This window comes from Nicotiana tomentosiformis, chromosome 5, assembly GCF_000390325.3.
Source record: "Nicotiana tomentosiformis chromosome 5, ASM39032v3, whole genome shotgun sequence".
Classification (NCBI taxonomy): domain Eukaryota; kingdom Viridiplantae; phylum Streptophyta; class Magnoliopsida; order Solanales; family Solanaceae; genus Nicotiana; species Nicotiana tomentosiformis.
In genome coordinates this window covers 24,481,415-24,553,503 of record NC_090816.1, presented here as the reverse complement: position 1 = coordinate 24,553,503, position 72,089 = coordinate 24,481,415, and the positions used below count along the sequence as shown (strand labels likewise).

The window sequence follows — 72,089 nt, the reverse complement described above, 5'->3', positions numbered from 1 at the left end:
TAAATTGGTGTAATTAGGAAAAAATAATTATCTTGAATTAACTAAAAAAGATATAATTAATTTATAATTGTAGAATAAATTAATTTGTTCTTGTGAATCGAACTTTTAGGGTATGGGTTGAATTTCTTTAGTTTAGTTAGTTTATGTTTAAACTCGTAGGATATGAATTGAAATTTTAGTTTTTAGGATTTGTTCTTGTGAATTGAACTTTTAGGATATGATTTGAACTTTTAAGATATGAATTGGACCTTTTGGATATGAATTGAACTTTTAGGATATAAATTGGTGTAATTAGGAAAAAATAATTATCTTGAATTAACTAAAAAAGATATAATTAATTTATAATTGTAGAATAAATTAATTTGTTCTTGTGAATCGAACTTTTAGGGTATGGGTTGAATTTCTTTAGTTTAGTTAGTTTATGTTTAAACTCGTAAGATATGAATTGAAATTTTAGTTTTTAGGATTTGTTCTTGTGAATTGAACTTTTAGGATATGAATTGAACTTTTAAGATATGAATTGGACCTTTTGGATATGAATTGAACTTTTAGGATATAAATTGGTGTAATTAGGAAAAAATAATTATCTTGAATTAACTAAAAAAGATATAATTAATTTATAATTGTAGAATAAATTAATTTATTCTTGTTTTATTTGTATAGATGGAACATCGTACTTGGATGTACAATAGAAATTATCCTAATCGGCGGGGATTGCGGGAGGATTTTGTAGAAGGGGTTGATGACTTTATTAGACATGCAATGTCACTTCCACCATACCAAAGTGAAGGAGTAATTAGGTGCCCTTGTGTCAGGTGCGATTGTATGAAGTTTAAAAAATCGGAGGAAGTTAAGCTTCATCTTTATAGGAAGGGGTTTATAGAGAATTACTTTGTGTGGACTAATCATGGAGAGATCGATGGTAGCCGTGGGATATTTCATAACATGGTTGTTGGTGAAAGTAGTAGGTCGGTGGAGAATACAAATCTTGATTCTAGAATTCAGGATATGGTTGCGGATGCTTTTGGGGGTGAGCCCAATGAAAATGTTGAACAAACTCCTAATGATGACGCAAAACGTTTTTATGAACAGTTAGAGGAAGCTAGTCGTCCACTACGTGAAGGAAGTCCGCACTCTGAGCTGTCTGTTGCAGTTAGATTACTAAGTATCAAATCTAATTGGAATATTTCTCAAGCAGCCATGGACTGTTTCATTGACCTTATGAGTGAACTAGTTGACCCTAATATCAACTTACCTGGTGATTTCTATAAGGCGAAGAGATTGGTTTCTAAGTTAGGACTTTCGTCAATGAGAATTGATTGTTGTGAAGATGGTTGCATGTTATATTATAAAGATGATGCAACTTTAGACAGTTGTAAATTTTGCGAAAAGCCTCGTTTCAAGAGGCTTTCCAGCGGGAATATAGTCGCTTTTTGTTCTTATTATTTTGAGAGTAACATGCCATGTTCTAGGAATAGGCCCAATAGGCACACGGTCGAATGTGTGAATGATCCATTATATCCACCAATGTCCATATTCAATCAACCAGGCCGATGTTCTAAGGATGTTAGAAAGAGAAGTTTGAGTGATATGGAGTACAAGTCAGCTACACTTCATGTGTTGCTAAATTGTCCCGAAGTTGTACCATTTCTCAAGTAAGTATTGATTTATTAGTTATCAAAATGTAAAATTTACTGTGACTATATATTGATGCAACTACTAAAAATATTTGATATGTCACAGTCACTTCGTGGGTCAATTTGGCTATGATGCTGTATATACGAGATTTGATACGTGGTTCAAACAGTTTGTAAGTGTGTATATATATATATATACATATACACATACATATGTAGTGAATGTATAAAAATTAATTCATAAGTTGTGCTAACTTATGACTTTTTTTTAACTCTATGTAGGTAAATAATCCAAATAATGGTGTAAATTAATTTTTGAAAGATATATCTTCATACATATGTAGTAAATGTATAAAAATTGATTCATAAGTTGTGCTAACTTATGACTTTTTTTAACTCTATGTAGGTAAATAATCCAAATAATGGTGTAAATCAATTTTTGAAAGATATATCTTGGGGACCTGGGCTTCAGGTCACAACAATGTCTAAGTACGTAGTGAATGGTTATAAGTTTCATACAGAGGATTGCTCTAAAAATAAAAATAGCAACAACAGCGGGGTGTGGGTTCAAGGTGGTGATGGCAACCAAGTTGGAGATATTGATTATTATGGTGTGGTCAAAGAAATATTACAACTAGAATATACAGGTTGGCCATATAAGAAATTGATACTCTTTAGATGCAAGTGGTTTGACCCAAATCCAACAAGAGGTACAAGAGTACACAACCAATACAACATAATTGAGGTTAATCATACGAGGGAGTATGATCGCTATGATCCTTTCATAATTGCACATAACGTTAGGCAAGTGTATTATGCTCCTTATCCATTGCGGCGGAATAAGTTCGATTGGTGGGTTGTAATAAAAACTAAGCCTGTAGGTAGGGTGGAAGTCGAGAATGTGTTAGATGTTGCATATCAAAACGATATCTCCAATATTCACCAAATAGTGGACGATCAGTTAGAAAATGATTTGGAACATCCTGAACGCATATTGGAAGAAGTTGATATAAATGAAGTAACAATTATAGAAAATGAGGACGAGGAATCAACTGATGAAGCTCAAACAAGTGAGGACGAAGAATTCTCGGACGAGGAACAATACGTCGATGAGGATTAAAAAGTTGGTTTTTTAAAGCACTCTCATTTTATAGCTAGTTTCTTATATGTTTCAATCTAAATGTGTATTATATTATGCAGATGGCAGGCAAGGGTCAAGGTAACAATGACCCTACTAGTTCTCGGGGTCGAGAAAAGGGTAGGAAGGGAAAGAGGAGGGTAGAAAATAATACTCCCTCTTGTCCACCCTTTTCAGAGATGCCTATGTCTTATCCTCCACCACACGGCTATACTGAGCTGCCACAGCATCACGAGCCGTACACCTTCATTCAGACACCCAGTCTTCCATCACAGGGCCACAGGACTATACGTCCGACATACAGTCCAGCTGCCTCACAACCATCTGCATCACATCCACATGGATCACATCCCTACATATCACAGCCACATGGATCGCATCCACCCATGTCACAGCCACTCGGGTCACAGCCACTCGGGTCACAGCCATCGGTATCACATCCACTTGGGTCGCATCCAGCTATGTCGCAGTCACAGGGATCGCAACCATCTTCATCATCGACTCCATCTATTGCAGGCCTTCGCCTGGGAGGCATTAGCTCTGACCCGCCTACACCGTCTTCACATGCCTCTGATACACATGCTTCGGATGGTGATGACGAGGTAGTGCATTATGATCGATATGGCAGGATCATCATAGTCCCTGAGGGTGATGGGTAAGTGTTATTCATTATTTTTGCGTCTATTGATTTGTAATATTTTTACTAAGATATTAATGTATTTTTATTGTTAAATTACAGGTTCAGTCCGGGTAATAAGACTACGAGGATAATCACCAATGCCATCAGAAAGCTTTATGATGGCCCTTATGCGACTTGGACTGATTGCCCATTCTCACTGAAGGAGCAAATTTTCAATCAATTTAAGGTATAAATGTTCTTTTAAACAGTTTAATAATTTATATTTATGATGTTTCCATCTAATATTTAACTTTTGAAATACAGAGCAAGTGTGTATGGGAAGACCGCTATAGCGCGGAAGTGGCTACAAATTTTCATCATAAAGCTCGCAAGAGATTGGCGGATGCTTTCTCGGATGCTAGAAAGAAGAACAAGAGGCCTGGCTGGTTACTTGAGAATTTGTGGAATGATTTGCAAAGGCAATGGCTTACCGCAGAGTTCTTAGAGAGGAGCGAAAAAGGAAAGAAAGCTCGCGCATCCGAGAAGGGAGGCTCCTTGCACACTGGAGGTGCGATCAGCCTAGGGACAATAAAAAGAAGATTGGTACGTAATTGCTTAAATTATTTTACTTTTCTAAGTATATCTATTCTGTTTATTAACTAAATTAATTTATTTTCAGGAAAAGAAGTATGGGCGTCCAATGAGTCATGATGAGCTATTCAAGGAGACACATATTGTGAAGAAGAAGAAAGAGGGGGATCAAGATAGGTGGGTCGAGGACCGGGCCTCGACTGCATATGTAAGCTTTCAATTTTATTTAAGTATTATAATTTACTTTTATAAACAACTTGAAATACTGATTTAATTTAAAATAATATAGGGTCGCTACCAAAGTAACGTGGAGGAATTCATCCGTAGTCATCCAGCTGGTGAATCGGGTGAGCCAACCCAACCTTCGGACGAGGATGCTGAAAGAATATGGTTGGAGTCTGTTGGCGGTCCAAAATGGGGGAAGGTATACGGGCTTCCTACTAAAAACTTCCATCGCTATAAGTGTGGAATGCGAGGAATAGGGACTTCCTCGCAAGGCGAGCAACTTAATAGGGAGAGCCTCTCCGCTATGCGGGAGATAGTGACAAAGCTCACATCAGAGCTAGAAGCGGCCAAGGAAAGAGAAAGGCTTAGAGATGCTCAATTCCTTGGCATGCAAGCTCAGATCAGAACTCTCCTATCTAGTGGAGCTTTTCCGTTGCCCCGATCTCGTGAGTCATCTCCAGAGGGTCGACCTCCACGTGATCGTTCCTCCCGCCCTGCTCGTGATCGTTCCTCCCGTCCTCCCCGTGATCGTGCTTCCCGTCCTCCACAAGACCGTTCTCTATATCGTCTTGTAGATGAAAGTTCATCAGACGGTGATGATGATGTTGTACAAAACACCCCTTGACTTTTATATACTTTGAACTAGACAAATAGAACCAGTTTTGAACTAGTTGTAATTAGTTTTAACTTGGTTTTGGATTTTTATGTTCAATTGAACTTTAATTTGTTAGTTTTAAAGTATTTATTGAATGTTTTGGTCGTTGTTGTTGTGTTGTTGTTGTTGTTGTTGTTGTTGTGTTGTTGTTGTTGTGTTGTTGTTGTTGTTGTTGTTGTGTTGTTATTGTTGTTGTGTTGTTGTATTGGTATGCTGACAGGTGGTTTAGCTGCCAAAACAGGCATTTTATGCCAAAATTAATCCAGAAAAACCAACCAACGTTGGTCGGTTTTTAATTAAAAAAAATAAATTATTCTAAAATACCGACCAAAGTTGGTCGGTTAATGAACATTGAATTCCCAGAATTCAACACTACCGTCCAACTTTGGTCGGTATTTTGCTTGCATTGTTGAGATTACCGACCATAGTTGGTCGGTAATATTTAATTTTAATTATTTTTAAAAAATATATATTTTCAATTACCGACCAAAGTTGGTCGGTTTTTTTTAATTTTAATAATTAATAAAAAAATATAATTTAGTTAAACCGACCAACTTTGGTCGGTAAAATTAAATTAATAAAATATGTTTCCGACCAAAGTTGGTCGGTAAGTAATTAAACTTGTCAGATAGTTGTTTTAATATACCGACCAAAGTTGGTCGGTAATTTCCGACCAACTTTGGTCGGTAAGCCATTCCGACCATCAAAACACCGTCCACACCGTAATGGCCGCGTTTTGGTTGGTAATTTGCCATAACCGACCAACGTTGGTCGGTATTTTTGGTCGATTTTTAGCGAATTTCTAGTAGTGGAATGCGGTCGATAAATTTAGTCTATAATATATGTCGGTTTCTATTATCTCTCACAACACTGTTTTTATTTGTAATGATCCGCACATCGCTTACGTACGTATACTAATTGTATTAAAAAGACTATATAATATTAGAGAATCAAGAAAATCTTCCATTGTCAAAGTGTCAACAACATTAGGTAAACGATCATTATAAAAAAAAAACATATTTTAAAAAGTTTTTTTCTATAAAAGAATATCGCAATAAAACTTGCACCTTTTACATTGTATAGAAAACAACTTAACGGCAAAGTGGCTTGATTAAAAAAAGGTGGAGGTTGATGCCAAACAGTCCGCCACCACAAGACTGTTTAATTTACAAAAAAATAAAAATTAACAACTCCTTAGAAATGTTTATCGCTTTTGCAGAAAGTCAAACATTGGAAGGAAAAACAAATAAGATGCTTTAATAATTTCTTTTAAAAGCTCAAAGTAATAGAACATAGCTATCATTAATAATAAAATGAAGAAAAAATCATAATCAAAATTTAGAAAAGTGAACAATTCGTATTTTATTTTATTTTCTTGATTTTAAAGTAGCTACAAGTTTAATTAAGTGACATAACTGGTGACGAGCACAATTATGTTTTTAATGGACTTTCTTTTCCCATATAATATAATAGAAATGTAATGTCAGAAAGGAACACTATATTTATTAGTCCTCTTATTAAATTAACTGCATAATATTGGATCCCATTTTCTTTAATAACTATCTATTGTATTCAACACTCAAGATCCACCTGATTTGAGACAACCACCATTTATATTTCATAGGAAACAATTGTGAAAAATGGTAAATTGCATATTATGGCTAATATTATATCTTAAACGCGAGAGTACACATGCTTTAAAAAAATAAAACTGGAATTACCAATAACCTTTTCTCAGCCTTTGCTTATATTTTAAAAAGCCCGATGAGCAAAATATCTAGAGAAAATAAAAATTATAAGGTGTCATATTTGTCAATTCGGACAAATTTGCTGAAGCATGATGCAATGATGCCCATTTGTCCACTTTTTGAACCTTCAAAATATCTACTGAATTGTATCGTACTATCCAGATTTGGTATATTCAAACTTCCAGGATCAGGAGAACTAAAAAAAAATTGGTTTCGTTCGTGTTAACTGTTAGGTGTATGATAATAAAGGACAGACAGAAAGTGACATATATATTGGAGCAAAAACAGGAGAAAAGGGGTCAATATATCCTAGTTTTAATTTACGTGAACCTATTTGATTTGGTCACGGAATTTAAGAAAAGAGAGAAGATTTTTAAACTCGTAATGTAAAATGTAGCACATATATTTTGTGTGGCTATAAATCATTGCATGAAGGTAAATTATTTCCAAATAAGAAAAAGAGTCATTCTTTTTGGCACATACTAAAAAGAAAATATATTCACATAAATTAAAACGGAGGAGTGCAGTATGACCAGGGGCGGATGCACATGTATCGAAGCGGTGTCACGTGACACCGCTTCGTCGAATTTTTTTACTAAATATATGTGTTAATAGTGAAGAAGTAGATAAGTAGAAAAAATAACACTACTTGACATATATTATCTTTTGGTGCATTGATTATGTGCTTCATTTTGCTCTAAGATCATGTCAAAGGTTCGAATCTCAACCAACACATCTTTTTTGCAAATATTTGAGAGAATCTACGCGGTTAAAATTTGTGATGAAGTAAAATTTAATTTAGAACTTTTTCTACCTTAAGACTCAACAAAACTAATAGATTAAAGCTAATTTTTGTCTAGAAGTATGATAATTAAAGTTAAAATTCCCGTTTTTCTATAAATTTTGATACCGCTTACAAAAATTCATGTGTACGCCCTTGAATATGACAATGATTAAAGAGTAGAAGTATCGAGGTCTAGCCAATTTCCAACAAAAAAAAGTAAAACCCAATTTACCCCCCTTAACCTTTATAGGTTGAGAAAGGATATTCTCTCGCCCTTTGAATAAGACAGGGACCTCCTCATGCAATTATTTGGGGGCTTTTGCATCTATACTCGATTTTGAGGTCACAATCGACGCTATACCATTTTACAAAAATATTTGCAAGTCTACTTACTTTACGATCAACTTCAGACTTATCAGTTCTGAAGTTAAAAAAAACTAGTCTGAATTGCAATGTACTTAAGGCTAATTAAGACTAAAGTGTAAAAATTATACTTAAGATGCACTTAAGGCCAAATAGGTCGGAAGTGCAATAAATATTTTCATGCACTTAAGGTCAAAGAGGTTTGAAGTGAAAAATTGCACTTCGGATGTATTTAAGACCAAATAGGTCTGAAGTGCAACCGATGATTTCATGCACTTAAGGCCAAAAAGTCTAAAGTGAAAAAAATACACTTCAGATGCACTTAAAGCCAAATAGGTCTGAAGTGCAACCAACCAATGGTTTCATGCACTGAAGGCCAAAAAGTCTGTAATAAAAAAATTGCACTTCAGATGCACTTAAGGCCAAATAGCTCTGAAGTGCAACCAATGGTTTCATGCACTTAAGGCCAATAAGTCTGTAGTGAAAAAATTGCACTTCAGATGTACTTAAGGCCAAATATGTTTGAAGTGCAACCAATGGTTTCATGTACTTAAGGCCACATAAGCCTGAAGTGCAAATTGCCGAGAAACGAAAATTTGTTCTTCAAATTTTAACAATCCAATATACGATTTAACACCTAAATTTACTCAAAATGAGCTCATATTTGAAACATAACCTCCAAATATCATTAAGAACAAACTGCAATCATCAATTTGTCAAAACAACAATAAATCTAACAAACCCATTTTGCAATTAAGAAAAAAAAGAAGAAAAAATCGTAACCAATAGTAAAAAATAAAGCGCTACAGCAGCTCACCACTGTAAAACATCATAAACGACCTTAAAATATATTCACAAACACCATATAAAATCATTGTCACCGGAAGAAGAAGAAGATCGGAAGTTGTTTAAACTTTGGGTACTAGTTAAAAAAAATTAAAAAGTCTAAACATGTTAAATAGAGCAACAAAATAGGACGCCCCGTCCAATTTTTATTTTTTCTCCCACTAGGCTTTCTTTAATCTTCTTCTTCTTGTTCTTCGTTTTGGATTAAAAAAAACTGATATCTATAAAAATAAAAAGTCAAAACAATCTTTTTTTGGAGGGAATATATTTGGCTCTAAGAAATATTTTTGGCGCTATATTTTGGTAAAATAACAAATTATACTGTAGTAATTTATGTTTAAGTGAAATCTTGGATTAGTGGCTTTGAAACCTGGGAAAAACCTAAACTCATCTCAATACCAGACAAACTTTTCAGTGTGAGTTACTTTCTTTACTATTGAAGTAACACCCTATGTTAGTGATTTTTTGCTTGTGTACGAATTCAATGTTTACGTATATATATTTATATAAATATATTTTTATTAAAACATTATTTGCGAGATTTCATGTTTCAAAAGGACAAAGTACAAATACTAAAATACAAGGGGTATCCTTTCCCAACCTATAAAGGTTAAAGGAGGTAAACTGAGTTTTACTCGGAAAAAAATTTAGTCCACTTTTGGTGATCCGTCATTTTATCTTGATGCATTGCCAATCCAATCATGGGTTCAAGAATTATCAAATATTTCGAAATCAAACTCCCTCTCTCTATATATATATATATATATGGGTGTCGCGCACACACAAAAAAATGGTATAATAAAGTTAGATATACGTTTTGAAACTCACACTCTCTATTTACCATGATAGCGGCTAAATTCTGGATTATATATTTCATTATTTGGCCATGCATTGCGTAGGTAAAGAGTGTTATCAAATCCTCCCCCAACCCCTAAATACAGAAGTAAATTCAGGATTTAAACTCTATCAGTTCAACTTTAATGTTTTTATCTTTGAACCTATTATATTTCTAAAATTATGGGTTCATATCTATTATTTGGTAGAACTTTAATAAACTTTTACACATAAATTCATGTTCCGCGTTGAAAGTTATAGATTCAGTTGAAATCGATGTGAGAAGACTAGATCCGCCTCTGATCAAGTACAGCCTCGTAGGTGTAACCGGCCTTCAAAGGCAGAGTAAAATCCCTTGTCTTTATCAAAATCAAAGTGCTCATGAGATGTTCAAGATCAACTCGAAGTGCGGCCGGACACTTATTGACAATCAAATATTTCAATTTGATCCTCGAATGAAGAAACAAGAATGGTCAAGAGAAATTATTTCTCGTGATCTATCCAAAGAGAATCATTCTATGTTTGAGAAATATATTGTTCCAATCCTTGAATTCGAAGAAAAAATTAAAGAAACAAATAAAATTGTACTCACATTTAATTTAATAAAATTACTTTGCTTGTAAAAGAAAAAAGGAATATGCTTACTAACTTTATGTGGTGTCCTTTGTCGAAGAAAGGACCTGATAGGCTCGTAATCCAACTTTTCAGCAAATTAGTGGAGAAGACTAATCTTGGTACTCTTCAGTCTTTAAAAAGATTAGTTAATAAAAAAAGATTAACTATAATAAATTAGCATAAATACTTCTTTTTTTTTATAGTTAATGCATGTCAATGATGGTGCTCTAATTGGATAATGGGCCCTCCCACTAATCATGCTGCAATATATTAATTGTTCAATTAGACGTGGCATATTTCTTTTTAGAAGGTCAATGTCACATCTCTTTACTCTTACTTATTAAATAGGATAGGATAGGACAACTTCTAGGCACAAAATAAAGGGAAGCATAGAAAGTTTGTTAAATCATTACTAACATAAACCCAGTATAATCTCACTAGTGGGATCTAGAGAGGATAATGTGTACACAGACCTTACCCCTACCTGGGGTAGAAAGGTTGTTTCCAATAAACCCTCGGCTCCCCCCTCCAAGAACTTCCACGTTATTCTTGGGGTGACTCGAACTCACAATCTTTTGGTTGTAAGTGGAGGGTGCTCACTACTAGAGCAGCCCACACTTGTCAAAGTTCGTTAAAGCATTAGTTTTCCTATTTTTAACTTGTCTTTAAGTGCTGATCTTTATCATTTTCTTAAAACTAGTTTTTTTTCGGTATAATAGAATTTACTTGTCTGATCATAGGCAAACCATTTGAGTACAGATCTGAATTTGGTTGTGCACTTACAAGCATTATTTACACCAGGTGGTCAGTTTTGTGGGCCTTGTATTTAAAAGTTGGTCATTTTCTTCAAAATAAAACTGAATTTTAGTTTTGAATTTTATAATTTTAACGAAGTGGCCGCTTTCGAACTTCAGAGCCTTTGTCTAATTTTGAAAGAGTGGCAAACCTAATTAGGAATCTTTAAATAAATAGCCGGCTAGATTCGTTGTTTATTTATTCTAGTCGATATATAAAGATCATACAATGATTATACACGGTTATACACATGTTATATATATACTACATGTGTTTTATACATACTCCTGATATTTTGAGCTTAAAAGGTTGGGTGGACGATTATTTAGGTTAATACTTCTAAAATTATTAGGCCACAAAAGTGATTATTTGTGAAAATCAGCCCATTCACAAAGGGTTCTTTTTATCAGCCCATTTACCAAAAGGGTTCTTCTTGTTGGGCCTCAGCATAAAGGTAGTCAGCAAATTTTTCTACTTTTCTGGATGAATTCACACAACTTATATAGAAGCCATAGTTCTAGCTGTGTGCTTAAGATGATTAAGGGTAATAGGACTTTCACTGGATTTGTGCATCATTTGATTGTATAGTTAGGCTTTGGGTTGTATTTTTCATCTTATGGTCGAAAGCACCAAGAATTCTGTCCTCAAATGTTTTTGTTTACCCGAAAAATTGGATAGAGTTAAGTTTGTGTATGGTTCTAAGGATATGTGATATAATTTGATACAAATCGTATGGAGAAATAGAAATACGTGTATTCTTGACTATGAGAATGAGAATAGTGAGCAAGAAGAACGAATAAGATAAAGTGAAATAAGCACGAGGAGATATCTTTCAATATGAGAAGAAATCTTTTGTTACAATGTGTCCCTCTACTTACAATCCATCTCATCCTTATAGTAGAGGGATCCTACTTTATATACAATAAAAAATACATAGTGGAGAGCCCATGATATATTGTCTTTTCCCTAATTCCCGCCAGGATTCTCTCCCTTAGTACGGCTGTAACGGCCTTGTCTGTGAGCTTCGATACTGACTCGAACTCGATATCGGGTCGAACCATCGGCCTTGACTCGAGCTCGATCCTGACTCGGAGTCTTGATATTCGGGGTGGGTGTTGGTCGGTCTGTGCATCTCCGATAATCTTTTGCCTCGTGGTTCGATTTGGTCATAGGCCCGATAATGATACCGAACTGATCCTATATCGGACTTGGAGCTCGAATCCTGAAGCCCTTTCTTCGGACCTCGACCTGACTTTACGTAGATACCTTTCAATCGAAGTATTATTATCTCAACCAGTCCGTACGACTGACTTAATAGGTTTCGACCGCATACAGATAGTCCCCTCGTTTCTCGGGGATGATGTGACGAGAAACGACATGATTTTCCACGGTATGATTAGACATATATTGACATCAGTATTGAGTTCGACCATGACGTACAAGGTAGCTGTCCCGTCGGTTCAGCTTACCGAGGCATTTAATGCGTGTAAGTCGATGTCGGCCATTATGTGAGAATAAACCGCCTCTGTTTAGCCCATAAATAGCCCGTCCTAAATCAAACTTAATCTGTTACCCTAATCAAAAAACCCTCAAAATTTCTTACTTTTTCCACCTCCATTTCACCGTTGGTAGAGCCACCTCCATCAGCGTTTGACACCATAATCCTTTTATCTTCCTTTGCTTTTCTTTTACTTATACCTTATGGAAAAAACATCAAAAACCATACCGTAGAAGGAGAAAGCTTCCTCTTCCCGGCCGTCCGGCGATAAGGCCCCGGCAGAACCGTTTCCCCATGAGTATGTTCCTGGCCCGTGTATTCTAAAGGCCGATTTTAAGGTTGAGAATCCTTCGTCGATTCTGGGCCGATGTAAGCATGTGTCGATGTATATGTGCTCGATAACAGAGGGCCATATCGAGGCCGTGAAGAAGGACTGCAACTGGGGTCCCGAGGTTGTGCTGCAAATTCCTTTTCCCGAAGAGAGCAACATCACTCACGTGGAGGATTTTTTAAGTGTTTACACTTACCCTTTCACGTTGGGTCCCGTCGATCATGTGATCATTGATTTTTGCAGAAGATATCAGGTCACCCTCGGTCAAATTCATCCTTCTCTATGGCGCATAGTAATCTTACTTCGCTTATTCTCCAACAAGGTCGAGGAGCTGGATTTCACCTTAAATCACCTCATACGATTGTATCAGCCTCAAATCTTTCGAGGACTAATCAAGCTCCATCGTCGGGCATCGAAAGCTTTAATATCGAGCATCGACAAAGACAAGGATCGGGATTGGATGGGCCGTTATATTCGGGTGAGGACCCGTGACCTTATCCCGGAAGAGAAGATGTCGTTCCTTGAGGAATGAAATTTCGACCGTAAGTGATTTTCATAAGGCGTTGCTTTTCGTATATTTCTATGATTCTATCTGATATCTCCCTCTGATATAAACTGCCCCTTGGATGCCACAAATGGTACTTGACCTCGAGGATTGGGGTCTAAAGTTAGCCTCGACTTTCTCTTATGCCGAACGCGCTTGGCGTGATTTGGCAAAAGGTAGGTGGGAGGCCAAGAATCACGGTAAGGGTCACTTCTCATGTTTTTCGAAATATTTTTTATGCTCCATTTGTTACTGACTTCCTTTCATGCAGGCGTAACCAAGGATGCCATTTTGAGGCCTTCGGGTGGTGAGGAAGGAACCAAGTCGCTGGTTCTGAAACCGGGGAAAGATAGAAAACGAAAAACTGCCTCTCAGTCCGAGGACCCTAAACCCAAAACTCGAAGGGTGAAGAAAAAGGTAATCGCTCTTACGATAGACTCGGTCCAATGACTGAGAGAAGAAGAAGAAGAAGAAGAAGAAGAAGAAGAAGAAGAAGAAGAAGAAGAAGAAGCTTTGGCACTCATGGTCCGATCTGCGAAAGCCATCGATATCGCCAGACCTTCCGAGCCGATGATAACTACACCGGACGGGGCCGGTTCTGATAGCCCAAGGGTCGATCAGCACGCCCCGAGCGATTTACTCGGGACCATGACAGTGTGCCACTTGCCTTCTCTTCCGACCTTTTCCGAGGAGGCGTTAAGGGAAGCTCGAGAATTGAAGACCCCTGATATGGGCGGAGGCTCTAGTGTAGGGGACCCTTTTTGGGATTGCTTTGCTGGAGTCGATGATGCCTCCGATATTAATGACACTTCTATTCTCCTAGAAGAGGCCTAACATTTCATTTCTCGGGTAATGAGTTTACTGCGCTTGGTTTCTTCATTCTTTTCTAAACCTGACTTGCGTTTTTTCCCTTTTGTATAGGCCCTTAGCAAGTTTTGAGCCGATCTCAGTCAATGTGAGGCAGAGCTTCAAAAGGTCTCAGGGGAGAGAGATACTCTGAAGCTTCTTTGTGGCCAAAAGGAAGAGGTTATAAAGGACCTCCAAGCAGATTTGGCCAAGGCTCGTGAAGAAGAGGCCGAACTGGATAAACAAGTGAGCATAGTTATTTTAGAGTATGGATTCGACCCAACTATGGAAGCTAACCCTCCGTTATCTCAGCTGCAACAAAAGGTTGAGAAGATCGGGTTGCTTCGGGGAGAAGTCGATCAGATCAAGGCCGAGTGTGATCGGTGGAAGGCGACTATGGACAACCTAGCTGTAGAAAAAGAAACCATTTTGGCCAAATTATTATCGGCCGATGTTCAACTTCGGGGTGTCAAGCAAAAAAGTTTGTCCCAGGCCAGGAGGATCGAGGAGCTTGAGACAGGGCTTGTTGAGGCCAAGGCGGAGATCGAGTCGTCAAAAGTCATGGCGGACAAGTCCATTGCTGTGTATCGGGCCGATCCCGAGGCTGCTCAAATGCAGCTAAGGGAGGCTTCTGATCGGGAGCAACGAGTTACTGACTTGGCAAAGTGCCAATCTCGGAGGGAAACCCTCAAGAAAATCCACACTCGAGATTTTGAACTTTTCGAGGAGATCGCTCGAGCTAAGGAGCTTGAAGCTGAAGCCAGGCAGCTTGTCTCTTTTGACGACGACGATAATTATGAAGAAGGTAGTCGGGCGGGTCCGATGAAAAGCCTGAAGAAGAAGCAGCTCCCGAAGGAGATATTGACACCAGCCGCAGTTAGGACTTAGTTTCTCTTTTGAAAACTTTTGACCGGTCTCTTTGCACATACCCCCTTTTGTTAATAATAGAGCTTCTTTTGAATGTCTTCTCATTTTCATGCTCGAACGTGTTTTTGTTTTTATGAAGACTTTGTTATTGCAATCTAATTTTACAGCGGTTCTTCGAGCTGAGTTATATTGAATTTTGAAGTAATGGGACCCTTTCGGTCTGTTCTAAGCGAGAACAGGTCCTCAAACTCTCGTTGTGTTGGTCCCTAAGTTTAATAATTGAGTGAGTGATTATTTTGAGCTTGAAGTAAGATAGCCCTTAGGCTTAATGATTGAGTGAGTGATTGCTTCGAACTCGAACTCGATGTATCTTAGCCCGTAGGCCTTTTGATGATGGTTGGCCCTTAAGCTTGTTTGAATCATGAAGTAGGAAGATCTTTTCAAAGTAAGAGATATCTGAGAAGAAGAAGTTTTCCTTTATAAGTCATTATACATATGTTTGTATCTTGTGCCAGAGTTCGAGCAAAACTACATGGGCATGGTTCGTTTTGACCATTTGGCCCTTACACTTTTCTCTATCTAAACCCTGCCCGACATGAATTTGATATGAAATAAATTTCTTGTGTAGAACTTGTTTTATTTGATGGTAGCCCCCCAGTATTCGGGGTTTATTATGAAGAAGCCTCAGATACTGTTGAATTGCCTTCAGGTAGCACATAATTGTTGCCTCGTTAAAAATCTTGCCGGAAAAAACCCATTTGGGATAAAAGCCGAACTAAGGAAAAAAAGAGTACAACGCGTGCTTTAAAACCAGAGGTCTTTATATCTTTTGTTGAATTCCTGCTATGAGTTAGTGTCGAATATATATATATAGATGATAGAAAAGAGAAAATCATACCTTAACAATAATATAGTTTGAGGAGTGATATGTTCCAATTATTTGGTAACGGTTTGCCATCCATTGTTCCGAGTTTATAAGACCCTTTTCCGACTATATCGAGGACGTGATAAGGTCCTTCCCAATTCGGGCCGAGCTTCCCTTCATTAGGATCTCGAGTATTGATGGTGACCTTCCTTAGGACCAAGTCCCCGGCCTCGAAATGGCGGAGTTTGGTTCTTCTATTGTAGTACCTTTCGATTCATTATTTTTGTGAAGCCATTCGAACCAGTGTCGTTTCTCGTTTTTTATCTAATAATTCGAGGTTAGTATTCATAGCCTCGTGGTTTGACTCTTCCGATGTATGTCGGAACCTTGCACTGGGTTCTCCGACTTCGACTGGAATTAAGGCTTCGGAGCCATATACTAAGGGAAACGAAGTTGCTCTAGTATTGAACTTCGATGTTGTTCGGTATGCCTACAGGACTTCGTGCAGAATTTCTCTCCACTTCCCTTTAGCTTCGCTCAACCTTTTCTTCAGGTTTTGGATGATAGTCTTGTTCATTGATTCGGCCTGTCCGTTCCCGCTAGGATAATATGGTGTTGACATTATTCTTTTTATTTTATGGTCTTCGAGTAATTTCGTCACTTTACCGACAATAAATTGTTTACCATTGTCGCATGTTATTTCTGCTGGTATCCTAAATTGACACACGATGTGGTCCCAGATGAAATCTATAACCTCTTTTTCTCTCACTTTTTCGAACGCATGTGCTTCAATCTATTTAGAGAAATAGTCAGTCATAAACAAAATGAATTTATCTTTACCTGGGGCCGATGGTAGAGGGCCGGCGATATCTATTCCCCATTTCATGAATGGCCATGGAAAAATGACCGAATGAAGCTGCTCTTCGGGTTGATGGATCATCGGTGCAAACCTTTGACATTTATCATATTTTTGAACGAATTCCTTAGTGTCCTTCTCCATGCTATCCCAGTGGTACCTTGCTCTGATGATTTTGCAAATTAATGGTTCGGCACCGGAGTGGTTTCCACAAGTGCCTTCATGGACCTCTGGTAAAACATAATCGGTGTCTCCTGGTCCCAAACATACCGCTAGTGGTCCGTCAAACGTCCTTATGTATAATGTTCCATCTTCAACCAGCGTGAATCGAGCAGCCTTGGTTCGTAGAACCCTTGATTCTTTAGGGTTCGATGGGAGTTTTCCGTTCTTTAAGAATTCGATACACATATTCCTCCAATCCCAGGTTAAGCTTGTGAAATTTATTTCGGTATGCCCATCCTCGATTACAGATCTCGAGAGTTGAACGACAGTTCCCGAGTTGATCTTATCTTCCTCGACCGACGACCCCAAATCTGCGAGTGTGTCGGCCTCACTGTTTTGTTTTCGAGGCACATGTTGTAGGGTCCATTCTTTGAAACGGTCTAGAGTTACCTGTAATTTGACCAAATACCTTTGCATCCTGTCTTCTCGAACCTCGAAAGTTTTGTTTACTTGGTTCACCACTAGTAAAGAGTCACATTTGGCTTCAATGACTTCTGCTCACAGGCTTTTAGCTAGCTCGAGACCTGCAATCATGGCCTCGTACTCAGCCTCATTGTTAATTAATCTAGTGGTTTTGATGGATTGCCTAATAATGCCACCTGTGGGAGGTTTCAGTACGATGCCAAGCCTGGACCCCTTCACATTTGAAGCACTATCTGTGTAGAGGGTCCAAACCCTCGACGTCGTTCCCGATTTTAACAAGAGTTCCTTTTCAACTTCGAGTACGAGGGTTGACGTGAAATTGGCCACGAAGTCCGCTAAAATTTGGGACTTGATGGTCGTACGGGGTTTATATTCGATATCATACTCACTGAGTTCGACGGCCCATTTGTCCAATCGACCCGATAATTCGGGCTTGTGCAAAATATTACGAAGTGGGTAAGTGGTTAAAACGCATATGGGGTGATATTGAAAGTATGGTCTTAACTTTATAGAGGCGCTTATTAGTGCAAGTGATAATTTCTCTAAGTGAGGGTGTCTAGTCTCTCCTTCTCCTAAGGTCCGACTTACATAATAAACAGGGAACTGTGTACCTTGCTCTTCTCGAACTAGGACGCCACTTAGCGCGATTTCCGATACCGCCAAGTATAAGTAAAGCTTCTCATCTGTCCTCGGAGTATGAAGTAGTGGTGGGCTCAATAGGTACCGCTTCAATTGTTCTAGTGCCTGTTGGCATTCCGGGGTCCAGGCGAAATCGTTCTTCCTTTTGAGTAGAGAGAAGAATTTGTGGCTTCGATCTGATGACCTGAAAATGAATCGGCCTAAGGCAGATATCCGTCCGGTTAGCCTTTGCACTGCTTTCATACTATCCACGACGGTGATGTCTTCGATGGCCTTAATTTTGTCGGGGTTGATCTCGATTCTGCGATTTGATACCATGAAACCAAGGAATTTGCCCGATCCAACCCCGAAAGCACATTTCTCGGGGTTGAGCTTCATCTTGTATTTCCTTAAGATCTTGAACATTTCCTGCAAATGAGCCAAATGGTCCTCTGCGCGCAGGACTTAACTAGCATGTCATCAATGTAAACTTCCATCGACTTACGTATTTGTTCTTCGAACATTGTATTCACTCGGCGTTGGTAAGTAGCTCCTGCATTTTTTAGCCCGAATGGCATTACATTATAGCAATTGGTTCCGTACTTGGTGATAAATGAAGTCTTTTCCTGGTCCTCCGGGTTTATTCAAATTTGATTGTACTCGGAATAGGCGTCGAGAAAAGTAAGGATCTCGTGGCCGGCTGTGGCATCGATCATGCGATCGATGCTAGGTAGTGGAAAAGAATCTTTGGGGCATGCTTTGTTTAGATCTTTATAATCTACGCACATTCTAAGTTTGTTCCTCTTTTAGGGACTACAACTACGTTGGCTAACCACTCAGGATATTTTACTTCCCAAATTGACCCTATTTTGAGAAGTTTAGTTACCTCATCCTTTACAAATGCGTGTTTTACCTCGAACTGAGGTCTTCTTTTTTGCTTCACCAGTTTGAACCTAGGGTCCAAGCTCAGCTGGTGCGTTGTTATCGATGGTGGGATCTCTGCCATGTCTAAATAGGACCAAGCAAAACAATCTATGTTATCGATAAGAAATTGAATAAGTTTTTTCCTGAGTTCGGGGGTCAATCCCGTTCCCAGGTATACCTTTCTTTAGGGCAGATATTTGATTAATATAACCTGCTCCAGTTCTTCGATCGTAGATTTGGTGGTGTCGGAGTCGTCGGGGACGATGAAAGCTCGAGGTGTCAGAAACTCTTCCTCGTCATCCTCTATTTCCTGTTACACTGATTCGGTCGAGACTGGTGGCTGTGATTGCTATTTGGTTTCTCGTCTATATTTAGTGCTCAATCTTTCCGAGGCCGATAGTAGTATCGGTGTTACCTCATCAACCGCAAACATTTCCTTCATAGCATGTTGCTCCCCGTATACTATTTTTATGTCGTCCGACGTAGGGAATTTCATTATTTGGTGGAGAGTCGAAGGCACTGCCTTCATATTGTGGATCCAAGGCCTTCCGAGTAGGGCATTGTACCTCATATCTCCTTCGATTACGTGGAATTTTGTATTTTGGATGGTTCCAGCTACATTCACTGGTAGAGTAATCTCCCCTTTAGTCGTTTCACTGGCCATATTGAAGCCGTTCAAGACCCGAGCTGCGGGCACGATTTGATTCTGCAAACCGAGTTGCTCTACTACCCAAGATTGGATGATATTCACATAGCTATCTGGATCCACTAAAACACGCTTAACTTGAGATTTATTTAATAGGATAGAAATTACCAGAGCGTCGTTGTGAGGTTGAGAGATACCCTCGGCTTCTTCAATTTCGAATGATAAAGTGCCCTCGGGTACATAACCTCGAGTTCGTTTTTCCCCTGTGGCCGGTATCTTGCTGTATTTGAGCATGAGTCCCTGTGGAGTATCGCCCCCACCGATGATCATATGAATGATATGTAGAGGTTCCTCTTGTTTATCTTTTTTGCTGGCGTCCCTTTCTCTGAAGTGATTCTTGGCTCGGTCACTGAGGAACTCTCGAAGGTGGCCCTCATCGAATAGGCGGGCTACCTCTTCTCTTAATTGGCTGCAATCCTCGGTCATGTGGCCATGCGTACCATGATACTTGCACATCGAATTTGGGTTCCTTTGGGTAGGGTCGGTTTGCATGGGTCTGGGCCACCTAGTATCTTTGATTCTTCTTATCGCCGATACAATGCCCAATGTGTCGATGCTGAAATTGTACTTCGATAGTCGAGGTGCCTCTATAAGATCAGCATATTTATCAAAGCCACTCTTGCTCATAAGCCCCGAGAATTTTGTCCTCGATCACTCATTCGATTGTTCTGAGCGGCATTGCATGCTGAACCGTTGTTCATTCGATCTGCGACGTACGGTTGATATCGGTCTTTGTTCGACCTTTGCTCTCTGTTGATGTCCCTCTGGTTTTAATAGCTGTCCTGTTCTGATGCATGGATCCGGAAGGAGCTCCCAACTGGTCGTCTTCGACCCTAATTTTTGACTGATATCGATTGTGTACATCCATCCAAGTTATTGCTGGATACTCAATCAAATTTTGCTTCAGCCGACGTGATGCTATTGAACTTTGCTCGTTCAACCCTTGGGTGAAAGCTTGGACTGCCGAGTCATATGTGACCGGTGGCAATTCTATACGTTCCATTTGAAATCGGGACACGAACTCCCTCAGTATTTCACTACCCCTTTGTTTTACTTTGAAGAGGTTTAATTTCCTTGATGCGACCTTTATGGCACCAGCATGTGCCTTTACAAATGAATCCGCTAACATGGCAAAAGAATCAACGGAATTTGGTGGCAGATTATGATACTAAATCATCGCTCCCTTCGAGAGGGTCTCTCCGAATTTTTTCAATAACACGGATTCAATCTCATCGTCTTCCAAATCGTTACCCTTGATGGCATACGTGTAAGAGGTGACTTGTTCGTTGGGATCGGTCGTACCATTATATTTGGGAATTTCGGGCATACGGAATTGTTTGGGGATTGGTTTTGGGGCTGCACTCGAGGGAAAAGGCTTTTGTACGAATTTTTTCGAATCCAGCCCTTTTATCATTGGTGGAGCTATTGGGATCTGATCGACCCTGGAATTATATGTTTCTACTTTTTTATCGTTGGCTTCGACTCGTTTTGTGAGTTTCTCGAGCAATTTAGTGATTTTGGGAGTAGTCCCCGATTCTTGCTCGTTTGACTTCACTATGGCTGGCTCCGTTCTGTGGGTGATTTCTCGAAGCGGAATGGGTTCCGGCCTATTTTGTACCTGAGTTTGGCTTTGCAACTGAGCTATCGCTATTTGCTGGGCTTGTAACATTTCGAAAATCATGCGCAAGCTAACGCCGTTTTCCTCGACGTTATGGGTATCTCGAGTTGCAGACCGAGTGCCACCATGAATGCTATTTTCAAGTTCAGCATGTAGGTTCGCCTCAATAGCTACATGCGAATTGATATCTATCGGCACTCCGATTCGAGCTCCAACGGTGTTTACAAGTGGTCTTTCGGTATTGGGTGTCAAGTTATTATTCTCATCTTGAAGACCGGCTTTATTGTCGATTGGTGAAGCCATTTGATTGGTAGTTAGTCGTTGTTAATACGAAATCCAAGATATTTTTGGAAACACGCACAAAACACAATGGCGTATTTTTTCAGATTCGTATCAAATAACCACTGTTATCCTTAGCCCCACGGTGGGCACCAAACTGTTTATCCGAAAAATTGGATAGAGTTAAGTTTGTGTATGGTTCTAAGGATATGTGATATAATTTGATACAAATCGTATGGAGAAATAGAAATACGTGTATTCTTGACTATGAGAATGAGAATAGTGAGCAAGAAGAACGAATAAGATAAAGTGAAATAAGCACAAGGGGATATATTTCAATATGAGAAGAAATCTTTTGTTACAATGTGCCCCTCTGCTTACAATCCATCACATCCTTATAGTAGAAGGATCCTACTTTATATACAATAAAATATACGTAGTGGAGAGCCCATGATATATTGTCTTTTCCCTAATTCCTGGCAGGATTCTCTCCCTTAGTGCGACTGTAACGGCCTTGTCTGTGAGCTTCGATACTGACTCGAACTCGATATCGGGTTGAGCCATCGGCCTTGACTCGAGCTCGATCCTGACTCAGAGTCTTGATATTCGGGGTGGGTGTTGGTCGGTCTGTGCATCTCCGACAACCTTTTGCCTCGTGGTTCGATTTGGTCATGGGCCCGATAATGATACCGAACTGATCCTTGATCGGACTTGGAGCTCGAATCCTGAAGCCCTTTCTTCGGACCTCGACCTGACCTTACGTAGATAACTTTCGATCGAAGTATTATTATCTCGACCAGTCCGTACGACTGACTTAATAGGTTTCGACAACATACAATTTTTTTCCAATGAAAAGATTAACTACTCCCTCCGATCCATAATAAATAACTTTTTCGCCTTTTTATTTTGGTCCAAAATAAAATGTCATTTTACATAATCAAGAAGGAATTAATTTTATTTTTTTAAAATTTGTCCTTATTTACATATCCCAATATGTGAAGGTAATAATTAATTAAGGATAATTTAGTGAATACATTTTTTTTCTCTTGTAGTTCGTATATTTTTAATGGGTGTGCCAAAAAACTAAAAAGTCACATATTATAAAGCGGAGGGAGTACTTCATTAGGGATATCGTAGGTCCAAAAGAGACAACGTCATTTACTACCAACCTTGAGAACATCATACTCCCAATAAATTCAATGAACTAAAGAAACATAAAATTTAGCTAAGTTAATTGCAACCATGTCAAAAGTCCTAGAGATATGTACAAAATCTACATGATCTAAGGTAGAAGACATGTGCTATATATCTTGAGGAAATAATGCAAACTACCTCTAAAAACTAAACTATTTACCTGATATTACCCATTTTAAACTTTATTACAATTTATACATATTTGAGCCAAAAGTATTATCCGAGTACCCACTCAACTTTAGTTGTTTTGGTATGTAGTTCTCCTACTTTTTCCTCTTTTTTTATTTTTTATTTGTTATTTTTTATGTCTACTCCTTCCTCTTCTTAGCCGTGGATTTTGGGGAATATTTTTTATTTTGCTTCTAGAAACAGAGATATTAATGGAGCAAGAAGTGTTAAAATTACCAGTTCATGATGTACTAGATCTATGGATTTTAGGCTCATTCTCTAAATCAAATTACGTTCATTGTAGAAGTAAGAGCTTTACGAAAATATGTGGCCTAATTGTTTTTGGATTTGAACACTTTCTTTGAGGTGTTTGTTCTTTTTTATTTTTTTTCCTGGAGCTATTAAAATAAATTGGGAAATCTACTCTAAATGCCTATTCAGGCAATTTTAATTACACGTTACTGCCATTCTAATTTGTCTTACAATGTGTGCCTATGCAATCTAAAGTATTTACCCAACTACCTATTTTTAAAATCATTTCATTTCTAATCCCAGATTACTTGAAACCCCATTAATTGCCCAAACTTATTTTCTCTTTTATTGTCTTCTCAAATATAAATAAATGTTTTTCTTCTATCTTTCTCATTTCATAATAGGATGTACGTGTCCATTGAATATTTTTATTAATTTATTCTTCATTTAAAAATAGTATATAGTATATTATTATAACATATCTAAATTTTAGTATAATCGATAACCCACAAAATTGAGTTAATTAGATTATGTGATAATTGATATTATTTCAATTTAATAATTGAAAAAAAAAATCTTTTTTAAACTCTTTGCGTACAACTGTATACCATGTTGGTATATCTATATACTATAATGGTATCATATGTTAGTTGGAACATTTTTTGGTTGTATTAGCTACATTTAATTGGTATACTGTTTGATTTTTCTTTAGTAATAGTAGAATAGTACAATATCTTAATTTTTTTAAATTTTCCTATATGCATATGTATTATGTAATCATTTTGATTTTTTCTTTATGCGTTTGGTTTATATAATAGTATTATAGTACAATATCTGAAAATATATTATTATATTAATATGTGGTACATTATTTTTTAATTTTTCTCTTTATGCGTGTGTATTATGTAATAGTAGTATAGTCATATATAGTTGCCTGAAATTAATTAGTAGATTTGTATACCTTACTGGTATAATTATATGTCATATTGGTATCATATGGTAGTTGGAATATTTATTTTGGTTGTTTTAGCTACATTTTTAAGTGAATTCTATTCTGAAATAATTTATATGATCATATTTTGCTATGTTGGATTTTCTTGTACCTATGGACATAGATTTTGTATATTATGTAATAATTTTTATAGTTATATGCAGTTGTTGGAATGACCCCGTACAACTATATATCCTATTAGTATAGCTATATTCTATATTGGTACCATATGTTAGTTGAATCCTTTTTTGATTGTATTGACTGCATTTAATTGGTATACTATTTGATTTTTTTAAATAATAGTAATACAGTACAATATCTTGAAATACTTTATTATATTAATATGTGGTATATTATTTTTTTATTTTTCTCTTTATGCATGTGTGTTATGTAATAGTAGTATAATCATATAGTTGCCGGAAATTTACTAGTACAAATATATACTATGTTGGTATAGTTATATGCCATATTGGTATCATATGGTAGTTTGAACATTATTTTTGTTGTTTTAGCTGCATTTTTAAGTGAATTCTATTCTTGAATTATTTATATGAACATGATTTGCAGTGCTAGATTTTTTTTGTGCCGATGGACATAGATTATGTGTATTATGTAATAGTTTTTATAGTTATAGGCAATTATTGGAACGATCCCATATAACTATATACCATGTTAGTATAGAGCAAGTTGCTTTGCGAATATTTAGCTTGCAATGCGAGTATGTAATTTTCTCATACTTTTATTGCATCTTTTAATATTTTTGATACTGTAGTATAGTCGCAGATAGTTGTAGCAATATTCTAGAGCAATCATATACTCTGTTGGTATACATATATACCATATTGGTATCATATGGTACCGGCAGTCATTTTTGCTACTTATACTTTTATTGTATTTTTTAATATTTTATTATCATTTCTATTCTAACTAGTATATATGAAGATTTGGTGGTTGTAGATTGTGTTTTCTTGCTCCATAATTGGTTGTGTTACTGTTAATGGTAGAGTGTGTACTCATATTTGTAGGGAAGGAGATCAAGTTTGCATGACAATCACATGTTGATTCTTAGAATCTGATTACGTAATTTATGGTGCTCAGCAGCAGTCAGTGTGATATTCAGTAAATTAGATCAAGTGACAACTGATATTATTTCAGTTTAATAACTGAATTAAAAAAATGAGAAAAAGACAAAAGGTATATCATACTAGTTATATTAAAAAAAGGTGAACAAATATTTACTATATCAGTTATTTTTTCTTATTGTATAAAAATAAGAATAATAAAAATAGTAAAAACAGTAAATGACATTAGATTATGAAGAGAAAAAGAATATAAAAAAAAGAAGTTAAATAAAATTAGAAAAGGAACAAGAAATAAAGAAAAAAATAAAATAAAATAAAATAAAGGAGTCAAAGTTGAGTGTGAAATAAGTTATGGTAAAAATAACAATAATACGATTTGGGCAAAAATAAATGAATAGAAAAAGAGAAAAAAAAGAAAAAAAAAGAAGAAAACTAGAAAAAAAGGAAAAAAGAAAAGAAGCATAGAAATAAAAAAGGATTGGAGAAAAAAGAGAAAATTTTCCACAAAAACTACTATAGGTAGAAAATATAATTAGTTTGACCGGTAAAAAAATAAATAAGTAGGTAAGGATAAATAATTTTATTTTTGTGGGTAACTGTGTCATTCACCCATATATCTTCACACGCAATTATATGAGAAAATGATAAAGATGGTCTATTTTGCTTGGTTGCAAGTTTAAAATAACCTCTTAAATTTACTTTTGAGCAGTTTTAATTTGGTCCTTTAAGTTTACCAAAAAATGAGCTCTTAAATATTTAATAAATTATGTATGTTAGTTTTATCGGAATCTTTAAATTCTTTTTAAACCAGAAGCACCTGAAAACTTGTTGAATCCCAAAAATTGTGACACAAAAAACTACACCAAATATTAGAAATAAACAAAAAATAGCAAAAAAATTGCATCTTCGAATGTTTGATCTCCTTAATATTTTTCTTCAAAGTTGTCGTTAAATATAAAAATGAAAGTTTATTAATGATTTGATAGATACCAAAAATGCTCTCTTTTGAAAGTTTAGACGACCTACGCTGCTTAAAAGTAAATTTAAGTACCATTTTGAACGTAGCCGGAACATAATAGACCATTTTTGTCATTTTCTCTTTCATTATGTGACTTCAGAATTGCTGTTCTTTCACCAAAGTTTTTGCTCCTTCGAAACCCTGGCTGCGCTTCTTTCACTTCGTTTCTAAAAGCCTATGTTCTGTGCTTCGTCCTTGTAAGTTATTCTGATATGTCTCCATATATTGTTGTTCTCTTGTCGAAATTATTGCTGTAATTTTTTTGGTGCGATTCATGTGAGCTGCTCTGTGTTTGTGTTTCTCTTTGTGCTTTTTTGGGTTGTATTTTTTTTGATTGTATGTTCAAATCAAGTTTTGGGGATCTATTTTTGTTAGATTTCCCTTAGGTTAGTTAGATTCTACCTCCGTCCCATTTGTATTTCATTAGAGTTTAAGGAGAAAAACCACGACAAACTTTTGAAACTTGTGGTTTAAAGTAAGTCATATACATTTGTATACCGTAAGTCAGGTCATTAAGGGTAAAATGGAAACTTTTTAAGTTGACATATTTCTAAATATAGAAAGGTGTTCTTTTTAGGACCGACTAGGAAAGGAAGTATGCCATATAAAAATGGGACAGAAGAAGTATTTATTAAACTTTTAGTGATTTTTCACACACATGTTTATGCTTCGTGTCGAAAATACTGGGTTCATCTACATCCACCACTGATCGATCCTTCTCCCCCAAATAACCTTTCATCAAAAATCTCAAACAAGCTAACTCCTGATCTATAGTGTAGAGCCTATATGACCGCTACCACTACTACTACCACTGCTACTAACAGTAGAAAAGAGGAGTGAAATTAACTTTATAATTTCCAATTCTCCATGCCCAAACATGTTTTACTAGACGAACTACAGGTATATTCCCGAGTACTTGTGTCATTTGAGTTTTTTCTTATAGTGGCCAAACAGATATATTCCTGAGTGGGTTATCAGATATGGATTAATGGTTAGGTTGTTAAGAGTTCTTGAAGCCAATGAAGTTGGTTTTTCCTTTTGATTTTAAAGTGAAATCTCTCATTACTTAGTAACTATAAAATGTAAGAAAACATTACGAGGAATGAAGTTTTGAAATATTCGTATAGTAAAGATAGATACACTAACACAGTATACATAACTGCAGTCCATTATGCCAATTTAAAAACATATATATTATAGGTTCAATAAAACCACATAATTAAAGAAAAAGCAAGCTGACATTTAGCCTCATAGTGCATTTGCAGGAATAGTGGAATCAACAGTAAGTTAAAAAAACTATGGACCATTTCCTTTCATTATTCAATGTTTGCTGGCAATCTTCATTGATTTATAGTATAAAAGGAACACTTTAATCATTGCCTCTTTTTGGACAGAATCATTGATTGTTCTTGTAACCAACTTTTCCTCTGATAATATCACTACCTGGAGCGATGGTCTTTCATAAATTGGCACCATATAAAGGGGGTCTTTTTGTTACAGAAGTCAATTGTCACTTAAACGAGGTTTGGGGTTATGAATTGTTTAAGTGTCTAAGTCAATAAGGTGTATTGATTGTATTCATATATCTCAATTCCAGTCTTGTTGCTGCATCGTTAAAGTTGCAATAGCAATGAATGCCCTTCAGGCAGCCAGGGACAGAGGCAGAAGCCCAGATACGGGTTTAGCCGAACCCTGTAACTTTTGCTCAAACAGTGTATTACAACAACAACAACAATAAGTATAAGTGTTACGAAATTTAGTAAATATGTACACATTAAATTTAGAACCCAATTATTAGCACTTGAAGTCGTCATTCCAAAATCCAGAGCGTATAAAGTTGAAATGTTGACTCTGCCTCTGTAGGCAGAATGTAGTTCATCTTTCTTTCAATATTTTGATCCACTTGATTGAAGAATTTTTTATTATATAAGCTATTTATCTCAGTGAATCATTGACAATATGCAGATTATGAGAAAATAAGAGAAATTGATCAGTTACTGGAAGTTTCTTAAGTGGCAAACACCATCGAAATAGTATTTCAAGAAGTACAATCAAATACGTTAGGACGTTAGCGATGGGTGGTAACAAGCAAAGGCGTAAAACCCATCACCACTCTCATCGAGGAGAATCCAGCCGCACCCGTCAACCTGTTGATTCTCTCAGGGTTGAAGAGTCTTTACCCGCGGAACTTGTGGAAGAAGAGGAACCAACAGGACCAAGAGTTCAGCTGGCTATGTGGGATTTTGGTCAGTGCGATGCTAAAAGGTGCACTGGACGGAAGCTTGCAAGATTTGGTTTGTTGAAAGAGCTGCGCGTTGGTACTGGATTTGGTGGCGTTTGTTTAAGTCCCACTGGATCACAGTGTATCTCAAGAGAAGATAGTAGTTTACTTGATCGAAGGGGGTTAGCTGTAGTCGATTGCTCATGGGCTCGCTTGGATGATGTACCTTTCACAAAACTACGTTGTGCTGCTCCTCGTCTATTACCATGGTTGGTAGCAGCAAATCCAGTAAACTATGGTCGTCCGTGTGAGCTATCTTGTGTTGAGGCTTTAGCAGCAGGTTTAATTATATGCGGTGAGGAGGAAACTGGAAATCTACTGCTCAGCAAGTTCAAATGGGGTCATGCATTCTTGTCCCTCAATAAAGAACTTTTGAAGGCATACTCAGGATGTAAGACGAGTGCTGATATTGTTTCAACTCAGAACGAGTGGCTTTCCTCACAAACCTCACATATTCCTCAAACTATAAAAGCAGAAGACACTGGATCTCACAGTGAAGGTGAAAATTCTTCCAATGATTCGGACGATGGACTTCCTCCTTTGGAGAAGAATATGAATCATCTTGACGTGGTGGACAGCGATGAAGAGAGTGAATAGCATACTTCCTTTTTTTTTTTTCCTTCAGAAAATGGAAAATATAGGTAGTAGCAGCAATAAGAGAAAATGTTTGATGTATTAATATAGCAGAATCCTCTATTCACTGTATTCTTCTGTTAGAATGTGGAGAGTATTGTTTCCCAAGATATCGTTGTTTAAAACAAAACACCTGGGTTTAGTTATGGGATCATCTTTACCAAAGTAACACTAGTTACATGATCCTAGTAGTTCATCAATCTTACATAAGTGACATAAGGTAGAAGGGGAGAAACTTTCTTTGTACTTGACTGGGCATTTCTACTTTTTCTATTATTTAATTTATGCAATGAGAAGTTTTACCGTCTACAAGTTATTTATTTCTTACAATAACTTTCTACACATTTATGCATTGAATGTTTGCAAAACTGAATCTTGTATATCACATATGTCTAAGTATATGATTACACATGAACCATATATTGATTTCAACATGGTATATACTCCAAAAAAGAACAAAGAAATAAGCTTTTAAAGTTTGCTCCTGCATAAAGGCAAAAGCAAAAATTTTAATGACATGATCCTTCTTGTTCTTAGAGAACAGGGGCGGATTTAGTAGTGCGGGTGTGGGTTCATTTGTACGTGATGTCTATGACATTGTAGTCAAAACTATAAATCCAGAACTCAAACAAGGTGATAGGTTCAGTGATTGCAACCCGAGTCCTAAACCTATAGAATTAAAATCCTAAATCCGCTTTGTCAGCTATTTGGAACTAGAAGTCTTTGGACCACCTTGGCCAACTCCTGTTGATTTGACCTCTGGAGTTTTCACCTTAAATCTCTCAAGCCTTAACTGAGATTCATCAATTCCTCTATTTTCTTGATCTTTATTAGGACTCCTTTCAAAATCAATAGTCTGAGCTTCATTTTCTTGATCTTTGTTAGGAAAGATATTCTTGAAGAAGTTTCTACTTTTCAAGGAGAGGTCTTTGAAGAACTCTAGAATCATATTCAATCTAAGATCCACTAAATGATTCACTAAAAGATTGAGTAATTTTTGGATTTAAGACTAACAAATTTTTGAGAAGTTGGGATTAGGCTTTGAGAAATATGATGTTTTGACTAGTTAAGGGATTAGAGTTTAGTTGGGGTGTTTCATGTGATAATTGTTTATGTAGTTGTGTAGCTTTCTTGGTCATAAGCTGGCAAAGATATTTCTTAAAAAATCCTATTAAAGACACTTAATTTGACTTGGTCATATTATGATGCAACTTATGATGGCTGCCTTTTTTGCTTTTGTTGAATCATCTTTGTTTTCTTTTCATAGAAAAAGGTTGAAATTTACCACAAAATATTTGATTTTTTTTAACTGTTTACTTTTGGTTCATACCTCTTTCTATTTCGACTTTTTTGAAAGGTGTAAGAGTAAGAAGCTCCTACGTAGTTAATATTTTCTCATATTTGTCCATCCTTCTAATAGTTGCGTGATGTGATGTGTAGACCAACAAAGATGATTGAGTTATGAAAACTTCTGGATAGATATCTTACATCTGAACCGAATCCTTTCTAGTTAAAGAATCTCTTTCTAGTTGCTCTAGAACAATTAGGAGATTCTCTAGAAGAAATACGTGGTTCTGCTTCTGGCGGCAATATGCTTGGTGCCGCTTATTGGGTCAAATCAATACGTTCTAAGAAGAAAGATTGGAATATCAATCTCATCGAGATCATGGATCTCACACCAAATCCTATCAATCGAATTACTTTTTCGAGAAATACGAGACATCTATCCATTGATAAGAAAAAGAAAAAATATGAACGGGGAGTGGATTGATGATAAAATAGAATCCTAGGTAGCGAAGAGTGATTCGTTACTATCAAATTAGTTTATATATATCCTTTGCAATAACTTGAAGCATGCCCTTGAATAATTAAAATAAGTCCATATATACCTCTACATGGCTTCCACTGTATCAGCCAAGTTAGACCAATTTTTTTCACAGTGAAAAATCATTAGTTGGGGTAGGGCATACTAGACAGGAACAATAACGGTGTCCCATTCGTGATCCCTATTTTAGTATTTTTGGAGTAAAATCATTTCCAATTCTATACATTATGATTTAGTCTATACATTATGATTTAGGACGTAACATTATTTCTGCTTCATCCCCCTTGAAGGAATGTTCAGGATCTCCACAAGTAAAGCGTTTAAGTTATATACGCTGTCGGTATAAATGAAAATTACTCTAGTAAAAAAACCCTCATCATCAATTAGATGGTGTAATTAACATAAATAATCTTCTCACCAACAGCCTTTTTTCACTTTGACCATCTTGGTGAGCGTTTGGCCATAAGAAGTATAAAATTTCAAAAAAAGTATTTTTAAAAAAAGAAGTGAAAATAGTATTTAAAAATTAGAATTGTATTTGGACATGAATACAATTTTGGGTCGTTTTTGAATTTTTGCGAGTGATTTGAAGTGAATTTTGAAAAATAACTTTTTGGAGTTTTTCAAAATTTCGAAAAATTCCGAAATTCATATCTTAAGTGAAAATTGAAAATTTTATAACACTAATTTAGAAAAAAAGTGATTTTCTTTTGGAAAAAATGAAATTTTTTTTATGGCCAAACGGGCTCTTGAATAACATAAACAATCCAGTCAAGCAACCATGATAGTCTAATTGCTGACAAATTTTATTGATTGCATCAGATTTTACAAACACATCTAAATACAACAACAGCCTCAAATATCATAGATACATAGCCAAACCTCTAATTCATATTAGATGAAGAAATAGATAGATAGAGACTAAAAAGAAAAAAAACTAGAGACATAGATACATAGCCGAACCTCTCATTCTATAAAGTATAACCCTACACCATATTAGATGAAATGCAGTGCTTTGAGCAATACCAGCTACCCTACCTATACAGGTTTGGTCTCAGATGAGCATCATAATGTGAGACATGAAATGATGGGGTTGTACCTGTCTCATTCCTAGGAAGTGATCTTAGGTACATTTCTTCACCTGATAATAATTTTGGCACCACATTGGGGCTGAATGTGGTCGGTGAGGATTCATGTAGTGGACTCCAACTTGGGGATTGAGGTGTAGTAGTTGTTGTACTGAGGAAAAAAGGATAGGTGGGGTACACTGACTTACTAGAAAACGGAAGACCAAAACTCGAGGGAGGATTAAGGTAGTCGAATCCAGTGGAATACGGTAGACCTTTGTCTAAGGCGTTTTCAAAGACAGGCCTTTGTGAAGGTAGTCCAGAACCGACATCTGTGATAGGTCGGGTGGAAAGAGAAGAAAACCTATTTCCTGTTATAGCATTTGATCCAGACTCCATGTAAGGGGTTCTACGGAATTTATCAGAGCCATTTTCAAGAGAATAATTTGCTGAACTGAACCTTGAAAGCAACCCCGGGTAGCTCGTAGTTGTAGATGCTTCGGGTTGAAAATCTGTTGGTAGTCTGAAAAGGCCGGGGCACCCAGGTGGAATATCTAATCTGTCCTCAATTCTAGTTGTAAGAATAGAATGTCCTACACTCTCCGCAGAAGATTTGTAGTCGTTGATCTGTTGGCTAAGTGAAAACTTAGCTTGTTCAAGTGCCCCCAGGATAGAACCTATATTATTTGAAGCGTTATGAGAAACCAAGGCTTTTTCATAAGCTCCTTCAAAAGCTTGTCCTGCTTGCGAACTGCTACCTTCAGAAGATGGAATAGTATTTTCCAAGGGGTGCATAGGGGGGCCATTCGCAGACATAGACTGATGGTGACTATAAGCAGGTATCGGGCCATGATTTTCTGGACAACTCCCATTAGACTTTGAGAATGCAAATTCTGATGCTGACTCTGAGGTAATAATTTTGCTGCAATTCTGACCCTTCCAGCGTCCAGTATCGATATGTGGAGCGGATGGAACATTGTCTGTAACTCCGTTCAGGGAGCGAATATCTGCTTCCTGGAATTGGTTTGCATGATTTTGCAAATTTATCATTTCAGCTGAGTATGATTGCTCGAATGCCTTCATGTCATCTCTTTCTTCAGTCACATCCGAGTAATTCCCAGGGTCACATGAATCCTGAGTCGTTTATGAAAGACAACTGAAATGAATTGTCTGCGCGACAACATCTAACAGATCTATGCATTATCTTCACCAGCGAATGACCTATGAAGGTATGTACTGGACTAAAGCAAAAGCAGCGAAACACATCAAGAACACAAATAGAAGCAAATTTAACAGTACAAGTTAAGAAATATAGGACACACCAACTAACTACACCTCAATCTCAAACTAGTCGGGGTGGCTATATGAATCTTCTGTTTTCCGTTTAGAGGATCATCATGGTTTGACAAACTTAACTCTACAAACCAGAATCTAGCACTAGACTAAAATCCAATTAGGGAGAGAATAATACGTGAATAAATTATCAGGAGTTCCATCATTCTTTGACGGCTATGCTCTTGTATATATTAGTCTAGCGACGACCTTGGACATCAGTTTCTTTGATATCAAGTGGTCAACAGATGAATGGTATAAATTACTTGAGCAAAGTTTCATAAATATACCTGCGCATAGCTGTTATTCTCTCTGTACTTTTCTTCCCATTCTCTTTGGGCTTTTTCCTCAGCTTCATATTTCCCTATAAGTTGTGCCTTATGTTGTAAAGCTCTTTCCATGTTTTCATCATTCTCATCTGCTTTCCTTTGATTTTCTGACATCTCTGAAGCTTGAAAGTGAGGTTGATCTTTCGCATCATTATCGCCAGCACTGTCCATTAAGGATTGAGTCCCATTGTTAGCTGAAGAAGGAAGAATCTCGGAGGGACATCCACCAGAAGTATTTTGTAATTCATCAGTGTCCGATCTGGTCCACAAAAGAAATGACGTTTAAAAGGAAACTATGATATAGAGGAACTCTAATTGCACCGGGGGATGTGCATATGATGCTTGTAAAATATGTATCAGGAATTTACCTAGCATAATCATAACTCAAACTTATTAAAGAACTTACCGAGTGTTACTGCGCCTTATCCGTCGGCATGATTTTCCAGAACGTCTTGGCGAAGAAGATCCAGTTGATGCGAAACTACTAGACCTTCGCCAGGCAGAATCACTGTATTTCTTCCTGTCGAAAGACTGCAAAGAATGATTATTACCACTTTTCCACGACAAACTTCTACCAGTTGATGGAGAAGATACAATCTCGGAGCTTGAGAATGTATCTGCATCATTTTCTTTCTCTTTCACATTTGATGAAGTTGGCTTTCGCTCGTCTCTATTGTCAGGGGACTCAGCACATTTAGAATCAGCGAATATCGCTTCCTGATCAGAGCCTGAATCAAACTCCTCTGAAACATCAGATCTTCCATTGTTCTCTAAGATGGAAAGAACAGCTGCGGTGGCCTTCTCGGCTTTCTTTCTTTGTAGCGACACAATCTTTAGCTGCTCTTCCAGTTCCAAGACCTATAACACATTAATTAAAAAGCATTCACCTTTTCCACTCCAATTGCAGAAAATCTTTGATAAAATAGACTACGCTCGTGGTGGGTTGAGGAAGGAAGAAAAGATTCAAAATTTTGGTGCTTATGCGCCTGTTTGCTTATACGTTTATAAGCTAAAGACTAACCCTCTCTGATAGTTCTTCAGCTCTCTGCCTTGCTGTTTGTGAGACAGACCTTTCAGCCAATAATCGTGCCCGGAGAAATTCAATTGTCATACTAGAATCTTCCATGCCAAGGATTTTCCTGATCAACAAAATTATAAAATATTAGGCTCCACTTGAAAATAACATCCAACTCACTGAGGTAAAAAAGGGCATAAAATCATTCCACTGCCTATGATTTTTGATAAATCCAAAGGAACTGAACATCTAAGAGGATGTTACAGAATAAGCATTAAGTAGCAAAGTACTACAGTTTCAATCTTTACAAGCAGTGACTGAGATTTATATACCTTGAAATGTTGACATCCCACTCCCAACGACTCCCTCAACCTCCCGATTGGGAAGTGTATCTACTTCTCCTTTTTTATTTATAGGTGAAGAGTGAGCATATTAGTGTTTCATCTAATAGAGAGCCTTATACTTTGAGTGATGTTCCCTAGTGAACAACAGATATTAATACAATTTCTTACACTACAAATAAATAAGAAAATAAAATCTAAAGAGATTGAATTCTTAGGTAAATCTTTCAACTGAGTCTATCATTACTACCCAAGATTTTCACCTTTATTTACCTAGAATTGACCAGAGGGTAAATAAGAAATATAACAACCATCGGCGGAGCTAGAGGGACGCATGGGGGTTCGAACCATCTTCGACGGAAAATTACACTGTATATACAAGGCCAACATTATTTTTTATGTATATATATGTTAGATGTTAAATCCCCTTGACTTCTCTGTGTGTCTACTTCTTTATATTTTAAATCCACTTAGTAAAAATTCTGGCTCCGCCATTTATAACAACCACATCTCTCATATCTCAATCTCCATCTCCTTACCCGATACCAGTGCTAGTGAGAGATAGCAAGTACCCCACAGAATAGCGGAGTGAAAGTGCACGCCAGCCGGCCCGGACACCACTGTCATTCAAAAAAAGAAAAGGAAAAATATCCCAATCCCCATCTCCATCTTAATGAAAGAAAACATTTTTACTTCTTCTATCTACTTTTGTTCCACTAGCAGAGTAAAGAAACCATTTTTACTAGGTTTTTGCTGTAAAGAGCAGTTTTAATAGCATCAAAGTTAAACCGCAGATAGGAAATCAGCCTAAATCTAACAATTTCATATATCTACACATAAAGAAATGTGTGTAAGGTATAGCAAGATAAGTACCTCTGATCTTGATCTTCTTTCCCATGACTTGTCATCTTGTAAAAGAAGCTCAAAGTTCAGCTCCTAAAATGGCACTCACAATTATTTAAATACCCCCAATAATAAAAGAATCAAAGAACTCAGTCAAGAATTTTTCAGAAAAGCTGAAAAGAATGATGAGAGTTGACATAGTAAGACAAATAATTGAATAAAGATTTGAATTTTTCTTACCTTGAAATTGAAGCTGACTTAAGTTTGAGATCCTAAAAAGGGAATAGTAGTTGAATTCATGGTTTAGTTTAAGGTGGACTTGTTCAGTTTACTTTATTGGTATGAGTTTCTGGGAAGGGGTAGCTTTGGAAATGAAGAAAGCAAGTTGTATGTTTCGGGAAAATTACAATTCGTGTCCGATAGAGACCAGACCAGGGTTTGTTTTTTTCTTTTCTCTATGCTTGTTTAAACAACTTTTCACATATTTTATTTATTTATTAATGTTGCTCTCAAACACACATGCAAGTGTACGTGGTCGTACAAGTAATAAAATAATAAATTAAGTGTCGAATCCACAGAGAATTGTATTAACTATCTACTAAATTCACCAAGAATGTTATTCAGTCGAGTTACTCAGAGTTCAAAAGTGTGATTATACTAAACAATAATTCTAACTAGTAACTAAATTATCAATCGGCAAAATGGTTGTTGTGTATTCAGTGGAGACAAATATTTCAGGGTTGTGATCGATTCACCAATCCTATCGTGTTCTAGTTAACTCTCTCTTTTATACAATTCACTCATGGTTGCTAATTAATCGAACAATTGCTCTCGTAGCCTTCTCCCGAAGTACTACTCGCCTATTCAAAATAAATTAACGCCTATATTCCTATAAAATCAATCTATTGAGAACGCATTAAGATTACGATATTTAATTAAGCACAGTGACTAAGTATATTCCTATCCTAACCACAAATCCGCCCCCTCAGAGTTAAGATCGTGCTCTCTTAAATTCTTCACTAATCTAAACATAGCTTTCCCAAGCATAGCATAGATAGTAAATAGAACCTAAATGCCGGCCAGACAATTAAGCAATTATTTATATAATTGAAAAAATAATCATATATTGGTGAATTGTAATTAAGGTTAAATCAACTTTAAACAACAATATTCATGGCTAAATCACAGCCCCGTAACTATGGGTTTTAGCCACTCATGATAGTATCAAAACAAATTCACAAGTGTTTGAATAATTGATACTAATAAGAAAGATGAAGAAAAACTGAGAAACCTTGCTTCCGAGTGTTCCGTGTCTTGTTCTCGCCTCCAAAGAATGTCCAATCATCCCCTCTCCCCTCCCCCCCCCCCCCCCAAAAAAAGGTTTAGAACCCCTTTTATACATGTTGGGGGAGTGTAGGGTTAAAATCACCAAGTTCCAGTCGTATTAGGACAAATTCCGCCCTTTGGCGTCTCGCTTGGCGCCTGGCACCAACCTGGACATCAAACTTTTTGGTCTTCTGTAAATGGCATTTTGGTTGGTGCCTAGCGCTAACCTGGACACTAAACTCGTACTTCCTCTAAATTTTTTGTTTTTGCTTTAATTTGCATGCCAATTTTCCAGATCACTTCTATTTGACTCCTACACATAAAAATACCACGAATTAGAACAAATCATTGCATTACACATACAAAACTCACGCAATATGAGTAAAATGCGAGGCAATATGCATACTTTATGTTGAATATCAACACCCCACATTTAAACTATTGCTCATCCTCGAGTAATGGAACTCTCAACTACACTCCAACAGCGTACACATCTCAACTAGAGAGGAGCACTTCAATATTTAATCATATACTCTACCCTTGACTATGATCGACACCAGCAATCAAGCATGACATACGACTTTCACATTCTTCCCGTTTTAAACATGCCAAAGTATAAACAGTTCAATTCAATAAATTCAAACAACCTACCCATAAAGCACCCTACCTCAAGAGCCGACTCGTTATCACTAAGCACTCCCAACTCGCGCACTCACCCAACAAGAGAAATTCACAATATCACAATCCGTCATGAGATCATGGGCCCTCATTAACAACCAAAAGAGTGAATATAGAATAGTCCACACAGTCAAGTATGACTTTGAACATAAATTAAGGACATCACATAATTTGAACAAAAAATCGCACCCTCTCACAAAGAATTCATGTGCATCCCGTAGTTGTACCATAAGCTTTCCCATAGTGTACATTTCTACTAATCTAAGCTAGCCAAATCTATGATCAATTAGGACTTTAAGGTTGTAATGTAGGCTACGGGACGGGTAATATACATTTAGAAATAATGACTCACCCTCCTAAGCACTACACTCAAAAATTGAGCACATACTCTTCTCAACCGATTCGCTTGCCACAAACCATATACAACATAGCCCTCTTCTTCAATTAAGCACTTCTACATCCCCACTAGCACGAATTAGTAAGATTAGGATATGTGTGTTTTTCTACATTATTTGAACTATCATTTTTTTTCCTTCTTGAAATTATTTTTTCTTCTTTTATAAAAACCCTCCATATATTAAGATTCATCGGCTAGTGACCTTTTTTTCCCATAGCTTTAGTGCACCTTAAGGGCCCGTCCATGGTTCCACTCGAAAGTTACTCCCCAATTTCTCACCGTACCTTTTTTAGCGACTAAGTGCCTTAGGAGGTAAAGGTTTAACAATCTCAAGTTAAGAACAAAATAGGGGTACGACTTGTAATGTGGGTGTCAAAGGAAATTAAAGGTCTATATGCTCAACGGGGCTAGCAACGGAAAATTTTATTTGTAAGTGACAAGAACATTTATGATCGAGTAAGAAACGCCTAAGTCATCTCCTAGACTAGCACAACTTAATGATTTCGCTTCGATTAACACATAGGGAAAGTTCTATACTACACAGGATAGCAGACAATACCACAAATCCTTACACATATCTTACACATGACTCAATCAAGACGGTTTTGTTCAACTCTCAAGTCAAGCAAGCACATATAATTGAGAAATTTTAAGCAATCTTGCACAATGTGGCATACAAGTCGAACAACTGAGAAAAGGCTTCACGTAGTAGGTTATTTAATTTACTCAGGCATCACAATTTAAATCAAGTGTACGGGAAGACATAGCGCATGTCATTAACCTAATGTGCCAGCACCAAACACGTCAATAGGTACCTCAGAGCAACTCAATTTCTTCCTAACCTACTCCTAAAAAGAAAAATACAGTACCCGGTTCGAGCTACACCCTTGAAAAAGAACCGAAGCTCAAAGAAAAACTAAGGGATACTACCAAACTATCCTAAAAAAAGTCTTTTTGGTGCTTTTGATTGGACTTTACTCCCTCAAGAAAATTATACAAAATATCCATCGTTGGGAAATGTCCGAGTTCTTTCTGATTTGTTTCATTTTTTTGGGCAAAGGTCCAAATATGCCCTTATACTATACGAAATTGAGCACATTTGCCCTTCGTTAATACTTTAGCTCAAATATACCCTTACCGTCACATAGTTGGTCCAAATATGCCCTTAAAGTTACACAGTTGGCCCATATATGCCCTTTTCAAAACGGAATTCACCCAAACTAATTATCTCTTTCTTTAATTGTATTAAAGTGTATTACAAACACTATTTCCTTTTTATAGTACTTTTTTTTTCTTTACCTTTCTCTTTTCTTTCATCTTTTTTCTTTTCTTCTCTTTTTATTTTCCTTTTTCTTTCTCCCTTATCCGATTTCCTCCATTACTGATGTCTTCTCCATTTTCATCACCAATTTCACTTGACAAAATTCATAAATTCCAATTACTAAGAAACTTCTCCCATAAGGTAATCAAGTTCCAATTTCACTGGCCCTCTAAATAAATAAAATTAAATTATTTCAAAAATTAAGGTTTAAAATTTAAAATAATAAAAATATCTCAACCTTTAACAATACTCAAAAGACTAAAATATTTAAATTATTTTCAGAAAGATAATTTAATGATTAAAAGCCTAGAGTTCAAGTTATAGTGTTATAAATTTGAGTTGTTAGTCTTTTTTCAGCTGGACATTTTCTATTTTTTTTATTAACTATGTAAATTAGGGGTGTACATGGAATGGGTTGGTTCGAGTTTTTTATCAAAATCAAACCAAACTAATTATATCGGTTTGGATTGTTCAATTTTGTTGGATTTTTGAATTTTTTGTTATATAAATATTATTTCAATCTTACTTTGTTAAAACTTTTTAGAACTAAATATATGTTCAATAAAAATTAAAAAATTGAAAAACATATGATCTATAAAAATATTCTTATGGGAGAATTTTCTTAGTAATTGGAATTTATGAGTTTTGTCAAGTAAAATTGGTGATGAAAATAGAGAAGACATCAGTAATGGAGGAAATCGGATAAGAGAGAAAGAAAAAGGAAAAAAAAAAGAGAAGAAAAGAAAAAAGATGAAAGAAAAGAGAAAGGTAAAGAAAACAAAGTACTAATAAAAAGGAAATAGTGTTTGTAATACACTTTAATATAATTAACGAAAGAGCTAATTAGTTTGGGTGAATTTCGTTTCGAAAAAGGCATATATGGGCCTACTGTGTAACTCTAAGGGCATATATGGACCAACTACGTGACGGTAAGGGCATATTTGAGCTAAAGTATTAACGAAGGGCAAATGTGCTCAATTTCGTATAGTATAAGGACATATTTGGACATTTTCGTTTTTTTTATATTTTGTCTACTACTCTACTGTGATGACCCAAAAGGTCATCTTTAAATTTAATAATTATTTATGTATTCTGAGACCTCAAACAACACTATTCATCATTTCTCGACTTGCGTGCACAATCCGTATAGTTTTTCGGAAATTTTTATATGAAAAATTGATTTAAATAAGAAATAGAGTCTTAAAACTCAACTGAGTTGACTTTGGTCAACATTTTGAGCAAACAGACTCAGATCAGTATTTTGACAGTTTCGGTAGGTCCGTATCGTGATTTGGGACTTGGGCGTATGCCCGAAATTTAATTTGGAGGTCTCTAGCTCGAGTTATCGCATATTATCAAAAATTTTAAGTTTAAAGGTTTAATGACTTAAGAGATTTGACTAATGTTTGACTTTGTTGATATCGGATCTGTATTTTGGTTTCGGAATCCGGTATAGTTCCATTACTATATTTATGACTTGTCTGCCAAATTTGGTGAGAAACGGAGCTGGTTTGATGTTATTCGGACGTCCGGTTGTTAAAATAGAAGTTCTAAAGTTTTATTGAAAATTTTCATTTGATTTGGAGTCTGATTCGTAGTTCTAGGCGTTGTTTTGGGATTTCGATTGCACGAGCGAGTTCATATGTGATTTTTGGACTTGTGTGCATAATTGGTTTGGAGCCCTGAGGGCTCGGGTGAATTTCGGATAGGCTACGGATGTTTTGAAACATAGAAAATCTGGTTTTTTGTGCTTCTGATGGTTTTTGGTGTCATGTGCTTCGCGAATGCGAAGGGTAGTTTGGGACAGGGGAATTTTCTTCATTGCGAACGCGATAGATAGGTCGCGAATGCGGAGCAATAAGGGCCTTACCCTTTGCGAACGCGACCAGCATCCCACGAACGCGTAGGCTTGTGACCTGAGTAGGAGGAATCGTTGTTTCTTCTACGCAAACACGAAGGCCAGACGAAGCAGCCTTTGCGAACGCGTGGGAGGACTCGCGAACGTGAAGGCCACTTAGGCTCCTGCACATCGCGAACGTGACAGGCCCTTCGCGAACGCGAAGAAGGCCTGACGCGAGTGAATTAAAATAGAACCAAAATAGGATTTCGTCCCATTTTTATTATCCACGATTTAGAACTCGGTTTAGGGGCGATTTCAAAGGGATTTTTCACGATTTTGAACTGGTAAGTGTTCTTTATCATATAGTGATTATATTTCATAAATCTATGTCTATATTCATTCTTTATTTCGGATTTAGATGGAAGAAATTAGAATTTTTGTAAAATTTCCCAAAAACGAAAATTTAGAATTTGAAGGTTCATTTGACATCGGAATTTGATAATTTTTGTATGGATGAACTCGTATCGGAACGGGTGTTCGGCTTTTGTGAGTTTTTTTGAGATTCGAGACGTGGGTCCTACTGTTGAATAAATTTTGAATTTTACATATGGAATTAATTCCTACTATTTGTATTGAGTATATTGAATTATTTTTTACTAGATTTGAGGATTTCGGACACGAATTCGCGAGGCAAAGGTTTATTAGATTCTTGAATTTGGTTGCAAAACGAGATAAGTGTCGTGGTTAACCTTGACTTGAGGGAATAGAACCCTTGAATGATTTGTTATATGAAATTCATGTGAACGACGTATAGGCGAGGTGACGAGTGTCTATACGTCGTCAAATTAATTGTTTGCATAATTATTTGAAATCATAAATTATTTTAAGACATGAATTACTTATTATATTAATTGTTTCTCTCATATTCCATGCTCAATATTATGCCTTGAATTTCTGCAATAATTGTTACATGCTTATTTGATTTATGTGTCTTAATTGCTACTGGACATTTAGCATATTAAATATTAAACTGCCTTTTTTCTATCTGATTTCCAGAATTAATTGCTACTTGTCATTGTTTGTTTCATAAATAAATTATAATTATTATATGCCTTGATGCTTAATAGTTTCTCATTGAATGTGGTATTTATTGGAGTATTTTTATTACATTTAAGAGTTGTTAAATATATTGGGGGATCGGGTTGCGCGCCGCAACAAATTTATTTAAAGTTTATATTGGGGGATCGGGTTGCACGCCACAACAGATTTATTTAAAAGTTTATATTGGGGATCGGGTCGCACGCCACAACAGATTTATTCTAAGTTTATATTGGGGGATCGGGTTGCACGCCGCAATGGAAACAAGTTGAGGGATTGTGACTGCTGAATTGACTTCAATTATTGATATTATTTACCGGTCTTATTACTATTCCCGTTATTATTATTATTATTATTATTATTATTATTATTATTATTATTATTATTATTATTATTATTATTATTATTATTATTATTGTGTACAGGTTAATATAAGCGACCTGCCTTAGCCTCGTCACTACTTCGTTGAGGTTAGGCTCGGCACTTACCAGTACATGGGGTCGGTTGTACTGATACTACACTCTGCAGTTCTTGTGCAGATTTCGGAGTTGGTCCCAATGGCGTACTGTAGATTTACTCGGATACATCTACCAGTGGAGACTTGAGGTATAACTGCACAGGTTCGCAGTTCTGAAGTCTCCTTCTATCTTATCTCAGTTGTGTATTATATTTCAAACAGCTTGCATTTTATTCAGATCTTTATTTGTATTGTTCTAGAAGCTCGTGCACTTGTTACTCCAGTTCTGGGATGGTATTTAGATATCACGATTATTATGGATTATTCACTTTATTTCAGACTTTATTTCTGCATTTGTTTCCTTGTTATTAATTAATTTAAAATTTTGTTAAAATGGCTAGTTATAATCTAACGTTGACTTGCCTAGCAAATGAAATATTAGGCGCCATCACGGTCCCGAAGGTGGGAATTTCGGATCGTGACAGTTGGTATTAGAGCACTAGGTTACATAGGTCTCACGAGTCACGAACAAACTTAGTAGAGTCTGAAGGATTGGTAAGGAGACGTATGTACTTATCTTTCAGAGGCTATGAAGTTTAGGAACAATATCACTTTATTCTTATCCTGTCGTGCGATTTTATTTTGTCATCGATAATTGAACCATTCTATTCTTATTCTCTCGCAGATGGCGAGAACACGTAATACATTACCGACGGACAGGGACCAGAGCCCCCGGTGGAAACTATGGCCAGGGGTAGAGGTCGAGGCCGAGGTCGTGCTGGAGGCCGAGGCCGAGGCAGATGTAGAGCTCAGTCTAGAGCCCAAACAGCAGCACCTGTTGTAGAACCTCAGGTGGATCTTCAGGAGGAGGTTCCCGTTCAGACTGTACTGATTGGACCAGTTCAGATCCCAAAAGGATTCATAGCTACTCCAGTACTTCAAGACGCTCTAGTCCGTTTGGTGAGACTTATGGAGGGTATGGTCTAGAATGGTACATTTCCAGTGGCACCAGCCGTCTCACAGGCTGGGGGAGGAGCACAAACTCCCACTACTCTAGCTCCGAAGCAGATGGCTCCCAAGAATCAGGCTCCAGCAGTCCCGCTAGTTATTGCAGCACAAGCCGGTGATAGGACCGCCATGTATTCTGAGGCCTTATTGAGACTGGATATGTTTACTAAGCTCTTTCCAGTTCACTTCAGTGGTACACCTTCTAAGGACCCACAAGATTATCTTGACCGTTGTCATGAGGTGCTGTGGAACATAGGTATAGTTGAGACCAATAAGGTCGGTTTTGTTGTATTTCAGATGACGGGTTCCGCCAAGAGGTGGTGGAGAGATTATACATTGACCAAACCAGTTGGATTGCCTGCATTGACCTGGGAAAGTCCGCTACTCACTTTCAGTCAGCCAACAATAATAGTAACAATATAATGAAATAGTAACAGGAAATACAACTCAAGAATAGCAAGTTCAACTTGATCACATTAACAGAAAAATAAGTATTTTTTTCCAAACAAATCAATTAAGGCATCAACTTCAAGATATAAAATATCAATTAGAATGAGGAACATACATCTCTATGCATGCATGACAAGTATCACTACCAATATTAAACAATTCACAGTTAAATCATCAAGTAAGCACAACCTCAACATTGTACGGGTGCTTGGCACAACTCCCCTCACTAAGAACATACAAAGTGCCTACACTCACAGGGCCCAAAGTAACATGTGTTATCACCTAACTCCGGAGGGATGGATCCTAGACCAAGCGCCGATCAAATCAAAAGTCAACAATCATCATAACTCAGCCCAAATGGCCTGGCACGCGTCACCTCAATATCTATACCACTCACCCAAATATGGAGCCTGGTATATGTGTCACCTGACCATTAACATTAACATGGCTCTATGGCCCTAGTTCGGTTATTAATCCGCTCAGATCTCCATAAGTTAATATCTCACTGTATCGAAAATCAATATACCACACAAATTATACCAACATGCCATAAATCCACTGAAACCCGTGTCATACAAGTAAGGACACCAATAACATATAAGATAACATGTAAGAAGTATATAGAGATGGTGATATAACATGAAGATACAGTACCATGGCTGAATCCCTATCACATTGAGAGAGGATTAACGCAGGCAATTTGAGCGTCTACAGCAGGGCAGTATGACTGTTACTCAGTATGAGTCCCGTTTTATGGATTTAGCTCGTCATGCTCTCCTTTTACTACCTACTGAGGGAGAGAGAGTGAGGAGGTTTATTGAGAGACTCACTCACCCTATCAGGCTTCAGATGGCCAAGGAAACCGGAAGTGAGATTTCCTTTCAGGCGGCTGCTAATGTCGCGAGGAGGATCGAGATGGTTCTTGCACAAAAGAGAAGGCAGGGGTCTGATAAGAGGCCTCATCAGTTCGATGGGTTTAGTGGTGCCTCGTCTGGAGGCAGGGGTAATTCTGGTAGGGGTCATCCTCCCAGGCCATTTCATTCATCACTTCAGGCTTCTCACAGTGCTTCGGGGAGTCACGGTCCTATTATGCTTATCTGGGCAGCCAGCATTTAGTGCACATTCAGCTCATATCAATGCACCACCACTCCAAGTCACTACAGTAGTTATCCGGCCCATTCGGGTCAGCTTTAGTTTCAACTTCAGCTTCAGTTTCAGCAGTCACGGCAGCAGGATGGGTGTTATGAGTGTAGGAACATTGGTCACATCAGGAGGTATTGCCCTAGGTTATCAAGTAATAGATCCCGGCAGGATTCTCGTGCCATCATACTGGCACCGGTTGCTTCACCGCCTGCTCAGCCAGCTAGAGGTAGGGGTCAGGCAGCTAGAGGTGGAGGTCAGGCCGTTAGAGGTGGAGGCCAACCAGTTAGAGGCCGTACCAGAGACATAGTTTAGAGTGGTGGGGCCTAGCTCTGATTTTATGCTATTCCAGATAGGCCTGAGGCCGAGTCATCTAATGTTGTGATCACAGGTTTTATTCTAGTTTGCCATAGAGATCCTTTAGTTCTATTTGATCCAGGATCTACTTATTCCTATATGTCCTCCTATTTTGCTTCATATTTGGTTGTGCCTCGTGATTCTCTGAGTGCTCCTGTGTGTGTATCTACACCGGTGGGGGACTCTGTTATAGTAGACCATGTCTATCGTTCGTATGTGGTTACTATTGGTAGTCTTGTGACTAGTGTGGATCTTCTACTTCTTGATATGGTAAATTTTGATGTCATCTTAGGTATGGATTGGATCTCACCTTATCATTCTATATTGGACTGTCATGCCAAGACGGTGACCCTAGCCATGACGGGGTTACCTCAGTTAAAGTGGAAAGGAACTCTTGGTCATTCTACCAGCAGGATTATTTGTTATATGAAGGCTCATCGTATGGTCGAGAAAGGGTGTCTAGCCTATTTTGCTTATATTCGCGATCCCAGTGCGGATGTTCCTTCTATAGACTCAGTACCAGTTGTTTGTAAATTTCCAGAAGTATTTCCTGCAGATTTGTCGGGGATGCCACCTGACAGAGATATTGACTTATGTATTGATTTAGCTCCGGACACTCAGCCTATTTCTTTCCCACCATATCGTATGGCCCCGCCGAAGTTGAAAGAATCGAAGGAGAAGTTACAAGACTTGCTTGATCAGGGATTAATTAGACTCAATGTCTCGCCCTGGGATGCACCAGTATTATTTGTAAAGAAGAAAGATGGTTCAATGCGAATGTGTATAGATTATCGACAGTTGAACAAGGCTACTATCAAGAATAAGTATCCACTGCCAAGAATTGATGACTTATTCGATCAGCTTTTTCACGACCCAAAAATTCCACCACAGGCGTCGTGATGACACCTAGTCTCTAAGACTAGGTAAGCCGATTTCAATTACATTTTTGGAGCCATTTTTATTTTAATTAAATAAGTAGCCAAAACTAACAGCGGAACAAATATGAATGTACAACCTCCCAAGACTGGTAGTACTAAGTCACGAATTCTAACTGAATATACAATACTATTTGATTAAAAATTAGCAGTACAATGAAATGAAAAGACTCCAAGGGACTGCGACGACCAAGCAGCTCTACCTTGAATCCTTACGATCCCGCTTTAACTCTTCTTAAGTCCAATAACTCCAATACCTGGCTCTGCACAAAAATGTGCAGAAGTATAGTATGAGTATACCATGGTCGGTACCCAGTAAGTATCAAGACTAACCTCAGTGGAGTAGAGACGAGGTATAGTCAAGATACTCACTAGTCTAATAGCCTGTGCAATATAATATACAAAATAATAGGAAGCAGATAACAATAAGGGCAATATAAAACAATCAGTAATATGCACAACAGACAACAAGAATACCATTAATATCGCTCAACAATTAATAAATACAATTACACACAATAAATCAAATCCTTCAAATAAATATCTTTCACATATAATTCTTTCAAATAACTCTCTTTCAAATATAATTTTCTCAAATAATTACCTTTCAAATATAATTCTTTCATATAACACCTTCTACATAAAAATCTTTTCAAATAAATATTTTGAATTTAATTCTTTCAATTAAAAAGTCACCATGTGACACCTCGTTTCATAATCATAAAAATACGGGTCTCAGCCTATTTCCATATTTTTCGTAAACACGGGTCTCAACCCATTTTTCATATTTTCACGGCACCTCGTGCCCATAATTAAATCATCATATTTTCCCGGCACCTCGTGCCCTCATTTCATATCACAACTGCACACAATTCACGTGCCAAATATCATTATCATTTAATCACAACACTTCGTGCCCACAATTCATATCACAACTGCACGGACAATTCACGTGCCAATATCCTCATTATTTACTCACGGCACCTCGTGCCCATATTTTATTTTATAATCCATCTGGCAATAGCCACAGACTCTCAATTTCAACATAAATCAGATTGTCATCAATTTACCAACAACAAAAAAAATTGCACAAGGTATAAAAATAAACACAAGAATATCACAACATCACATGAAAATCATCAATCCCACATCATCACATATCGTCCCTGACAATAGCCACCTTTATCGCTCCTATTGCCACCGTTATCACTCCTATAGCCACCCTTATCGCTCTGCCCAGACAATATCAATAGCCACCCTTATCGCTCCGCCCAGATAATATTCCAACAAACACAACCACAGTGAAATGCCACCCTTATACCCACATAATATTAACGGTGAAATGAAACCCTTATATCTTCAAAATAATAATTAACACAACACACTAATTTATACAGAAAATTATCACGTCAACATAACAAAATCAATTCATATCACAATTTGCCCAATGACTACAACCAAAATTCCAAAGATACAACCAAGTTAATTAATTTCACAATAAATAGCCGAAGGCTCCACACAATGTGTACAACACCCAAAAATAATCAACAGAGATAGAAATTACTCAACATAAAGCAAAGTCTTCATTAACTCCAAATTTTTAATAATTATATAAACACCTCTTCTTAAGCTCATTTAATTAATTATTTGCAGAGGGGAAAATCAAAAATAAAATAAAATTCCAATAATTATCAAACCAGCAAATTCACGGAATTTCATAAATAATTAAATAACAATCACATCAAATTGTCATATAACAACAGAGTCAACAATAAAGATTTAGGCAAGGCAAATAGATGATTAAATATATGCCAACAATTATCCAATTTACTACACAATATGCTCAAGACTTTAACTCAATAAAATTTGTACATATAAACCAAGTACGTACTCGTCACCTCGCGTACATGGTTTTCAATTACACAAATTGCATATAAGACTCAATGCCTAAGGGGAAATTTCCCCACTCGAGGTTAAGCAAGACACTTACCTTTTTGAAGTTAGGTCGATATTCCAAAATAGCTTTCTCACGTGAATTGACCTCCGGACGGCTCCAATCTTTCTTGAGCCTTCCTTACATTACTACGAGGTTTCGAAAATCCTAGCAAATTCAATCTATTTAGAAACATAACAAAAGTGAACCATAATTAGGAAGATTTTCATGGTTTCAGCTCATTTGAGCATTTTATCAATCACTAGGTGTGCAAATTTGGCTACAAGGTTCTTCTACAAGATTTCATTCACTCCTCAACTCAATCTTTACTTATTTGACAAGAGGGGTTGCTCTGATGGTAAGAAACCTCCACTTACAACCAAGAGGTTGTGAGTTCGAGTCACCCCAAGAGCAAGGTGGGGAGTTCATGGAGGGAAGGATGCCGAGGGTTTATTGGAAACAACCTCTCTACCCCATGGTAGGGGTAAGGTCTGCATACATACTACCCTCCCCAGACCCCACTAGTGGGATTATACTGGGTTGTTGTTGTTGTTGTAATTTTTTCACAAATCTTATTGGTACATACATGTATAAATAATACTCTCATACCCAATAATCATACTCCTAATCAATCATTTTTCTACCCAAATTTAAAATTGAAAACTAGGGTATGGAACCTTACCTCTTAGATGAAGAACTTGTGAGATTTCCTTATTGGATTTCAAAGTTTGGACAAGATCTTGATGAACAAAATACTTCATCTACTTCCTCTCTATAGAACACTCTCACTTCTCTCTAAAAAACCTCAGATAATTGCCCAAAATAAATCCCAAAGCCTATTTATCAAAATGGGGTCGGGTTATGAAAATAGGAAAATTAACCCTCCGAACTCAGTTATGCGGTCGTACAATGGACCGCACAATTGGTGTGCGGGTCACAAAATGATTGCACAAATCGGTGCCCAGAACTGCGCTGTTCTGGACCATTTTGCGACCATTTTGCAGTAGCATAACCATTTTGCGATTGCATAATGGTCGCATAGTGGTCGCATAATTGGTCACAGAATCGCATTCTGTCAGCCTTTGGTAATTTGGTCATAACTTCTTGTAGGAATATCCAAATGACGAACGGTTTGAAGCGTTGGAAACTAGACACGTAGAACTTTATTTTGATTGTAACATATCATATAACTCTTCATATCAAGAGAGGTATGCTCGTTTGAAGTTAGGTCATGTACAAACTCACTTGAAACTTTAGTCTATTATGAAATTTCCAACTTCAACACTCGATGCCGAGACCTATCGAATCAAGTCCGATTGACCTCAAATTTTGCACACAAGTCATAAGTGACATAATGGACCTATTCCAATTTCTAGAATTGGATTCTGACCTCGTTATCAAAAATTCAACTTTCGATCGAACTTTTCAAAAATCGTCTATTTTCCAACTTTTGCCAAAATACGTCGAATTGTCCTACGGACTTCCAAATCCAAATCCGAACACGCGCCTAAGTCCAAAATCACCATACGAAACTATTGACATCATCAAATTTTTATTCCAAGGTTGTTTGCTCAAAGGTCAACTCTTTGGTCAATTCCTTCCATTTAAGCTTCAAAATGAGAATTTCTCTTTCAATTAAATTCTAAATCTTCCGAAAATCAAACTGGACCACACCCGCGGGTCATAATACATATTATGAAGTTGCCCGGGACCTTAAGTCATTGAACGGGGCATTAATTCTTAAAACGACAAGTCAGGTCATTACAACTTCGGGGTGCCAAGGTGTTTTCAAAAATCGACTTGAGGTCTGGTTACCATCAGTTGAAGATTAGGGAATCTGATATCCCTAAGACAGCTTTTTAGACTCGGTATGGGCATTACGAATTCCTAGTAATGTCATTTGGATTGACAAATGCCCCAACAACATTTATGGATTTGATGAATCGGGCGTTCAAGCCCTATTTGGATTCTTTTATGGTTGTATTCATTGATGATATCTTGATTTACTCCAGCAGTCGAGAGGAGCATGAGCAGCATCTTCGGAGTGTGCTTCAAACTTTGAAGAATAATCAGTTATATGCTAAATTTTCAAAATGCAAATTTTGGTTAAACTCAGTTGCCTTTTTGGGGCATGTTGTATCGGCAGAAGGCATAAAGGTGGATCCTAAGAAGATTGAGGCTGTTCAAAATTGGCATAGACCTACTTCAGTTACAGAGATCCGGAGTTTCCTGGGCTTGGAAGGTTATTATCGTCGGTTCGTGGAAGGGTTTTCATCTATAGCAAGATCATTGACCAGACTGACCCAGAAAGGTGCCCCATTCATATGGTCATACGAGTGTGAGTTTAGCTTTCAGAAGCTTAAGACTATTCTGACTACGGCGTCAGTATTAGTATTACCCACAGGTTCAAGATCTTATACGGTATATTGTGATGCATCTCACATTGGGCTTGGTGCAGTATTAATGCAAGATGGCAGGGTGATTGCATACGCATCGCGACAATTGAAAGTTCACGAGAAGAATTATCCTGTTCATGACTTAGAATTGGCAACCATTGTTCATGTGCTGAAAATTTGGAGGCATTACCTCTACAGTGTCTCGTGTGAGGTATTTACTGATCATCGTAATCTATAGTATCTGTTCAAACAAATGGATCTTAATTTGAGGCAGAGAAGATGGTTGGAGTTGTTGAAAGACTATGATATCACAATTTTGTATCACCCCAGAAAGGCCAATGTGGTGGCTGATGCTTTGAGTAGAAAGGCTGTGAGTATGGGTAGTCTTGCGTATATTCTGATTGGTGAGAGGCTGTTAGCTGCAGATGTTCAGACTTTGGCTAATCAGTTCGTGAGGTTAGATATTTCAGAACCCGGTCGGGTTCTAGCTTACACAATCGCTCGATCTTCTTTATATGAGAGCATAAGAGAGCGACAATATGATGATCCTTATTTACTTGTCCTTAAGGACACGATGCAACACGGTGATGCCAAACAGGTTGTTGTGGGGGGGAAGATGGAGTTTTTTGAATGCAGGGTCGTATTTGTGTGCCTAATGTGGATGAACTTCGTGAATTAATTCTAGAAGAGGCCCACAGTTCCAGGTATTCTATTCATCCAGGTGCCGCCAAAATGTATCAAGATTTGTGGAAACATTGTTGGTGGAGGAGAATGAAGAAGGATATAGTTGCATATGTAGCTCGGTGTCTGAATTTTCAGCAAGTTAAGTATGAGCATCAGAGACCAGGTGGTTTGCTTCAGAAGTTAGAAATTCCTGAGTGGAAGTGGCAGCGTATCACTATGGATTTTGTTGTTGGGCTTCCATGGACTCAGAGAAAATTTGATGCAGTATGGGTTATTGTGGACAGGTTGACCAACTCGGCACATTTCATTCCAGTGGTAGTTACCTATTCTTCAGAGAGGTTAGCTGAAATTTATATTCGTGAGATTGTCTGCCTTCACGGTGTGCCCGTGTCTATTATTTCAGATCGAGGTACGCAGTTTACCTCACACTTCTGGAGGGCTATACAACGTGAGTTAGGCACGCAGGTTGAGTTGAGTACCGCATTTCATCAATAGACAAACGAACAGTCAGAGCGCACTATTCAGATATTGGAAGATATGCTTCGCGCTTGTGTTATAGACTTTGGAGATTCTTGGGACTAATTCTTGCCACTTGCGGAGTTTGCCTATAATAATAGCTACCAGTCGAGCATTCAGATGGCTCCATATGAGGCATTATACGGAAGACGGTATCGTTCGCCAGTTGGCTGGTTTGAACCGGGAGAGGCTCGGTTGTTGGGTACCGATTTTGTACAAGATGCCTTGGATAAGGTCAAAATTATTCAGGATCGACTTCGCACAGCTCAGTCTAGGCAAAAGAGTTATGCCGACCGTAAAGTTTGTGATATTGCATTCATGGTTGGAGAAAGAGTATTGCTCCGGGTTTCACCTATGAAAGGTGTAATGAGGTTCGGAAAGAAGGGCAAGTTGAGCCCTAGGTATATAGGACCCTTCGAAATTCTTGAAAGAGTGGGAGAAGTAGCCTACAAGCTTGCATTACCGCCTAGTTTATCAGCGGTTCATCCGGAGTTCCATGTGTCTATGCTCCAAAAATATCATGATGATTCGTCCCATGTGTTAGATTTCATCTCAGTCCAATTGGACAAGGATTAGACTTACGAAGAGGAGCTGATAACTATTCTAGCCTGGCATGTCCGACAGTTGAGGTCTAAGAGTTATCCTTCAGTTCGGGTGCAATAGAGAGGTCAGCCGGTGAAAGCATCTACCTGGGAGTCCGAGTCAGATGTGTGGAGTAAATATCCACACCTTTTCACCAGCTCAGGTACTTTTTCTAATTCCGTTCGAGGAAGAACGTTTGTTTTAGAGGTAGAGAATGTGATGACCCAAAAGGTCATATTTAAATTTAATAATTATTTCTGTATTTTGAGACCTCAAACAACACTATTCATCGTTCCTCAACTTGCGTGCGCTGTCCGTATAATTTTCCGGAAAGTTTTTATATAAAAAATTAATTAAAATAAGAAATAGAGCCTTAAAACTCAACTAAGTTGACTTTGTCAATATTTTGAGCAAACAGAATCAGATCAGTATTTTGACAGTTTCAGTAGGTCCGTATCGTGATTTGGGACTTGGACGTATGCCCGAAATTTAATTTGGAGGTCTCTAACTCGAGTTATCGCATGTTGTCAAAATTTTTAAGTTTAAAGGTTTAATGACTTAAGAGATTTGACTAATGTTTGACTTTGTTGATACCGGGTCCGTATTTTAGTTTCGAAATTCGATATAGTTCCATTACTATATTTATGACATGTCTGCCAAATTTGGTGAGAAACGGAGCTTGTTTGTTGTTATTCGGACGTCCGGTTGTAAAAATAGAAGTTCTAAAGTTTTATTAAAATTTTTTATTTGATTTGGAGTCCGATTCGTAGTTCTAGGCATTATTTTGGCATTTCGATCACGCGAGCAAGTTTGTAAGTGGTTTTTGGACTTGTGTGCATAATTGGTTTGGAGCCCCGAGGGTTCGAGTAAATTTCGGATAGGCTACGGATGTTTTGAAACTTAAAAAATCTGTTTTTTTGTGCTTCTGCTGGTTTTCGGTGTCGTGTGTTTCGCGAACGCAAAGGGGAGTTTGGGACAGGGGAATTTTCTTCATCGCGAACGCGATAGATAGGTCGCGAACGCGGAGCAATGGGGGTCTTACCCTTCACGAACACGACCAGCATCTCGCGAACGCGTAGGCTTGTGACCTGAGGAGGGGGAATCGTTGTTTCTTCCACGCGAACGCGAGTATTGGCTCGCGAACGCGAAGGCCAGATGAAGCAACCTTCGCGAACGCAGGGGAGGACTCGCGAACGCGAAGGCCACTTGGGCTCCTGCACATCGTGAATGCGATAGGCCCTTCGCGAACGCGAAGAGGGCCTCACGCCAGTGAATTAAAACATACCTAAAATAGGATTTCGTCCCATTTTCATTATCCACAATTCAGAACTCGGTTTAGGGGCGACTTCAAAGAAGTTTTTCACGATTTCGAATTGGTAAGTGTTCTTTATCATATAGTGATTATATTTCATAAATCCATGTCTATATTCATCCTTTATTTCGGATTTAGATGGAAGAAATTAAAATTTTTGTAAAATTTCCCAAAAACGAAAATTTAAGATTTGAAGGTTCATTTGACATCGGAATTTGATAATTTTTGTATGGTTGAACTCGTATTGGAACAAGTGTTCGAATTTCGTAAGTTTTTTCGGGATTCAAGACGTGGGTCCTACTGTTGATTTTATAAGATAAATTTTGGATTCTAATCCGAAAAATTTGTAAATTCATATGGAATTAATTTCTACGATTTGTATTGAGTATATTGAATTGTTTATGACTAGAATTGAGGATTTCAGACACGAATTCGCGAGGCAAAGGTTTATTGGATTCTTGAATTTGGTTGCAAAGCGAGGTAAGTGTCGTGGTTAACCTTGACTTGGGGGAATAGAACCCTTGAATGATTTGTTCTCTGAAATTCATGTGAACGACGTATAAGCGAGGTGATGAGTGTCTATACGTCATCAAATTAATTATTTGCATAATTATTTGAAATCATAAATTGTTTTAAGACATGAATTAATTATTATATTAATTATTTCTCTCATATTCCATGCTCAATATAATGCATTGAATTCCTGCAATAATTGTTACATGCTTATTTGATTTATGTGTCTTAATTGCTACTTGACATTTAGCATATTAAATATTAAACTGCCTATTTTCTCCCTGATTTCCACAATTAATTGCTACTTGTCATTGTTTGTTTCATAAATAAATTATAATTATGGTATGCCTTATTGCTTAATAGTTTCTCATTGAACGTGGTATTTAATGGAGTATTTTTATTACATTTAAGAGTTGTTAAATATATTGGGGGATCGGGTTGCGCGCCGCAATAGATTTATTTAAAGTTTATATTGGGGATCGGGTTGCGCGGCACAATAAATTTATTTAAAAGTTTATATTGGGGGATCGGGTTGCACGCCGCAACAGATTTATTCTAAGTTTATATTGGGGGATCGGGTTGCACGCCGCAATGGAAATAAGTTGAAGGATTGTGGCTGCTGAATTGACTTCAATTATTGATATTATTTACCGGTCTTATTACTATTCCCGTTATTATTATTATTATTATTATTATTATTATTATTATTATTATTATTATTATTATTATTATTATTATTATTATTATTATTATTATTATTATTATTATTGTGTCCAGGTTAATGTAAGTGACCTGCCTTAGCCTCGTCACTACTTCGTTGATGTTAGGCTCGGCACTTACCAGTACATGGGGTCGGTTGTATTGATACTACACTCTGCACTTCTTGTGCAGATTTCGGAGTTGGTCCCAGCGGCGTACTGTAGATTTGACCAGCTACAGCTACCAGTGGAGACTTGAGGTATAATTGTACAATGTTCGTAGTTCTGAAGTCCCCTTCTATCTAATCTCAGTTGTATATTATATTTCAAATAACTTGAATTTTATTGAGACCTTTATTTGTATTGTTCTAGAAGCTTGTGCACTTGTGACTCTAGTTCTGGGATAGTGTTTAGATATCGCGATTATTATGGATTATTCATTTTATTTCATACTTTATTTCCGCATTTGTTTCCTTATTATTAATTAATTTATTTTTTTTAAAAATGGCTAGTTATATTCTAACGTTGGCTTGCCTAGCAAGTGAAATGTTAGGCGCCATCACGGTTCCGAAGGTGAGAATTTCGGGTTGTGACATCTACGCTAAAAGAATCATAATAACAATGTTTATACAATTACCCTACACAGAAAATAATCTCCCACCCCACACTTATATTATGCATAGTCCTCGATGCATGATCACGGAGAAAAATATTAAATAAGGGTGAGAAATACTCCCTGAGACCCTCTCGGGCTTAACTCGCACATGATCCTCAATATTAAGGGTCGGAACGACCCCACACCTAAGATTAAACATGCTACTCAGCTTCAACTTCGGGTACTCAGACTTCTCCTACTCTACAAAATAAAAATAACACAAAACTTGACACTATAAAAATAAAATACAGGCTGGGTTGCCTCCCAACAAGTGCCTTATTTATAGTCGTGGCACGACTCTACTACTCTGCTCAGGATGGGCGCTTTCTCTTCTTCTTTCTCCCATGAAGTCTAGCCTTTTTGCACGCTCTCAAAAGATCTCATCTTTCCTCTCTGGCTCTTTTCTCAATTATCTTTACACACTCAGCTTGCAACACCACCTTCTCTAACTCAGTTGTCCCATCCGGATCACTACAATTCACATAAGAACTCTGCTCTATCCCCTTCAATTCTACCATAGTAATCATGCATAAGTCCTCATAATGCTTAGGGAGCTTAAGTTCCTTATACACATTAAAAGTGATTTACTCACCGTCAACTTTCCTTCCCTCACATCAATAATCGCTCCACCAGTAGTTAAGAATGGTCGCCCCAAAATCAGCAAGAAGAATAAACTTTCCTACTTGAACTAACACATCCTCAACAATTTCTTTTGGCATAACTAGTGACCTATCTGCCAACTATAAAGTGATTGTAGTAGGTCTAAGCACCCCTAATCCGAGTTGCTTGAACAAAGATGATGACATCAAATTTATACTAGCCCCTAAATCACATATGGCTCTACCAACTTCTTGTTTTCCAAGATACAGAGGAATTGTGAAACTCCTAGGATCCTTCAACTTAGGAGAAAGCTTACTCTGAACTCTAGCACTGCACTCTTCAGTAAGTGCAACTATTTCAAACTCTGTATGTCTTCACTTGTTTGCCACAATATCTCTGAGATACCTTGCATACTTAGGCACTTCCTGCAAAATCTCCACCAAAGGCAAACTCACACGTACTTGGCTCAGAATATCTAAGAATTTCTTGTACTTAGCATCATCTTTTTGCTTCTGCAGTCTTTGTGGAAACAGAGGTGGTGGCCTCGTCATAATTACTAGCTCTGATCCTTTGTTCTCTTTCTCATTCTCCTCAACTGGCTTGGGAACTAATTCTCCATCAGGACTAGCCGTATACTTCTTTTTCCTTAGAACTTCTTCTAATACTCTTCCATTTCTCAAGGTAACTGCATTGACTTGAGCTTTAGGATTAGGCTCCGTATCACTAGGAAGAGCCCCAGCTGGTTGAGTATTTTGGGCACTGGTAAGTTGTCCCATTTGTCGCTCCAAATTTCTCATCGTTGCTGCTTGGGCCTGATAGTCAGTCATTAATTTCTTCATCATCTATATTGCTTGGGCCTGCTGGTCAGCCATAAATCTTTTCATCATCTTCTCAAGGTGACTCGTCGAGTTTGCATGTTGTTCAACCTGAGGTGGTCTATATTGTTGTTGAGGTGCTTGTGGCCTATACTAATTCTGAGCACCTTGGTTTCCAACCCCAAGAGAAGTTTGGGTGGTTCCTCTAGTTAGGATTGTAAGTGTTCTCATACTGGTTTGTCTAGCCCCTATTTGCATTACCCATAAAACAGACAGACTCTGGATTAACTGGGCATAAGTAGCTTGTGTGACACTCTCCACACACTTCACAAAACAATTGAATCTGTTGCACTGGTTGTGCTTGTTTCTTGTTAATAACCAAGGTCATCTAATTGACTTGGTTGGTCAATGTGGAAATATGTGCTGATAATGCAGAGACGGCATCTAACTCGAGAACCCCTGCTGATTTTTGCACTGTGTGTCTGCCCATCTCTCCTTGCCAATCAGGATTACTTTTGGAGAATTTTTTCAATAATGCATATATCTCATCGAAGCTTTTCTCCAACACTTGAGCTCTAGCTGCAACATCTACCACAATCTTTGTCTCAGGATGTAGCCCTTCTATGAAAGTGTGATCTAACACTTCGTTTGTCTGATTGTGATGAGGACAGTCTCTGAGCAACCCTTTGAACCTCTCCCAAGCTGAGTATAAAGACTCCCCCGATTTCTATTTGAAGGTAACTATCTCACTTTTATTCTTTGTAGTTTTGCTTAAAGGGAAGAACCTTGCCAAATATTTCCTTGCCAGATCATTCCATATTGTAATAGAATTAGATAGTTCTACCTTCAGCCATCACTTTGCTTCGCCCAATAGAGAGAATGGGAAAAATGTGAGGCTCACATAGTCTAGAGTGACTCCGTTAGTGATGTAAGTATCACTAATATCCAAGAAGTTCAGGATATATTGTTGTGGATCCTCGTGTGGAAGACCCATAAACTGCCCATTCGCATGAAGTAGCTGGATCATGCTCTATTTCAGCTCAAAGTGCCCAATGATTCTGGGCTTCGCAATGCTGGAGGTGACATTAGCAATGCTGGGCATCGCCACCTCCTGAACCGCAATATGCTGCTCCTCTGCCATGTTTACAGGAAATTGAACAAGTTCCTGAAGATTATTTGTCTCTCTTGCTTCCCTCAAACTCTTATGTAATGTTCTCTCAGGTTCGGGGTCAAAGCCTTGAAGTCTATCCTGGCTTCTGACCCTTCGCATTCAATCAAGGTTCCTGATAGCAGAGCAACAATTAGGTAACGTTAGACTTGATGAAATAAACAATTATAGCTAAAACTAGAAAGTAGTCAATATTCAAGTCCCCGACAACTGCGCCAAAAACTTGTTGCTCCCAAACGCACATGCAATTATACATGATCGTACAAGTAATAAGTTTTTGGCGCCTTTACCGGGGACTTGAATATTGTCGGGGACTTGAATATTGAATTTAAGTAATAAAATGATAAGTCAAGTGTCAAACCCACAGAGACTTGTATTAACTACCCACTAAATTCACCAAGATTATTATTTAGTCGAGTCACTCAGAGTTCAAAAGTGTGATTATACTAAATAATAATTCTAACTAGTAACTAATTATCAATCAGCAAAATGATTGTTGTGTATTCAGTAGAGACGAATATTTCAGGGTTGTGATCGATTCACCAATCCTATCGTGTTCTAGTTAACTCTCCCTTTTATACAATTCACTCATGGTTGCTAATTAATCGAACAATTGCTCTCGTAACTTTCTCCCGAAGTACTACTCGCCTATTCAAAATAGATTAACGCCTATATTTCTATGAAATCAATTTATTGAGAATGCATTAGGATTACAATATTTAATTAAGCACGGTGACTAGGTATATTCCTATCCTAGCCACAAATCCGCCCCCTCAGAGTTAAAATCGTGCTATCTTCAATTCTTCTCTAATCTAAACATGGCTTTCCCAAGCATAGCATAGTTAGTAAATAGAATCTAACTGCTGGCTAGACAATTAAGTAGTTATTTACAGAATTGAAAAAACAATCATATATTGGTAAATTGTAATTAAGGTTAAGTCAACTTTAAACAACAATATTTATAGCTAAATCACAACCCCAGAACTATGGCTTTTAGCCACTCATGATAGTATCAAAATAAATTCACAAGTATTTGAATAATTGAAACTACTAAGAAAGATGAAGAAAAAGTGAGAATCCTTGCTCCCGAGTGTTCTATGTCCCGTTCTCGCCTCCAAAGAATGTCCAACCCCCCCAAAATAGGTTTAAAACCCCTTTAATACATATTGGGGGCGTGTAGGGTTGAAATCACAAGTCCCATCCGAATTAGGACAAAATATGCCTTTTGGCGTCTCGCTTGATGCATGGCACCAACCTAGAAAGCAAACTTTTTGGTATTCTGTAAATAGCGTTTTGGTTAGTGCCTAGCGCCAACCTAGACACCAAACTAGTACTTCCTCCAAATTTTTCCGTTTTTACTTTAATTTGCACGTCAATTTTCCAAATTACTTCCACTCGACTCCTACACATAAAACACCACGAATTAGAATAAATCACTGCATTACACATACAAAACTCACGTAATATGAGTAAAATGCGAGGTGATATACATATAAATATGCATACATTATGCCTTTTTTTTGTTTTATGTTTATTTTTTTGTTTTTTTAATTATAAATATCACTATACTAAGAAAGAATACTACAATTAAGCTAGGATAGCACAGAAAATCACCGAGACAATCTCCTCACCCCACACTTAATTGTGCAATGTCCTCAATGCACACTGTAAATAACAAAAGGGTAAAATAGACTCCCTGGTAGACCAAAGGCCAAAGAATTAGCAGCTCGCGGGATCCTCAGACTTCTCTCAGGTATGATCCTTTGTGCGGGTACCACACACTTAGTTTCAATCACCTACTCGCTTTTGCATACTTCCTATTAGCTTTGACCTCGTGCTCCTACTCCTACAAAATACAAAAACAACACTACACAGATAACACAATAAAAAAATAAACAAAAGTAAAAAGAAAAAAATAGAATTGGGTTGCCTCCCAACAAGCGCTTGATTTAAAGTCGCAGCACGACCCCATCACTTTCATCACTTTTCGTTCCATTATGAGAATATGAATTGCGGCCCAAATTTTGCATCAATTTTTCTGTCACGTTCTTGGGGCGGTGGTGTGAAAATAAAGGAACCAAGCAATAGATATCACATCTTGCATTTCTTGGCCTTTAAGTGAGGGATGTCATTTTGTCTCCTTGGCATCACAAATTTCAGAATATATGCACTTTGTTCCTCATCCATTGACTCCTCCATATACTCGAATGGATCAATTCTCGTATCACCAACCAAGCACAATGTTGAAAAGTATTTAGAATGAGATCAATACGCTCAAACTCTAAAAACGCTTTACTTTTAACATCTTCACTTTTGCACATTTCCTTAACCTCAGCATCATTAGTAATATTTTGGTCGAATAGTTGAAATTCCTATTTCTGCTCCACAAGCTGGCCAGTATCCATAACAATTGGTTGTCGTGGTTGTAGGGCATCAGGCGCCTCAACCTTTTTATTCAATTTAGCCTGCATGTCATGGATATCTGAGCCAAATTGGTCTATCTCTTGCCTGAACTCAGTTCTTTCTTATATCAGGTGTTCTGTCATATTTGAAAGACCATCACGAAGAAACTCATGAGATTTTATCAGTTGAGTTTGTTCCTCTAGCCAAGATTGGCTCACTATATCTGCTTCTTCAGGATTATCTTCTGGCGGGAACTCGCTCTCTTTAGCCATTTCGTCTGCCTCAACCTTCATTCTCGTGATTGTTGCACTAATTCTTTGTATAACCTTTTGATTTTCATCTTGTTGCTCGGCTACTTGCCTCATCATGTCCATAATACGGGCAACACGCTCTACATCCTCCATTTCATTGCTCCTATCAAATTATAAACATTATTAAAAATATCATAATAAGGGCTCAAAGAAGGGTAAAAAGAATCAGGACAATCATCCCAATGGCTACCTTGACAACCACACACATTACAAAATTCCACTCATAAGATTGAGATTCACAATTTTGCCACAAGTGTGGTCCTCCGTAATATGGACAGGGATCACCAAAATAAGAATAACCAATATTCGACCAATTCTCATTCCAAGATGCCATGTAAAAAAAAAATACTAACAACACTAAACTAAAATTAAAAACTTGAATAGAAAAAAAGTAAAAGTCTACGAGAGATAATTGTTAGAATTGACAATCTTACATTTGCTACAGTGCTTCAGTAACGTATAATTGTAATATTCTTATTCTGTCATTTCACAAATAAAGTATTTAATTATCAAAGAACAACAACAACATAAAAGATAAGTATAAATTAAGGATAAATTGAGCAATTTTACAATTCATTTGACTTTTGTCTAATAATATATTAGCCCCTATAGAAATAAAAATCTCATTTTGTTCTTTATTCAGTAGAGCTCCAACTTAAAAGATAATTTTACAGCATTGTCAAAAGTTGATGAATAAATTAAAATTCTTTTTCTTGCTATTTCTTTTTTTTTTTTTTTTTTTTAATGGAATCCACCCTATCACGTTGGACTGGATCAATGATACGGGCATAACCAAAGTAAAATTGGTCAATCTCTAATATTACATGAATAAATTTGGACCTTTTACGATTAAAAAAAAAGTATAAATGCAAATCAACAAAAAATATTCAATTAAACATCTGCATCGTGGTTACAAAGTCACACTACTACTGAGTACTGATATACCAAAATGCGTTATAGCCTGTTTGACCAAGCTTTTCAAAATCAGTTTACTTTAAAAAGTACTTTTTTTAAAAATACTTACGGTGAGAAGTAATTTATGTTTGGCTAGTTAATTTAAAAAATATTTTTGATGTTTGACCAAGTTTAAAAAAGTGTTTCTAAATTATTTTTCATAAGTATTTTTTAAAAAAGTATTTTGGATAGAAGCTATTTTCTCAAATATAACTTTTGCTTATAATTAATTTTTTATCCTAAAATCTTGATCAAATACCTTAACTTCAGTATTTTGACCTTTGAAGAAGCTTTGTCAAACATACTATTAAAGTTCAATTTTCATTGAAATATAAATTAGTGTCCAACTTGCAATTGGTATAAAATATTCTAGGGCATCTTCAACTCTTGCATCATTTGTTTACACCAAAATGGTTCAAATTAACTCCAACCCATTATACTATTTTTTATACCAAAAAATATTTCTTTTATATTCTTCTCTCTCTTCTATATTATATTATTTTTTATTTAAATTTATTTCTTATTTCATAAAACAAATTCTTTTTTCCTTTTTTTACATATTCATCCCATATAATTCATATTTCTTTCTTATATAACCATTTAATATAAAATTATTTTATACCATAAATTTTTAAATAATATAAATTATAAGCAAATATTATACATTATACATATTAATAGATACTTTAAATAAAAATAAAATCATTGATAAGATATAATTAAATAAATATTACATTATGGTAAAATAAAGTTTAATTTCTAAATAAATATTCAACTCACATGATTAGTATGTTGCTTTCATAAATGCTCTATTAATACATTACGAAGTGCAAAAGATTGGTGGATGTGGAAGCGACCTACCAAAGCACTAGATTATTGTTGTAAATTTCTCATCCCATTATGTTATTTAATCTATTTTTAATTTTAATCTATATCAGTCGCTGCCATATTAAATATTTATTTTTATGTTATTTAATGAACATTGTGTTATTTTAACAATATATTATATTTTAGATTTGCACTTTTCATTTTTTTGATGGTTATATATTTTTATACAATCATAACTTATAATAAAATTAACTTATTATTTTATATAAAAAATATATACGAAAATTAATATATAAACCTTATACACCAAAATTAAAATGTAAAATTAATATTGTAAAGATATTACATAAAAAGTATAAATAATAGCAAAATTTATAATATGTTAAATTAAAAGTGTTATGTAATAAAAGATAATAGTAAAATATTGATGAACAATAATGATGTTGATGAATAGTGTTACACAAAATTTGGTCACACCAAAATGGCGTAAGAAATGGTGTTGGATTGAAGTTAGGGCTGCTTAACGGGCGGATCAGGCATTTATTTACTCTTAACGGTTTTGCTTATCGGTTATCGGTTTTTAAATGTATTAATCTGCTAGCCACCCGATAAGATATCAGGCGGATTGGTATCGGTTTAGCTATTATCGGGCGGTTATCGGTTTAGTTTCAGTTGATTGAAACTTAACATACTTTAATACAGTGTTGGGGAGTACATATTGCTGGAAATTAAATGAGCCATTTCAAACCAACTATAATGTCTTCACATTCTTGTGCATTGATCTAATTACAGTTGTAACTTGTTCAACCTGATCTTCACTTGAACAAGACGAAAGGAGCACTTTTGCTGTTCCACCATCTGGATAGCAACATTCATCGATCATTTCCTCGAATATTTCTAAGCATATTTGGTACTATTTCTTTTTAGAGTATGCTCCAAGTCTGGAAGTCCAAGTAACCACATCTGGCTTCAAGTTCTTTGCAGGAAGTAATTGAAAAATCTCTTTCATTTTTTCGATAAATCCTGATCGTCCATATGCATTGATCAGGATATCGTAGGTGCTGATATCGGCTACATAAGGTCCAGCTTCGATGACAGTTAAGAGTTCTTCCATTTTTAAAAACTGACCAAGACGACCATACAAGTTGAGCATGTTGTTAAGAAGAAAAGTATCTAGTTTCACCCCTTCTTTCTGCATCTGCTAAATTACACCATGAGGCCATATTACTAGAATCAAATACTGGATATCAAAAGAGAAGTAATATATAGAGATCCATCATTGTACCCATAATGAAAGATTACTTTGGGCGAAATACCTTATTGGAAAATAAACAGACGATACTTCTTTTATCTTCTCATACTACATTCTAGTGGATGGTAAGGGATTGAGAAGTGCACGACAGAATACATCAACAGTATCATTTGAACAGATTTCTTATTGTTTAAGAAGATGACAAACTGTTAAAAAATAAAAACACAATGGCGAGAGGGAGAGGGAGAGGGAGGGGGAAGGAGAGGGTTAGCGAGTCGGGGAGAGGCGAGAGGGAGAGGCGAAAAGGTTGGCTGCTGGGTTTAGATGCTAGAGTTTCTAAAGTGTAAATGTTAATAGTTTAATACTGATTATTGGTCTCCACTCTCATGTGGGGAAGAGACTCAATGGCCAATTAGATACTTCCAAGCAATCAGTACAATTCACTTTGCACTTCGTACAATTGTCCATAGCAGTAATATGGATAAAAATAAATTTTATATATATATATATTCTTAACGGGTTAACGGATTATTCGTTAAGAAAATTGAATAATCCGCCCCCAAACCGATAAGCCGTTAATAAAAAATTTCAATCCGTTCTCCATCCGTAAAACCGTTAACCCGATATCAATAAACCATTAAACTTCGGTTTCGGTTTCGGTTCGTTTTTGAAAAAACCTAGTTGAAGCACCAAAATACTTTACACAAATGACCTTAGGTAAATCCGTAAATATCGTAAATATCTTCGCTCTAACAATTTGTCTTTTTTCTTTCATCAACAATTTGTCCAGAGGAAAAATAAAAAAAAGAAAACCTTATCCCTCGGCCCCTCTCTCTCTCTCTCTCTCTCCTATTCCCTCTGCAGGAACACACTGTCAAGACACTGATGCTCTCTCCGGCATTGAGAGCAAATTGAACGAAAAATTTGACGGCCACCGGTATTCTGAAGCTTTTATTTTTGCAGATTATTTCTCAGTTTCTTTCCATATAAAGCCAACTTTTCTTTTACATTCTTCGACTCCATAAATTTATTTCAGGTAAACCCAATAATCTTTTATTTACATTTATTTTGAATGGCTTGGATACTTTATAATTCTCTACTTCCATTCTGTGGAAAAAATATTTCATTTATTTTTATTGTTTGCTCAAAAAAGTGTTACTCCATTTTATTACTACAGTATGTCGGAAGATGGTGTTATAGTGTACTCTTTCCGTCACAAAAAGAATGCCGGGTTCGGAGTTAGACGGTCAATTTATTTAATTTTGAGGTTGAATAACTTTTTGGAATTTCTTAACTAATTTGTGTACTATATATAAATAGCTACTAAAAAACACAACATTTTATACTAGTAAACTCTTTAAGATGATAGAAAAGTTCTTAGAAAAGACAATTGTACTCTCTAAATAGGAATAGTGTCAATATTGGGACAGAGGTGTGTGTGTATATTCATCCTTTACTATCTTTGCATTCTTGTTTATTTATTAAATTTCAAAAGTTTATCTTTATTTTTCTGATTTGATTTCTTCTTAGAATGGTATATATGGGTGTCCCAAATGAAAGAGACTTAAGGGTCTTACAGGGGTGTTGAAGATTTTAAAAAGGAAGTGTTGAAGGTACAATGTAAATTGAATTAGGGAAAAATAAAATTTCTTTTAAATGTAGTTACAACAACAAACCCAGTGATGTCTCACAACTTTTAAATGTAGTTACGGCAATGTAAATTTGAAGGATTAAACAAACATAGAAGCTCTCAAGCTTGTTCACAAAAAAATTGCGGGTTCATAAATTAGACTATGTTATCTTGGTTTGCTACTTCTTATTTTTGATAATTAGCGTTAACATCTAATATGATCAGAATCTTTAGTTTTAGAGAACTCATACTTTGCACAAAAGACAAAATTATTCAAGTATTTTAATGAGATAGACATGAATAGAGTGGAAAGGATCCAAATGATTCATATAGTCGAGCCCAACTTATATGGTATTATGTCATGTGTCCTAGTCAAGATTTGGTTGTTTTGGATTCACAAACTGATATCTAAATGAACTATGTTTAATTGTAGGGCTCATAACTCAAATATTGAAAACGCCTAAACCCTTTCTTTCCCGCCCAGAGTAAACCTGCATGTGATCTTAATTTCAAAGATGCAAATCTCTGTAGCCACTGTAATCCCAAAAGTGCCTTCATTCAGCACATTTTATCCTCAACACAATGTTCAAAAACCGAGCCACGGTCTCTCAGTACAAACACACATCAATCTTCCAGCTCCATGTGGTGTCAAAAGTTCCTCTACTGGCTTCTTGTCTGCCATTGAGAGAGCAATAGAGGAAGAAGAGTATAGAAAAGCCAGGGCTGAGGTAAACCGGCAAGGGATAAATATTGAAGGTTATTCAATTGAAGGACACTCGATTGGTGGGCACGAGACATGTGTTATTGTGCCACAACTAAAGGCTGCTTTTGATATTGGGAGATGCCCATCAAAGGCTGTTCATCAAAACTTCTTGTTTATCACTCACGCTCATCTTGACCACATTGTAAGTTTTCCTTCTATTTATAGTGTTTATCTGCATTGAGTAGTAGATGTACTCAGAAAGAGGAATTTAGTTTTAAAAATGTGATGATCCATGGGCCTATGCACAACTCTTGGTATAAAAAGCACACTTCGTCCCATGGCTTGATTTGAACATCGAAGCCAGCAGTGACTTCTGCCATATCTTCTGATTCAGGGTGGACTTCCTATGTATATTGCCACTCGTGGCTTGTACGGCTTGAAACCTCCGACAGTCTTCGTACCTCCTTCCATAAAAGAAGATGTAGAGAAGTTGCTTGATGTTCATAGATCAATGAGTCAGGTGGACCTGAACTTGGATCTGATTGCTTTGGATGTAGGTAAATATTCTGTTTTCTTTACATGCGTTTCTTCTCCATTTTGTTTTCCTATCTCCATGTGTAAATTGTTATTGGAAACTTTGCACTCAGGGGAAACATATGAAATGCGGAATGACCTGGTTGTAAGACCAGTTAGAACTCACCATGTTATTCCCAGCCAGGTTTGTTTGCAAATCAGCTCTTTTTTTCCCCGTATTTGAAATACCTCGAAACCTTTTATCTCAATTAAAATAAGGCATGGAAAACTCGCTGAAATTTCCTTTTTTTGTAGACTAGGATTTAATGTCTTTAAAGCCCCTTGTTCCGATAGTCTTTGCAATACTCTAGGGCCTAGGCTAATAAACATTATCAGCCTGCTTCACTGAATTTTCGTGGCTTCATTAACCCATTGTCTTCCATCTTAAAATCCTTGTGTTTCACATGGCACTGTTTCACCAATGAAAAAGTTGTGCAGTTGAATTTATTTTTACTTCTTCTAGACTTGGATATGTTGAGTATCTTCCAAGATTTCAGACTCTGGTTAATGCCTACAACCTCGACCTACATGCTAAGGTGGTCATATTCAATTTATTGACTTATTATTTCTTTACTGCATTCTCCAGGGCTATGTGATATACTCAGTCAGAAAGAAGCTGAAGAAGCAATACATTCATCTACAGGGGAAACAAATAGAGAAACTGAAGAAATCGGGTGTTCAGGTTCATAACTTGTAACATAAGTTTTTGTGTTATGAGTGGTGGCTCAAATAGTTTTCTTGTCTAATGAAAATGTTCATTTGTTAGATAACAGATAGTGTGTTGTGTCCTGAAGTAGCCTTCACAGGAGATACAACATCAGACTTTTATCTTGATCCTCGCAGTGCTGATGCTTTGCGGGCAAAAGTTCTTATAACTGAGGTATAGCTGAATGAATAAACATATAAGTTAATTCTCATAACCAAGTTCAATCAGTGTCCTTTGTGCATTTCAGCATTCGAGTTATTGACATATTTTTCTCTCAAACTAATGCTTAATTGGTCTTGAAGTTCAGATGAATTATCTTGTAATAATCTCCTTTTAACTCCTTTACTGACCAAAAGTGTAGGTATAGGGTTACATATTAGTTTCCTTACATTGATCTATTCTTTGAGGATAGATCCAAACTGTAAGTGCTGCAGCTCTGCTGCTTATCTTGTTAACTTATAAGCTTGTATCTTGATTCTTTTAAAACCTTATTCGTTTTAATCATAATAGGCCTAAAAGGTAAGGTGAAATAGGAAAGGAGAGCAAAGTGGCTTCTTATGTGCATGGTCAGAACATGAGTTGCGTGGTGTACCTTAATGTCCTTATAGTTCTAATGATTTCATTTTAATTTCCTCTTGTTTCTGTGCTATGGAGTTTAATCCGCTATTTTTTACCTTTTTAAATGGTGTATTAGAGGGGAAACATGACAAGTTACTGCAATTCATGCATCAAGTATATATAATTTTTCACTCCAATTGATTGCGTGGCTGTGATTTACAGCCCTAGCATCTTAGGTTGTTAACTGATTAACCTACTATGTTCATCTCTGTCGGGAAATCTGTAAGCTTTCAAATACACAAACCTTGAGGCTGCAGCAACAGCAAAAATGTAAATGATATCCAAAGGATGAAAGTCCATACCGGAAACAACCTCTCTACTCCCTCGGGGTAGGGGTAAGGTTTGCGTACACTCTACCCTCCCCAGACCCCACTTGTGGGATTTTACTGGGTCGTCGTTGTTGATGAAAGTCCATACCGGGGGTCTATCGGAAACGGCCTCTCTACCTTCGTAGTGGTAAGGCTGAGTATACACTACCCTCCCCAGACCCCACTTGTGGGATTACACTGGGTTGTTTGTTATTGTTGATGAAAGTCCATACTGTGTAATGGGATTCCTTGATAGAATTGCTGTGTGTTTAGCAACATATTTGTATGTCAAGTTACCCGATTATTTTCTGCAATGCCATGAAGGGTAGAAACATATTTTCTTCTTTTTGTGTTTATAAAGTGTACAATCAACTTTTTGGAACCCTTTTGTCTTTCTAATGCCCTTTCTTTAGCAGAGTCCATTTAAGGCAAGCTGGTTTATCCTTGTAATGTTGATTGGCTTAGTGAAAACGGAATGGTCAAAAGATATAGCAATTAGAACAATTTCCTCACTTTATGGAACCATTCAGATGCAGCAGTTAGGATAAAGCTTTAATCTCATCTCTAAGATATCATTTCTGCGTTGACAGGCAACGTTCTTGGATGACAACTGCGGAGTTGAGCATGCACGGGAGCATGGTCATACACATCTATATGAGGTATACCTGAGTCATTGAAATACCTACATAAGATTTACCATGATGCTAAATATAGCTCTTCTATCTTTGGCTCGAGCGACAAACTATACTCCCCTTTGACTATTGGAAGGTTTTTGACAACTATAGTCAGTTAATTCTTCCAAATTTTGGAGTTGCAGATAATGGAGCATGCACAATGGATACGGAACAAAACACTTGTTTTAACCCATTTTTCACCACGCTACAATATTGAGGTTGTCAACGCAGTCTCAACATGGTTTTCAGTTTTATTTCTTCCTTATTTTCTCACTTGGATAATGGGAAACCTGAATTCTCCTTAAAAATGGCTTATGTAGCATTTTTTATTAATTACAGGACATTCGTCAAGGTGTATCAAAGTTGCAACCCCAGGTATCAGCCAAAGTGGTTGCCTTAACTGAGGGCTTCAAATCAATGCACTGATAGTCATTCTTTTCCTCTTTTTGTAAGAAAACTTACACATGCCTAGTTAGTGAAACTATGTACACTTTTGGTTTATTTCCAAAGAGTAGTTTTAGGTAGAATTTCGAACAATTGGAATTTGTAGAAAATCCTTAGTCCACACCCAGGGGGAGTGTTGTTTGGTTAGTTGTGAGAAATCTAATTCATGCTCTTTTACTTTGTACAAGTTTCACCAAGCATCTGTATTATTTTTTACTTGACCAAAATGCACATACATGTTCGTTGATTTAGTACAAACATTTACTTGCTCAATTTATGTATGGACAAATTAGTCGCTCTCCTAGTTGGCTAGTTCTCTCTACACGCCATCCTCCTATATAAAATCATAGGAAAAAGAGAATAAAGTTTTAACACTCACTTTTGTTTCAAACCATATGAATAATGGCTAATTTTTAAAATGTTTTCTCTTGTAATTTCGATATAAGGAAAGTTACAACTTGTAACAATTTGTGAAGTTTTTTGAGTGTTTAAATTTAAATTCTTAAAAGAAATATTAATATTATTTGGTTTAACACTGATAATTGGTTATATAATCACATTGACTCTCTATAAGTAAATTACAAAATTGGGACAGAATTCAACATTGGAACACTGCTAACAAAAGAAATTTAATTTTGCCCAAATTTTACATAGCTGGATAAAGCGAAGTAGCTGATGTCAGGCTGATATATTCAGGGGAAATACACAAACCATTTTTAGGGCTGGTATTTAGAAACTAGCCATTACTTACTTAAAATTTAAACTAAAAATCTTAATTTCAGGATATTTATGTCCCAAAAAACTGAACTAAAAAACTGAAATTCAGGACATATTGGCTAGTGTTACACCCCATGTTTTCGTACGTGAAAGTACGTCATAAGTAAATTGATGAAAGCTCGGCAATGAGATGTTACATTCCGCATTTTCGTACGCTAAAGTTTCGTCGTAAGTTAATTGACGTAGGTTCGGGAATGAGATTATTTTGGGATTATAAGTATTGCGCTATTTCAAACAAGTGATAAGTAAATTTGTGAAGGTGAGAGGGTAAGCGAATCAAAGAAAATGAGTTTCGTTGAAGGTTGTCATTTTGAGATAAAATACGGTCCAAGTTACAATACCCCGTATTTATGGACTAGTGTCATACAAGGTACCACATGACCATAATAGTAAGATGTATAAAGTGTGTTAAAAGTGAGTAGTGTTTTAAGTAATTTGAGATAATTTTTAATTATGTGGATAATTGGGTAATTAATAATTTTTGGTGGGAGTTAGTTAATTAATCACAAAGTTTAAATTCCCCCTCCCCCAAACCAACGTGGCAGCCCACCATTCCAATTAATCACAGATTTTGGACAAGTCTAAATCCCCCTGGCAGCCCACCAATACAATTAGTGACTCTTCAATTAAATTGCAAGGTGGCACATTTGAGATAGTTTGGTGGCTAGGTCATCACCTAATGGGCCCCACACCCACCAAGGTTTAAAAAAAATCCCTCTAAATCATTTACAGAGATTTGATTTCTCTACAATATGAGGGATTAAAGCTTCAGTCAATTCATACAAGGATTCATATGGTTGTGACGCGATTCTCTTGAAACAAAAATTCGAAACAAAAATTCAAACAGATTTCTTAGCATTTTAGCAACGTAAGATTTTACAATTCTAAGGGAGTACGGTACAATCTTTCTCAAGAATATCATACAGATTTTCCCCTATTTCGATCCGCTATTACGTGTTGTCGCAATTGACGCGTGTTATAGGGATTGTCAAGAGAATCGGCTCAGGTATGTTAAGGCTATCCCTTCTTTCTTTTGGCATGATCCATATAATACAAATGAAACGAGCAAATGCACAGCTTCCATAAATGACACTATTCATAGAAATGCTAGAGATGCCTATGTTCTTGATTCCCCATGTATCCTATTATTCTATCATCTGTTCATGGGTCTCAGAAAATACATAAGTTGATAAAGTTTACTTTATGACATT

At 36.8% G+C, this 72,089-nt stretch overlaps 4 protein-coding genes across 7 annotated transcripts; 3 read left to right on the top strand and 1 right to left on the bottom strand.

Moving 5' to 3' along the window:
• Positions 1–12,281: 12,281 nt before the first annotated feature.
• On the top strand, positions 12,282–14,957 carry LOC138892038 (interactor of constitutive active ROPs 5-like). Its single transcript, XM_070175729.1, has 3 exons — positions 12,282–12,336; positions 13,495–13,640; positions 14,244–14,957. The coding sequence occupies exons 1-3, from the start codon at positions 12,282–12,284 to the stop codon at positions 14,955–14,957; spliced, it is 915 nt and encodes a 304-aa protein (XP_070031830.1).
• Positions 14,958–26,208: 11,251 nt separating this feature from the next.
• On the top strand, positions 26,209–29,378 carry LOC104116451 (uncharacterized). Its single transcript, XM_009627310.4, has 2 exons — positions 26,209–26,349; positions 28,118–29,378. Exon 2 carries the CDS (start codon positions 28,227–28,229, stop codon positions 29,028–29,030), a length of 804 nt encoding a protein of 267 aa, XP_009625605.1. The 5' UTR covers positions 26,209–26,349; positions 28,118–28,226; the 3' UTR covers positions 29,031–29,378.
• A 2,298-nt stretch (positions 29,379–31,676) lies between these two features.
• On the bottom strand, positions 31,677–36,207 carry LOC104116452 (uncharacterized). 2 transcript variants are annotated; one of them, XM_009627311.4, is made up of 6 exons: positions 36,059–36,207; positions 35,849–35,911; positions 34,641–34,758; positions 34,026–34,477; positions 33,581–33,878; positions 31,677–33,092 (listed from the first exon to the last, which is right to left on the bottom strand). In XM_009627311.4, exons 2-6 carry the CDS (start codon positions 35,881–35,883, stop codon positions 31,926–31,928), a joined length of 2,070 nt encoding a protein of 689 aa, XP_009625606.1. In that variant the 5' UTR covers positions 35,884–35,911; positions 36,059–36,207; the 3' UTR covers positions 31,677–31,925. The 2 variants fall into 2 exon arrangements, with proteins under 2 accessions (XP_009625606.1, XP_033517267.1); XM_033661376.2 differs by having other exon boundaries at positions 35,849–35,922; positions 36,059–36,162.
• Positions 36,208–65,229: 29,022 nt separating this feature from the next.
• On the top strand, positions 65,230–70,374 carry LOC104104334 (tRNase Z TRZ2, chloroplastic). 3 transcript variants are annotated; one of them, XM_009612394.4, is made up of 9 exons: positions 65,230–65,382; positions 66,509–66,980; positions 67,173–67,335; positions 67,426–67,496; positions 67,938–68,033; positions 68,118–68,231; positions 69,574–69,642; positions 69,801–69,875; positions 69,997–70,374. In XM_009612394.4, exons 2-9 carry the CDS (start codon positions 66,591–66,593, stop codon positions 70,081–70,083), a joined length of 1,065 nt encoding a protein of 354 aa, XP_009610689.1. In that variant the 5' UTR covers positions 65,230–65,382; positions 66,509–66,590; the 3' UTR covers positions 70,084–70,374. The 3 variants fall into 3 exon arrangements, with proteins under 3 accessions (XP_009610689.1, XP_009610687.1, XP_009610688.1); XM_009612392.4 differs by having other exon boundaries at positions 65,286–65,481; XM_009612393.4 differs by having other exon boundaries at positions 65,344–65,481; positions 66,560–66,980.
• The last annotated feature ends 1,715 nt before the right edge of the window (positions 70,375–72,089 follow it).

Excerpts from the sequence above, each read along its gene's own strand:
- LOC138892038 (XM_070175729.1), top strand. The coding sequence starts at position 12,282 with ATGACGTACAAGGTAGCTGTCCCGTCGGTTCAGCTTACCGAGGCATTT. Across the intron at positions 12,337-13,494 it reads TACCGAGGCATTTAATGCGT|GCGTAACCAAGGATGCCATT; the intron begins GTAAGTCGATGT and ends CCTTTCATGCAG. Across the intron at positions 13,641-14,243 it reads CTCGAAGGGTGAAGAAAAAG|GAAGAGGTTATAAAGGACCT; the intron begins GTAATCGCTCTT and ends TGTGGCCAAAAG.
- LOC104116451 (XM_009627310.4), top strand. The coding sequence starts at position 28,227 with ATGGGTGGTAACAAGCAAAGGCGTAAAACCCATCACCACTCTCATCGA.
- LOC104116452 (XM_009627311.4), bottom strand. The coding sequence starts at position 35,883 with ATGACAAGTCATGGGAAAGAAGATCAAGATCAGAG. Across the intron at positions 33,879-34,025 it reads ATAAGGCGCAGTAACACTCG|ATCGGACACTGATGAATTAC; the intron begins GTAAGTTCTTTA and ends TTTGTGGACCAG. Across the intron at positions 33,093-33,580 it reads AGAATAACAGCTATGCGCAG|GATTCATGTGACCCTGGGAA; the intron begins GTATATTTATGA and ends TAAACGACTCAG.
- LOC104104334 (XM_009612394.4), top strand. The coding sequence starts at position 66,591 with ATGCAAATCTCTGTAGCCACTGTAATCCCAAAAGTGCCTTCATTCAGC. Across the intron at positions 67,336-67,425 it reads TCTGATTGCTTTGGATGTAG|GGGAAACATATGAAATGCGG; the intron begins GTAAATATTCTG and ends CTTTGCACTCAG. Across the intron at positions 68,232-69,573 it reads CAAAAGTTCTTATAACTGAG|GCAACGTTCTTGGATGACAA; the intron begins GTATAGCTGAAT and ends CTGCGTTGACAG.